Source organism: Microcaecilia unicolor, unplaced genomic scaffold (genome assembly GCF_901765095.1).
Source record: "Microcaecilia unicolor unplaced genomic scaffold, aMicUni1.1, whole genome shotgun sequence".
In the NCBI taxonomy this organism is placed as follows: Eukaryota; Metazoa; Chordata; class Amphibia; order Gymnophiona; family Siphonopidae; genus Microcaecilia; species Microcaecilia unicolor.
This window is the reverse complement of record NW_021963595.1, coordinates 7,485-73,829: the sequence shown is the minus strand read 5'-3', so window position 1 is coordinate 73,829 and position 66,345 is coordinate 7,485. Positions and strand designations below refer to the sequence as shown.

At 44.7% G+C, this 66,345-nt stretch overlaps 1 protein-coding gene across 1 annotated transcript; it reads left to right on the top strand.

Annotated features, from left to right (window-relative positions):
• Positions 1-6,389: 6,389 nt before the first annotated feature.
• LOC115459491 (exosome complex exonuclease RRP42-like) lies at positions 6,390-43,188 on the top strand (the record flags this gene model as incomplete). Its single annotated transcript, XM_030189294.1, is given in 5 exon segments — positions 6,390-6,431; positions 6,434-6,489; positions 11,707-11,801; positions 22,821-22,986; positions 43,107-43,188. Coding segments are annotated over 5 exon segments (434 nt in total), but the record flags the coding sequence as incomplete, so codon positions are not given.
• Positions 43,189-66,345: the final 23,157 nt, after the last annotated feature.

Below are 66,345 nucleotides of genomic sequence, written 5' to 3'. Positions count from 1 at the left end.
CACCCACGCAATCACAATAAAAAGTAATTTGAACAGGGTTGGGTTTTGAACAGCCAGCAAGGAAACTGAGGATATCACTGAATTCAATCACCATCCTGCGGAAACTACATGTCAAACACACACGAGTAGTCACAGTGATAGCAGAATCTGGTTGAAAGTCGTAAAACCATGCCAGAAAAAAAGCTATGGTTATGTGTAACCTAGAATAGATACATTTCATAGGTCCAATATAAATAAATTAGTTTTAAATCTTGTTACACGAGCATCTTAGACTTCATTGGTCCCTTCCTCTGATGTCACAAAGACTCATCTACAATTCTCCCTGGCTAATTTCTGCACTGAGCCAATAAAAAGGTATCACACTCTGATAAACAAAAATATTAGCCAAGATTTTCCTCGGCCAGTAAGGTTGGAACTGTGCACATGCAACTTTCATTATGATAACAGGGCCCAGATTCAGCTTTCCCCCATTCCCCACACCCAAGTTATACGAGACCTGGGGGATCCCTTCCTCTCCACACTCACTCACTCACAGTCCGGGAAGGCGGGGCTTGCCCGTAGGTCTCCCTCACAGAGGAAGAAGACGCAGGTGTTCAGAGACCCGCTCCAGACCCGGTCAAAAGCGGCGTTGTACAGCACCGTTCCATCCCATTCACCGGAGACAAAGGGCTCGGAACCCGCCCACTGTGCCGGCACCTGCAGAAGCCGGGGATTAGAAAAAGCAGCACAGGCCAACCCTGCCTTCACCAATCACTCGTTCAAGCCCGTCCTCCCTCCCAGCCCAGGCAACTTCCTGGAACGGCCGAGGCCACACCCCTCTCGGGGAGCTGCAACCATTTCGGTGTCTCCAAGCAGGGTGCTCTACCCAGTGGCCTCTCTCCCATAAGCAGCGACACCGCCCGCACTCGCCGCAAAGCCGCACAAATATCAATACCAAGTTTTCATCAAAATTTAAAACCGCCACTAAATTACAGTCGTTCGAAATAAAACAAAGTCATTCGGCTTCAGACTCGTCTCCCAGCTCTGCTGTTCAAATCTAAGGTGCTAGCCTCTCCCCAACACGGCGAGTCGCGCTTCCGCCCTGCCTTAGGAACGTTTTGATGACGTCGAGTGCAGTGTCGCAGAAGAATGATGTCGACCGTACTGTAAATGTTTCGGCGCTAACATGGCCTGGGTGAGGCTGAGCGAGGCGGAGAAGGTCTACATAGCGCACGGGGTGCAGGTGAGGGGCATTTTGGAATCTTCAGGGACACAGCCGCGTTAGTTCTTACTGCCAAGGGTACTGTGATACCCTCTGTCGGCTTTGTGGTCTCCGTGACTTTGATTTAGTAATGCATGTTGAGTGGGATTTGCTTTTTATTATTATACTAGTAAAAAAAAAAACCCGTTTCTGATGCAAATGAAACGGGGGGCTAGCAAGGTTTTCTTCAGAGTGTGCATGTGGGAGTGTGTGTCCCTGCCCTCTGCCCCTCTCTCCTCCCCTCCGAGTCCAGTCCTTCAGTGTTGTTTCCTGCTGTTCTGTGTTTTTGTTACAGAGAGAGTGAGGGCATCTCTCTCCCCTCCCCCCTCTGAGTCCTTCACTGTTTCCTGGGATTTCCTGCTGTGCTGTTTTCCTTCACTCATGGGGAAACCGGATATCTCTGGCGCTTCACACTTCCGGCGGAGGCTTCAGTGGTGCCTTATATAAGAAGATAGAAGATAGATAAGAAGATTATACTACATTTTAAGATGTAATCGCCCTACAACTCAGTATGGATTTGAAAGGGTGCAGTCAATTTTCTGTTTTCCATGATCTTCCTTCCCCTCCATACAGGCAGTCTCTTCCTCTCTCCCTACACACACTTCTTCAGAAGTAATAACAAGAAATGTCATGCTGGGTTAGTTGAAAGTTCTATCAAGTAGGGCAGGTGCAATAGTTTTGGACCCCCCCATCCCAAATGGTTAAACAACTACGATATCATCTCAGTATAACCTGCAGAAAGACACAACTTCTCATCATATATTTAAATATTAAACGTTATTTACATATACATGCTTAATGGGGGCGATTTTGTAAAAGCCCCCCCCCTCCCCCCATAGTGAAAGGAATTGCCCCACAGTATGCATGCACTGTATTTTGGGATTCGGGAGGTGGGGGTGGAGACTGAGGTAGTTTGGATGGAGCAGTGCTGAGTTGCAAATTTATGAGGGGTTGACTCGAGGTGCCTGTTTTGCTTTTTTAAAATAGGTGCATAATAAGTGCTCTTTTGGACTTCTTACTTAGATGTCCTGTTACAAATTCAGGCCCAATGAGGGCAATGTCTAGAAGTTATTTATCCAGGTAAATGGTTTGAAAATTATCCACTTTCCCTGGAGGTAAAATTATGATAATGGTTCCTTTGAGTTTCAGTGTCTGTCAGGATATGTTTTTTGCTTTGACTGTGCCTGCACTTCCTTACCTCAAGAAGCTGCTGCTTGGGCAGTCACCTACCCCCTCATTCACATTCTATAACCTTGTGTCTACATGTGATGTTGCAGAATGCTAGTACTTTTGTGTATAAGTGGTCTTCTGTATCTTTAGTGTGCAATTCAGTGCGTAACAGTAAGGGGAGGCACATGGGCAGGGCATAGGCAAGCCCATTTACACGTGTAGTACTGTAAGTTATGCTTAAAGTGCCACGTTTAAGCTTGCACATTTACTACTGTGATTGATATGATGTAAGTGGGCACCTAAATGTGGATGTGTAAATGCCAACTTGATCTAGTATTCTATAACAGAATCTGGCTATCCAGATGCTGCTATAGAATTAGCGCTGAGTGCCCTGCATCTAGATACTAAATTTGTGGCATCGTTATAGAATTGCCCAACATCCTGTCTTCTACAATGGCAATGCTAGTTACTAGACATTCCAAAACGTAGATATATTTTTTTTCCGTTCCTTAGGTCTACTTTGCTATATCTTATGGACTTCACATCTAAAAATTTGTCCAAACTCCAGCTATTTGTTATTTAAAGTAGTTCATCATTTCTCAGAGTTCATAGCGGGTTACAACTAAAGACACGTAATCTTAAATATAAAACAAAGTACAATAAGTAAACATACATAAAGCAAATGCAAATAGAATCAAATCATCAACTAACTCAAACTGTGGGAACCATCAACTAACTCTGTGAGAAATAATACCTGAAATTAAAACAGAATTCTGTAACTTAACAGATGGTCTACTCGTTCAGAACAATAGTGAATTCCTGCAGGAAAATATAGACTTTAAATTGTTTACAGAATGCAAAAAAAAAAATTGCAATCAAACTATAAACCAGTGGGAAAGGATTCCATAAAACCAGACCTGTAACTGAGAAAACCTGGGAACAATTTTTCATCAAACAAATTTGGTGAAAATTGGGTACATCCAATAAGTAATGGCCCTCAGATCTTAATGACAATATAACCACAGTAAGGTTGCAATAAATAGTGACAGACAGAAAATTTTTGCACTTTTCCGCACTTACCGTCATTCTGTTACGCAAGAGATCCACAGATTTTCCAGTAAGTTTTGCTACTTGGACATATGCCCAAACTACTTACTTAAAAGCGCAACTACTTGCTTCGTCACTGATCTAACGCAGCATTTAGACTTCATGCTAGGAAATGGATTCTTCCCTGGGACCCATGGAAACATATTACTCACCCCAATTCCAAAAGATGCCAAAAAAGATAGTACTGATCTAACTATCGCCCAATTGCATCAATCCCACTGGGTCATTCCATGCCAAGTGGTCTAAACCTTCCCACCATCATGTCTCCAATTTTGTTCAAATTTTATTGTTTGCGAGTCAGTGTTAAACGAAGTTTCCCAAAATTTGAGGTCTCTAACTGCAATAGTTGCAGATCTAGACCCCCTTTTCTGAAAGGTTGTCAGTCCATGAGCCGCGACATTTACCAAAAGCCATTTTTGAGGTCTAATAAAATCCAAACACATAAGTGGCTAAAAAAATTCAAATCCTGTACAGTTTTTGATGCTAATTCCGATGAAATACATTTTAACATTATGGATGCAAAATCCAGTCAACAAGTTGACTCAAAGTGTGCATCAAAATTGGTCGCGACTCATCGGAAAACTATTTGGACCAATATTCAGACCACAACAACTTCCATGCAAACAAAGATACGGACTTGAAATTTTGAACAAGCATTATGCTTGTTCTGGACATAATACTGCCAGATTTGCAACTAACCAGCATCTATAACCGCCCTGCAGAATCTCTTCAAAGTTGGCACTGTCAGTGCAAATGGTAAAATGTACCAAAGTTCAAAGCCAATTATTAAAAAAGAGTCTGCCTGAATCAGCTTGTGAACAGTATTATCTGAAAGAGAAAATTGTACTCTACAACACTATGTTTTTGTTTTGCAGTGCCACCATTAAGTAGCCATTTACTCAGGTCAAAGTATGTTTATTTTGTGTGTGCGATGTATTGCGTTGGTCCATGATGGCTGAGCCATTACTGGTTATCACATTGAAACCAGCAACCCCATCGCCATAGGGGCCACGCCCGATAGCCATGCAGTAACAGCCACGGTGGGTATCTTTACTGTAGGATCCCAAGCCTGATTGTGGGTTTCTTTACTGCAGGTTCCCAAGCCTGCCTTCTTCAGTTAATTCACTGCAGGTTCCCAAGCCTGCCTTCTTCAGTTAACTTCTCATTCTGAAAGCATCATTGATGTGCAAGAGACGGTTTCAGGGAAACTATATTGCCGACCAGATGATGTCACTGATGGAGCTGGAATAACAGCAATGATAAGTTGTTCTGGGATCCAGCAAGTATCGCGTCTTACCGGCCAATAAAATGAAGTAGCGGGACCATGAGGATGCATAAAGCTTATGAAAGCATTTTTCTGTTCAACTGACGTTTCACAAGCGTTTCCAATCCACCATAACAGCGCACAAACGATTGGACAATCAGCGAATAAAATACAAATGAATAAATAATTATATCAATACTTTTAAGCGACTTTTAAGACTCAGTTTCCTAGAAATGAAGAAAAATTAGCGCATCAAGCGTCCTAAATATAACATACTTTGACCTGAGTAAATGGCTACTTAATGGTGGCATTGCAAAACAAAAACATATCGTGTTGTAGAGCACAATTTTAATCTAAGAGGAAATAGGCTTAGGAGAAATCTAAGAAAGTATTTGTTAATGGAAAGGGTGATGGAAGCATGGAATGGCCTCCCGGTGGAGGTCATCGAGACAAGGACTGTGTCGGAATTTAAGAAAGCATGGGACAGGCACATGGGATCCCATAGGAAAAGGAAGAGTTAGCGGTTGTGGAGGATGGGCTGAATGGGCCATTTGACTTTTTATCTGCCGTCATGTTTCTATGTATCATTTGAATATAAACAGAGATATTTCCCCCTTTTATGAGGAGAAAACTTAAGTTGAATATAAGCGGGTGGCGTTACATTCAAGTGTACAGTAACCCCCCACCACCACCATCCCCAACGATGCACATTTCTTCCTCCACACACCCCCAACCAAAGGAGGAAGGAGCTGCATGTTAAAGCTGGTAACCACCGGGTGGAAGGGGGGGGCAGGGAAAGAACAATGCCGGTAACAGTGGGGAGACTCTAATATAAACAGAGATCCCCATTTTTGTGCCTTTTTTTTGTGCCCAAAAATCCCAATATATACTGTACATTGATTTACTTCATTGTCACTCTGGCCTTGTTATTAAGGAATTGCACCTTTCGAACTGCCTTCTTTTCTCATCTCTCCTGAAAACAGCACCTAACATGCAGACACACACAAGCATGTAGATGTCCCCTCTCCCCAACACACACACACACACACTTACATGCAAAGGAGTTGGAAAGAACATGCTTGCCCAACTTGTATGTTTTTGTGTCCTGCCGTAAGTTTAAAATTTGCTTTGTCTACCTGTATATTTGTCCTAGGTATCCTTTAAAGTAAATGTTTTAGAGATATATCTCTGGGTACTGTTTTTGTATTCCCTTTATCCTTTTGTTTTTTTTCTTTTCCTGTGAATTTTAGTTTAAATGGATGTTTTTTTATTTATTTATTTATTTTTTTTCATGAGCAAATGTTTTTGTTTTTATAAGTATGTTTTACAGAGTTTCTCTGTCTCTGGTTTAGATGGCCTACCATGTTTTTTTGCCCCTAATGCAGCCATCTATGGCCAACAAATGTTGGGCAGTGAAACTGTTAAAAGTTTGTACTGGACTTGTGTGAATTGTACCACTGCTTAATTTTGAAATAAAGGCATTTTAATTCTTATCCAGTTTTGTGGTTATCTGCTGCTCTTTTTATAGGTCATATTGGCATTTGTAGGTGGTCTTTCTCTTGATTTCTGGGGATGTAGCCTGTGTCATGCTGTGTTTGTAATGTTTAGAAGACCTCCGGCAAGATGGCCGAAGTTGTGAAGATTACAGATGCATGAAGTGGAAACAGATGTGGTGTCGAACACAAGCGGCTCTGCGAGAGTGAAGCTAGTGAGTACGAAATACAGGGCAGTGGCGTACTGTGCTATAATCATATGTGTGAGAGCTTAAAACCTGAGGCAGCTAAGAGTGGCTTGACCAAGGTGAAGAAATGTCAGTGGGGAAAACAGGATTTGAACCCAGCCCATTACTGTAACCACTGGGCTACTGCATCCCACCAGGGCCAGTGCTTGGGTGTCTGGCACCCTCCTGCAAACTATCAGTTGGCATCCCCCCCCACCCCCCCCCTCCGGGTCGAGCTTCTGCTTTCTCTCTTCTCCCCCTCCCCCCTTCTATCCTGCACCCTTTTTCCTTAGAAGGTAAAGAACAAAAGTTTATTTTTTTAATTTATTTGAAAGCTTCCCATATGTAGACATAAAATTGAATATCACTAAAACTGCTTAAAAAATGATTGTAGCTGGTGGAAACAGCACTAATAAAGGCTATATTTTGTGCTCCTTGTTCTACACTGTTCTATAATACAGTAATATATGGCCAAATTTCTGATGGGTTCATCTTAACTGTTGTTGTAATCTGCCTTGGGAAGCCTGGTGTTATAAAGATTGGAAGTAAAATTAACTCTTCTTTTACTGGGGCACATGGAATCACATCTTCATCTCATCTCTTTTGTACAATGGACTATTCTGTTTTGAGCATGTTTTAGGGATAAGTGGTTTTCATAAGTCAAAATAATAAAAAATATTTCCATTACGTTCTATCCCACTATTCCAGGACAAGTGGTAGTTATGTCCATCGACCAGCAGGTGGAGATAGAAAATCAGTTCCGCCCAGTTCCTCAGTATCTTCTATCTCCAGCAGGTAGATGGACATACTTCGTTTCTCTCTGTGTTCCAGTTGACTTCTCCTGGTCGGGTTGGTGACTGGTTCCCAGTTGAGTCACACCTGAGGAAATTTAGACATACCTGGTGGTGCTGGGTCCCTGTCTTGCTCCCGCCTGGAGGCTTTTCTTCCCTTTATTTTCCTCCTGAGCCTCTTGTGGCAGTGTCTGTGCAGCAACCAACAAAAAAAAAAAAAAAGGAGAGAAAGCCACATTTCTTCTGGCCGTATCAGAACGGCTCCAGTCTGGTGGTGTCGGTTCTGGCTGGGGAGGGTGAGGAGGTTGGAGAGTTCAAGGGGGTTGCACACCCTGTTTCAGGATCCAGGTGGTGAGTTGGGGATCTGTTAGCGGGCCGTGGTAACGGTCGCGCGGTTCCCGTGGCGCACCTTTTTTTCTATTAAACACTAGCGTCAAAAGTATAAATAAAAAATAAGAGGGAGCAAGTTAGTGGGCTTGCAGTGCACTCTTGTGAGTCGGGCCTCTGACCGAGTGTTTTTTGGCGCGGCGGCATGTCGGTCCTCGCTGAGGTGGTGAAGTGCTGCTCCTCCTGTGGGGTTAGATGCTCCTCCTTGAGCCGCTGCACGGTGTGCAGACCGGTGTCCCCGAGTGGAGGAGGAGATCCTGGTGGCATTTCTTTGGGGATAACGGGCCTGGATCAGCGCTCTGGGTCCCCAGGGGGATCTCTTGATGACTCCTGTCTGGCGAAGGTGAGAACTTCGGCCCTTTTGCCCTCCGCTGTCAGGGAACGTGCTCTGCCGGTGGCAGAGAAAGGGGCAGTCAAAGCAGGGGGCTTACCTGATCAGGGTATGCCTTTTCCCCTGAATTTGTCTTGTTAATGCAGCAGGCATTTTTATTGAAGCGGGGGGGGGGGGGGGGCGCTGCTTTGCCTACTCCGGGGGTCCCAGGGGGTGCGGAGTCAGACTCAGCCCCTCCTCCTCCCAAGAGACTTCGGCCTATCCTGTTGGACGACCCTTTGGAGGGTTGTTCACCCGTTTCTCCGGGGGCAGACGCGGAATCCGCTTCTTCGGGGGGCCCTTCGGTCCTGGAGTCTTTAGAGGAGGGGGAGCTCCCCTCAAGAGACGGGGATGACCATCGGGTGCTCTGTCTTTTTCAAAAAGATGAATTGGGTGCGTTGATTTCGGAGTCCTTATGGGCTCTCTCCATATCTGAACCTGGGGGAGGGTATTCTTCAGGTTCCCAGCAGTCTGGTCCCATGCGGGTGCTTAGGGGTCCCTCTAAGGCATTTCTGATGCATCCAGATATTCAGGATTTAATCTCTGGAGAGTGGAATACCCCCGAGGTGGGTCTGCGAGTGGGGAGAGCCATGGCCCGTCTCTACCCTTTGGTTCCTGAGGAAAGGGAGAAAGAAGTTGGGCTTTTCTAAGGTGGATTCTTTGGTGACAGCGGTCACCAAGAAGACGACCTTGCCTGTGGAAGGTGGGGTGGCCTTAAAGGACCTTCAGGAGGCGTATGTGTTAGGCGGTGAGAGTCTGCTAGGTACGGATGGGGAGAGGGATCTTGGGGTGATAGTATCTGAGGATCTGAAGGCGATGAAACAGTGTGACAAGGCGGTGGCCGTAGCTAGAACTGGGTGTGCACTGAGAACTGGATTGAGTACCACTTCTCTGTAGTTTACCTAGCTCACGTAAGAACATAACATAAGAGTAGCCATACTGGGTTAGACCAATGGTCCATCTAGCTCAGTATCCTGTTTTCAAACAGTGGCCAAGCCAGGTCACAAATACCTGGCAGAAACCCAATTAGAAGCAACATTCCATACTACTAATCCTGGGGCAAGCAGTTGCTTCCTCATGTCTCTCAATAGCAAACTATGGACTTTTCCTCCAGGAACTTATCCAAACCTTTTTAAAACCCAGATGCACTAACTGCTGTTACCACATCCTCCGGCAAAGAGTGCCAGAGCTTAACTATTTGTTGATTGAAAAAATATTTCTTCCTATTTGTTTTAAAAGTATTTCCGTGTAACTTCCTTGAGTGTACCCTAGTCTTTGTACTTTTGGAACGAGTAAAACATCAGTTTACTTCTACTCATTTTACTTTAACTTGCCCAACTGTCAACGTCCCAACCGCTGATTTCTCCTAAATTATCTAGTGCAACAGAATTACAAAGATGTCAAGGGTGGCCAATCCCAAAGCTGGAGATTCTCCATCGCTATGCTGGAGATTGAAGGCCAATGAGTGAGGGTTTTTCTCAAGGGCCCCAGCCATGTGTAAAACCAGTTCTGGCAGATGTACATTCCAAAAATTAACATATTCTAATCAATAAATAGAAAATAGCATTCCTTTTTCTATCTTTGGTCATTGTTGGTCCCAGTTTCTGATTTTTGCTTTCCTCTATCTTGTCTTGCCAAGGTCCCTTAGTCCATTTGGCATTTCTTCTGTGTACCTATCTGCCCTGTCCAGCATCTCCCCTTCCCCTATCCTCCTTCTACGCTGAGCATCTTTCTCTGTGTCCTTATTCTTGCCTATCCAGGAACCTTCCTTCCCATGTCCACACCCTACCTTTTGGATCAGCATCTCTCCATCGCTCTTCCTTTCTGTTCCCTTCCTTCAGTACAAGGTTTCCAAGCACAATTCTAAGAAAGCAAGAAATCTTGCTATATTACTACTGTCCATTTTCCTACTCCCAAACAAAAACACCACAAAAAATATTACCTATTTCCTACTTTCTTGAGTGCGCATATGTTGTTTTGAGTACCCTTTAGTGGAGAGCTGCTTGTATAACCAATGTGTTATTCTTTATTCACTGCATCTGTTCTAGCCTCTCACCCAGTTCCTTCTCTCTTTGGCAGCTCAACATTTGCTCCTGGGTCTTGCTTGTGTCATGTCTCTTTCCACCCCGAGCCACTGCTACTGCTGTTACTACTTCACTGCAGCTCTTCCTGGATCCTGCTGCCACTTCACTTTACAGCCCAGGTTGCTGCTCCCACTTCTTGGTGGTGGATATTGTGGTTTAAATACTGGGTCAGCCAGGTGCCTGGGATTTTTCCATCCCTGACCCCTTTCAAATTATAAATTATGCTACTGAAAACAGATTATAACGTACTGTTATAAAGCTCATGCTTAATGAGTAGGAATATTTAAAAGTATTGGACAAAAAAGTGGAGAAACTTTAGAAATATGAGCAACAGGTTATGAGGACGAGAGGTAGTATTTTGAAAAACTGGCATCTTTATAGAATACTGAACTGGCTGTATTGTTCATAGGAGCAGATAAAGGAGTTTGAACAGAACCAGGCTCTTCAAAAAACAGACCGGAGACATCCAATATTTGAACATAGTAACATAGTAAATGACGACAGATAAAGACCTGTACAGTCTGCCCAACAAGATAAACTCATTTACATGGTATATGATACTTTAAATGTATACCCGAGTTTGATTTGTCCTTGCCTTTCTCAGGGCACAGACCGTAGAAGTCTACCCAGCACTGTTCTTGTACTAAGTTCTGAAGCGAACGTCGAAGCCCCTTAAAATTTACACTCCAGCCAATCCCTATCTATTCAGTCACGATCAGGTCATAGACCGTAGAAGTCTGCCTAGCTCCCATTTTGTTTCCCTATTACCAGCGTTGCCACCCAATCTCCGCTAAGATTATGCGGAACCATTCCTTCTAAACAGGATTCCTTTGTGTTTATCCCACACACGTTTGAATTCCATTACCGTTTTCATCTCCACCAAAGTACACTTTATTAAAAGAAGAGTCAACAAGGTACCCTGTTTCAGCACTGGGAGTGCCTTTGTCAGGAGTCTGGATACTTTGTCTTGAAAAATTAATGGACAGAGCATACAGGATAGAATCTCTTGTTTTTTTCACAGCGAACTAGCAGCACACAGCAGCCATATCTTCTATAATACAACAAAGGTCTTTCTCAAAACCAGTACGTTACTTACAAGAGATTCTAGCCTGTAAGCTTTGTCCATTAACTTTTCAAGACAAAGTATCTAAACTCCTTTTAATAAAGTGTACTTCAAATATTGGCCGTCTACGTTCTGTTTTCTGAAGAGCCTGGTTCTGTTCCCACTCCTTTATCTGCTCCTGGGATTATCGTGGGACACCGTCGTTCTTTTCCACCTTGGTGTATTGTTCATAGTTCAGAATTGGGTAGCTGGAAACCACAATAATTCTTCCTCCTAGCCAGCACACAGTACAACCTTGTGCAAGTTGCATTAACTTCTTTGCTTATGGTTACAGACTCTTTGGTTTAGGGACATTGTAAACCTGTACTTTTTCTGATGCTGTGCCTTGGTCCTCCAAATATATCAAACAGCATTGTACTATTGCAGTCCATTTTCCTAGATTATGCACAGCTCCCTCCTTTGAGTACGAGTCCTGTGCCCTTACTGTTCAGTTTTCTGCTTTCTGTGCAGGGCCACACAGACATTCTGGTGGGAATCAAAGCTGAGATGGGCACACCGAAATTGGAAAGACCACATGAAGGCTGCGTGGAGTTCTTTGTAGACTGGTTAGTATAGTGACAGAAGAAAATGAGTTGAAAACCGCACGCTTGTGTGACACAATGACACGTTCCCTTCCATTCATGCATGTCTACATGGGGGACCTGATGAGAAAAGTTAGTAAAGTGTTTCTTAATAAGATGGTAGAGGCCGGATGGATGGGAAGGGGTTTTATAGGGTGTGTGTGGCGATTGCTGGTATGTGAGAGGTGATATGGCATGGTGTGTATATTTGTGTCTGTGTGCAGAGTACAGTTGTGTATCAATGGAGATCTCTTGGGAGTTGTGTGTGTCAGACTGTGTATGTTTTTTGTGACCGTAGGTGTACAGGTTTGCTCTCCTGTGCACTCAGTTTATCAACATCCCTAGCTCCTTTTGCTCCCCTCCCCTTGTTAACTTGTTCTGCCACCGTGTTGGCTCCTTTCCTCTTCTGCCTGCAGAGTTTGGATTCCTGTCAGCAGGCTGCACACTTAGCCCTTGCGCCTCTTCTTCTGTAACAGTGTGTCTTTCTACACCCAGCCAGACCATTAAAGTCCTCAATGAGTATCTCCATGGTAAAATACCATTAACAAAAGAAATCCAAAAGATCAGATACATACAAACAAACCTTAAGAGTAGTAACTGCCTTTTGGATCTTCCTCCAGAGGAGCTCTGCTAAACTTATTACTACATGTGTTTCAGAAAATAGGTGAAAGCCAGTAATGTTTGATGCAACAAAATAACAACCTAACAACCCTCTTTCCCTTCCTGGCATTACCTGAATGCTTAAGTTACGCTGCTAAAATTGGGGGGGGGGGGGTCATTGTTTAGTCAGGTTGAGACCTTTCATTGTCTGCGTGTGCAAGTCAGAATTTTTGTTGTACTACTACACCTCCTTATGCATATTTCTAAATTTCAGCCCTGGGAGCTGCCTGGTGCAGTTTATTTTATTAATACTTGCTATAGTGCCTTAGCCAACGAGCAGTTCAAAGTGGTGTACAATACTCATAAAACAATAGTCAAAGTAAAGAAAGGAACTACAATGGTCAATAGGGAAAGAACAAGAGAAACCTCGCACACCTGACAACATTAATTGATATTACAACAACAGAAGGGAGGGAAGAGAGAAAAGGAAGTAACAAGAGGAAGAGGGCTACTTCAAACTGAGGGGCAAAAATATCCATAAATCCAGGACTGGTCTAAAAGAACTAGTGAACTTGGCAGCTCTGAACCCTTTGGAATATTATCACGCCTAGTGTTTAGGTTGTTGTAAGTATGTGAATGTTCATTCCATTTATTTATTTTATATATACCATGTCTTCAGAAATGTTATAGAACAGTTTGCAATAAATTAAAAAATGACAAAGGTAGAGCAGTATTCATTAACCCCAAACAACCCCATAACTTGAATTGAATAAAAGCATTATTAACAAACACAAAAAATGTGCACATACGGCCATATTAATGCCTCCCTTCACCTCCTCTTAAGCTTTGCCTTAACACTATTTACGAAATTTTAAGATATCGGGCAACTCCTTAAGGAATTTATTCCATAAAACCAAATCCACATGTGAAAAAGCATGTCTCTATGTATTGCTTAATATTACATTCCCTGGCGATTGCAACATGTTCTTTTCGATGGCTGTGGGGGCCCTAACCCGCTTATACTATTGAATAGAAACTATTAAGGCTCCAAAGACCAATCCATGAAGACTTTTAAAAACCAACACACAAATTTTAGAATCTGGTTTCTGCTCCATAGGCAACCAGTGAAGGTCTCGCAACACAAGAATAATATATTCTCATAAATGTATACCCTAGCAGCCATATTTTGAATTGATTGCAGTTTATTCAATTGATACTTCCATATCATCAAGCTGATCAATCCATAGACTGGTGGGTTGTGTCCATCTACCAGCAGGTGGAGATAGAGAGCAAACTTTTGCCTCCCTATATGTGGTCATGTGCTGCCGGAAGCTCCTCAGTATGTTCTCTATCTCAGCAGGTGGTGGTCACACACAGCAGCAGCTCTGGCTAGGCCTCCAAGCCTAATCCTTAGGTTTTGTTGAGGCCTGGGGTTGAGGGCTCTTTTGAGCAAGTGCAAACCTGGTGGTGCCAGGTCCCTCCTTTTCTCCCCCCTCCCGCTGGCTCCGTTTAATAAAAAAAAAAAAATTTTAAACGTCTTTAAAGGCGTTTAATTCGACGTTTCTTTAAACGTTCATTGCAGCTACTCACTGGGACACCAGTTCGTTGCAGCTCGGAGCGGCAAGCAGGTAATTTTACCTTTTTATAGCGGGCAGGGGGTTCCCCGATTCTTCTCCTCGTGGCATCTGGCGTCGGAGGGCGAGGGCGCAAAGGGTCGCTCCCCGGATCGCTGGAGCGCTTCTAGAGGGGATGCGGGGGTTTTACAACCTGATTCGCCCTTGATGGGTGACAGTTTAGTGACCGATGAATGTCCCGGTCGTTCCTCCGGCGTGGCGGTTTTTTCCCGCCATAAACGCCCATCCCCCGCTCCTCGCCTCCGCCATCTTGGCCGGCCACGCGGCTCGGACGGCTTCTTCGTGGGCCGCCCTTGAGGTTGGAGACATTAATGCCATGAACGCCCTTAATTTGGGCGACGGCACAAGCGGCTAAAGTTAAGCGCCGTTCTTCCCGCGCGGGCTCCTTCGCGGAGTTTCGCGCCGGACGCCATTTTGGATGCGCAGCATGTCTCTCCCCCGCTATTGCGAGCGCCGGTTGAGAGTGCGTCTAGGGCTGTTGCCCAGGCTGCGGAAGTGCACAGTCTGGGGGGTTTCTCCCCCGAGTTTGTTTTGCTGCTGCATCAGGCTTTCCTCATGCAAAACGCTGCCCCTGCTCCCTCTTCTGATAAAGAGGTTGAGGTTCCCAGAGGTAAACGCCCTCGGGTTGATTTCCAGGCCTTGGAGGACTTTGTCTCCTCCGATGTAGATGAGGGCAGCGTGTCTGAGGTCTCCCAACGGTCCTTTGCGGATTCCTTGGAGGAGATAGATCCCCGCTCGGATGGAGCGGATGACCCCTCTGCAGCGCGGCTTTTTAGCCCAGAGGATTTGCCCAACCTGTTTTTACAGGCCATGGACACTTTGAAGATTTCCTCTCCGGAGGACGTCTCTCCCTCAGCCCCTGTTGGCTCTGCCATTATGCTGGGGACGAAGCGCCCGCCTAGATCCTTCCACGTGCATGATGCCATGCACACCTTAATTGCGGCTCAATGGGATGTCCCGGAAACGAGCCTTAAAGTGGCTAGGGCTATGTCCCGCCTCTATCCTTTGGCTGTGAGTGAACGTGAGGCCTATCTGTGGCCTACCGTGGATTCTTTAATCACTGCGGTGACTAAGAAAACGGCGTTGCCGGTGGAAGGTGGCACGGCCCTAAAGGACGCCCAAGACAGAAGATTGGAGGCGGCCTTAAGGTCGTCCTTTGAGGCAGCTGCTTTAAGTTTGCAGGCCTCAGTTTGCGGCTCCTATGTGGCCAGGGCGTGCCTGACTATGGTGCAGCGGGCTTCCCCCTCGGATCTTTCCTTGAGGGCTGATTGGCCGGCCCTGGAATCGGGCTTAGCCTATTTGGCAGACTTGCTGTATGATGTCTTGAGAGCCTCAGCTAAAGGCATGGCTCAGACAGTCTCTGCGCGGCGGTGGCTTTGGCTGAAACATTGGTCTGCTGACCACGCCTCTAAATCCCGCCTGGCTAGGTTGCCTTTTAAAGGCAAGCTGCTCTTTGGGGTCGAGCTGGACAAAATCGTGACCGATCTCGGCACGTCTAAGGGCAAGAAATTACCAGAGGTCAGGGCTCGGGCTAGTACTCGTCCCGGTACCTCCAGAGGACGGTGGCTGGAAGCCCGTCGGTACCGCCCGGGCAAGTCGGGTTCCTCTGCCCCCTCTTCCTTCAAGAGGATTTTCTCCCCCAAGCAGTATTCCTTTCGCAGAGACCGCCGTCCCGGAGGTGCTCCCTCCGGTCCTCCCCCAGGGTCTCGTACCCAATGACGGGGCCTTGGTCCACGCCCCAGTGCAGATTGGAGGACGGCTGTCCTCGTTTCTGGGCGAGTGGACCACTATAACTTCAGACGCGTGGGTGCTGGAAGTCATCAGAGACGGCTACAAGCTAGAGTTCTGCCAACCCTTAAGAGACGGGTTTGTACTCTCTCCCTGCAAGTCTCCGGTCAAGCTGTGGCAGTGCAGCAGACCTTGGACAACCTGATCCGCCTGGGTGCGGTCGTTCCGGTGCCAAAAAATCAGATTGGCAAGGGACGTTACTCCATTTACTTTGTGGTTCCAAAGAAAGGAGGTTCTGTCCGGCCTATCCTCGACCTCAAAGGGGTCAATCGGGCCTGGAAAGTGAGGCACTTTCGCATGGAGACTCTCCGCTCTGTTATAGCGGCAGTGAAGGCAGGAGAGTTCTTGGCTTCCTTGGACATCAAGGAAGCGTACCTGCATATTCCCATCTGGCCTCCTCTCCAACGCTTTCTGCGTTTTACAGTCCTGAGACGACACTTCCAGTTCAGAGCCCTCCCTTTCGGGTTGGCTACTGCTCCGCGGACCTTTTCCAAAGTAATGGGGGTCATAGCGGCCTTCCTGCTAAAGGAAGGAGTACAAGTCCATCCTTATCTGGACGACTGGTTGATCCGAGCCCCCTCTTATGCAGAGTGCGGCAAAGCTATGGACCGGGTAGTTGCTCTTGTGAGCTCCCTGGGATGGATCATCAACTGGAAGAAGAGCCAACTGCGCCCAACTCAGTCCCTGGAGTATCTGGGAGTTCGATTCGACACCCAAGTGGGCAGAGTGTTCCTGCCAGACAATCGGATTGTCAAGCTTCAGGCTCAGGTGGACTAGTTCCTAGTAGCCTCTCCTATTCGGGCTTGGGACTACGTGCAGCTGTTGGGCTCTATGACGGCCACGATGGAAGTAGTGCCCTGGGCCAGGGCTCATATGAGACCACTACAGCTATCTCTGCTGCTGCGCTGGACTCCGATGTCGGAGGATTATGCTGTGCGCCTTCCCGTGGACCCAGCAGTGCGCAAGGCGCTGAGCTGGTGGACGCAGACAGACAAGTTGTCTGCAGGATTGCCTCTGGTGACCCCGGAGTGGATTGTCGTCACGACAGACGCCTCTTTGATGGGCTGGGGAGCCCACTGCTTGGGAAGGACAGCGCAGGGGCTCTAGTCTCCTGCAGAGGCAAGTGGTCTATCAACCTCCTGGAACTCAGAGCCATTCGGTTGGTGTTATTGGAGTTCATCCCGGTACTGGTGTTGTAGCCTGTACGGGTCCTGTCGGACAATGCCACGGCTGTGGCCTATATCAACCGCCAGGGAGGTACCAAGAGCGCCCCTCTAGCCAAGGAGGCTATGAGTCTTTGCCAGTGGGCGGAAGCGAACCTGGAGCAGCTTTCAGCGGCCCACATTGCCGGAGTCATGAATGTCAAGGCGGACTTTCTCAGTCGCCATACCTTGGAGCCCGGAGAGTGGCAACTATCTGCTCAGGCGTTCTTGGACATCACGAAGCGCTGGGGCCAGCCGAGCCTAGATCTGATGGCGTCATCGGCCAATTGCCAAGTGCCGCGCTTTTTTCAGCAGAGGACGGGACCCTCGATCCCTGGGAGTAGATGCTCTTCTCCAACAGTGGCCGACACAAGAGCTCCTCTATGTGTTCCCGCCCTGGCCCATGTTGGGCAGGGTGCTAGACCGGGTGGCAAAGCATCCCGGCAGGGTAATCCTGGTGGGTCCGGATTGGCCCAGACGTCCCTGGTATGCGGACTTGATCAGGCTCTCAGTCGACGATCCTCTGCGGCTGTCAGTGGAGCAGGGCCGGTTACATCAGGGTCCCGTGGTGATGGAGGATCCCTCTCCCTTTGGTCTTACGGCCTGGCTATTGAGCGGCAGCGTCTGAGGAAGAAGGGCTTCTCAGACAAGGTCATCGCCACTATGCTGTGAGCGAGGAAACGCTCTACTTCTACTGCTTACGCCAGGGTTTGGCGTATCTTTGCAGCATGGTGTGAAGCAGGCTCACTTTCTCCCTTCACTGCTCCAATTTCTTCAGTGTTGGCGTTCCTGCAAGAAGGTCTGGAGAAAGGCCTGTCGCTCAGTTCCCTTAAAGTCCAGGTAGCGGCTCTGGCTTGCTTCAGGGGCCGCCTGAAGGGTGCTTCCCTGGCTTCGCAGCCAGATGTGGTGCGCTTTCTCAAGGGAGTTAATCACCTGCGCCCTCCTCTGCACTCAGTGGTGCCTGCGTGGAATCTCAACCTGGTGCTAAGAGCATTGCAGAAGCCGCCTTTTGAACCCTTGTCGAGGGCATCTCTGAAAGACCTGACGTTGAAAGCAGTCTTTTTGGTGGCTATCACTACAGCCAGAAGAGTTTCCGAGCTCCAGGCGCTCTCATGTCGAGAGCCTTTTCTGCAGTTCACTGAGGCAGGAGTGACTATTCGCACAGTGCCTTCCTTCCTGCCCAAGATTGTTTCTCGCTTCCATGTGAATCAGCAGCTCTGTCTCCCTTCCTTTTGTAGGGAGGACTACCCAGAGGAGTACTCTGCTCTTAAATATCTGGATGTGAGACGAGTCATCTTCAGATACTTGGAAGTGGCCAATAATTTCCGGAAATCGGATCATCTGTTTGTCCTGTTTGCAGGTCCTCGTAAGGGTCTGCAGGCTGCTAAGCCTACAGTGGCAAGATGGGTCAAGGAAGCCATTGCAGCGGCTTATGTGGCCGCGGGGAAGGTGCCGCCTATCCAGCTGAAGGCTCACTCCACGAGAGCTCAGGCGGCCTCGATGGCAGAGGCCGGATCCGTCTCCTTGGAAGAGATATGCAAGGCGGCAACTTGGGCTTCGGCTCATACATTCTCCAAGCATTACCGTTTGACTGTGGCTGCACGGGCGGAGGCCCGGTTTGGAGCTTCAGTGTTGAGGTCAGGGATTTCAATGTCCCGCCCTGGGTGAGTACTGCTTCGGTACATCCCACCAGTCTATGGATTGATCAGCTTGATGATATGGAAGGTAAAATTATGTATAATCATACCTGATAATTTTCTTTCCATTAATCATAGCTGATCAATCCATAGCCCCTCCCAGATATCTGTTCTGTTTTTATTCTGGTTGCATTTCAGGTTCAAGTTTAGTCTTCAGTTATTTCAGAAAGACTTCGTGTTCAAGTTCTTTCACTTGGATTCTTCAAGAGTTGAGACGAGTTTGTGTTACAGTGAGCTGCTGCATTCCTCTCCCCTCCGTTTTACGGGGCTGGATTGAGACATAAATTCTGCCGGCACTCCCTCCCGCTTCGTGCGGCTGTAGGGCAGCTTTGTACCCCTCCCGCTTCGGCGGTGTTAGGGTCAGTCAGCTCCTCCCGCGGTTGCGGTTGCAGGATAAGCCAGATCCCCCCGCATCGGCGGGTGTGGTGTCCCTCCCCCGTTCCGCGGGGATGAGCTGGACGGATTCCCCTCCCCCACTTGTGTGGGGATGAGCTGGGTTAATTCCCCTCCCCCGTTTCGGCGGTGGTGAGCTGGGCAGAGTGTCCCTTCGTGGGTGTAATTCTCTAAGTGCTGAGTCCTGCGGATGGAGCTTTGATATCGACATACTGAGGAGTTTCCGGCAGCACATGACCACATATAGGGAGGCAAAAGTTTGCTCTCTATCTCCACCTGCTGGTAGATGGACACAACCCACCAGTCTATGGATTGATCAGCTATGATTAATGGAAAGAAAATTATCAGGTATGATTATACATAATTTTACCATAGACAGTTCTGCATAGGAATTACAATAATTAAAATGACCAACTCCATTTGATTGAAATAACGCAGATATTCTACAAATGGTACCAACATTTTTTGACTACAGCAGCAACCTGTTTCTCCATCGTTAAAGAAACATCTAAAATAACACCCAGCACCTTCAGCTCTTCAAAGGGGTTAAAACCATAACTGGTAACCACTGGACAGATGGTCAAGAGCCTAGGCTTATGAAGCCATAATAATGTTTTCATTGATTTATATAAACTCAACCAACTCTCCACCTGTGTTTAAATGACAGCTAAGGGAACACTTATTATGCTTGGCACAGTATATTTCTGCCTGAAGAGGACTGCCTTGATTGTTACTGATAAGGTCTCGGAAATTGAAACCATTTGATAGTTCCTTTTTTGGAATCATGGTAATTGCTGCTTTGTCTGTCTAGCTTGTAGAGTCTGTATAATTATTGATGTGGTATGTTTATTTGTGTTTATATACATTTTGTTGTGCTCTGCCCTGAATAAGGACGGATTAGAAATAATTCTAATTCCACCTCTCTTAAACCCTGATTACTCCTACTTTATAACCTCCTCATCCTCAGAAAATGTACAAAAATATGAGTACATATAATACAAAAAAAAAAACCAACATCTCTGTTAACTTTGTTAAAGTTTGAACATACTATTCAATAATACTGGGAATAAACTAGCTCTCTGAGGGGCTGCATATTGCATAAGTACATAAGTAGTGCCATATTGGGAAAGACCGAAGGTCCATCAAGCCCAGCATTCTGTTTCCAACAGTGGCCAATCCGGGTCACAAATAACTGGCAAGATCCCAAAAAAGTACAAAATATTGTATACTTCTTATCCCAGAAATAGTGGATTTTCCCCAAGTCCATTTAATAATGGTCTATGGACTTTTTCTTTAGGAAGCCGTCCAAACCTTTTTTAAACTCTGCTAAGCTAACCGCCTTTACCACATTCTCTGGCAACGAATTCCAGAGTTTAATTACACGTTGAGTGAAGAAAACTTTTCTCCGATTCGTTTTAAATTTACTACATTGTAGCTTCATCACATGCCACCTAGTCCTAGTATTTTTGGAAAGCGTAAACAGACGCTTCACATCTACCCGTTCCACTCCACTCATTATTTTATAGACCTCTATCATATCTCCTCTCAGCCGCCTTTTCTCCAAGCTGAAGAGCCCCAGCCACTTTAGCCTTTCCTCATTGTGTCCTTCCCATCAAGAAAGTCAAAACTATTTTAGGGAGTCTGCACTGCACCTATCGACTCCACTCGCTTCACTAGAATTTTATGAATAACCATATTGAATGCAGCTTGAAGATCTAGCACAATGATCCCTCCTTCTTTTCCTTGATCCAACCTTATACACATCCTGACCACTAATTCTACTGAAGTAGTCTCTGTTCCATAACCTGCATGAAAACTCGCCTGTCTGGCTGCTAATCCGTTCTCCAGTTCCAAGTGATTAACCAGACCCTAAGTCACTACCTGTCCAACTGATTTGCCCACAAACGGAAGCTGACTAATTGATCTAAAATTATCCACCATAGGTAGTACTGGAGCAAAATATTCAGATGATGGGTGGCATTTGCAAGCAATTGGGTTTTTGTTTTTTTGGCCCTTCTCTGGTTTGACGTCTTAAAATTTACTTTGCAACTGAAGACCCATATGGTAGCAGCTTCCAGAATTAAATTATGTCTCATTTTTTGTTTTTCTGTGTATTTTGAAATTGGATTTTCAGAGACTATCCGTGAAAATATTTACATTTTGTTCCCCCCCCCCCCCCCCTGAGGAAATGTCATGAAAAAGAAAACCATTTCCCTCAAGTAAACCTATGCCTAGCAAAATCCAGGTGGAAAATGGGTCAAAAGTGTCTTATCAAACTAACATTGCTTATTAAACACGTGGAGTGTTTTCAGTAGAATTCATGGATTGGTAACAGAAATTCTGTTTATAAAATACAGTCTATAAAAAGTAAACATGAACCTCTATCAATTTAAGAAGCAAGTTCATCAGATAAAATAGAGTACTGATGGAACGTGGAGGATCCTGCAGATGGCATGCGGTGTGCAAGTATGCACAGAGGCCTCTGGTGCTACTGAGGAGGAGGTGATATGCTGGGGCAGTAAAGCACAGAGCTGATTGTCCTGAGAAAGTATGCACTTGTAACTAAGCCAGGATATGCCAGAGTAACAGAAGGTACAGTACCTTGTTTAAAAAAAAAAAATCTTCTTACCCTTGAACTTGTTTCACATTCTACTGTCTAAAATATACAATTGAAAGTGCATTAAAGTAGGAGTTTTTTTAATTGACCTGCACAATAGTTTTAGTGTGAAAGTAGGAGGATCTATGAAAGTCTGCTTTGTCCTTGCCATTAATCTTAGAAAAAGGAGAGAACTTACATATCTGGGTTCAGCAGACGAGAGGTCAGGTCATCTTTATGTTGTCAGAATTTTATACGTTTTTAAATTATCTTGAATCTTAAGTCCACTGATTATTTATTATTCTGCCTAGTGATGCTTGTGTTTTCTTTTATGGTGTTGAATCCTGAATGTGTGATCTCTGTCAATGTTATTCTGACAGGAGGAGCTGATCCACAGGGGCTAATTCTCCCGCTTTTATCCCCAAGCATGCTTTCTCAGGATAGCCACAATAAATATATGACCTGTATTAACACATACTGTCCTTATTACATGCACATATATCTCACACGAATAAGCTTCTTAGTCATCACTATTGGATTTTTTAAATGAAGTAGTAAAAATGGAAAATGTTGAAGCTGATTCCTATTTTTAAAATATTTGCATTGTTTCTGAGGGCAGTGGGACATGCACACAGTAACATTCTCTTGTAATTTTATTGGAGGGGGGCCTCATTTTTTCTGGAGTACATTCATTTCGGTGGGATAAGGAGGCAGTCTAAAGCTCATGGTCAAGAGGGCCTTTTCAAACCAAACTTGGGTTCCAGGATGAATTATGCATCAATGAATCCAAATTAGTTGATTCTGGCCTTTCTGATATCTCTGTCACACCTACCTGGTAGGTACTTTGACTAGGCCAGTTTAGCCCAAATCAAGGTTTAGATCATTTCTGAGATCTTTACAAGGTGAATCCCATTTGGAAAAACACTAGCCCCTGGTACTTGGCAGGGCAAGGAACTCAGGAGATAGAAGATTCTGTGAAACCATTTTCCATGAGTGACTAAAGTTCTGTGGCCTTAACTTGGACCTCTTGCAAGAGCTGTGCTCTTTCTTTCACAAAAGAATTCTATGTGATCTTCCATATTTTCCCTTCATAGTTCAGCGAATGCAGCCCCAGAATTTGAAGGCCGTGGAGGAGAGGAGCTGGGAACGGAGATCGCAAACACACTGTACAGAATGTTTAATAATGAGAGCAGTCTGGACCTTAAAGCGCTCTGCATCAGTCACGCCGAGCACTGCTGGATTCTCTATGTCGATGTTTTGGTAAGTAAATGGCAAATTAATGCATCTGTATATCATTCTCTAGGAAACGGAGGGGAAGTTGGGAGGGGTTTCTTTTGTAAACATTATTTCTCCGAGGACAAGCAGGCTGCTTGTTCTCACGACTGGGTGACGTCCGCGGCAGCCCCCACCAACCGGAAGAAGCTTCGCGGGCGGTCCGCAAGCAGGGCACGCGCATGCGCGGCCGTCTTCCCGCCCGTGTGCGACCGTTTCCGCCAGTCCTTTCTTTTCCGCGCCTGGAGAGAGTCGTGCGATTGCCGCTCTCTCGTTGTCAGCCCCGGAAAACCGTCGCGTTTTTCGCGAATTCGTTTATTTTTTGTTTCTGTACGTCGCGCGCTTCAGTTCCTTTTTTTTTTCCTCTAAAAAAAAAAAGAGAGCACGCGCTTTATTTTCCCTCGTTTCTAGCGGGGGCGTCGCATTGCGGCCTTGTGGCCGCGCGGTCGATTATTTTTCGAGGTGTGATTTACTGCCACCATCGACGACTTTAACTTCGCCGACGTGATTTTTCCGTCGATGTCCTCGAAGGTCCCGAGTGGATTTAAGAAGTGTGGTCGGTGCGGCCGGCCTATCTCGCAGACCGACACCCACGCTTGGTGCCTCCAGTGCCTCGGGCCGGAGCACAATATCAAGTCGTGTTCTTTGTGTCTTGGTCTCCGGAAACGGACTCAAGTTGCGAGGCAAGGTCTTCGGGACCGCCTTTTTGGAACTTGCGCCGGCCCCTCGACGTCGACCTCGACGGCATCGGTATCGACGGCCGGTTCTTCGGTACCGGTATCGAGGCCCGAGAAATCGGCACCGATGGCATCGACCCCAGGAGCACAGGTCCCGTCGGCCCGCCGGTCCTCCGGTGAGGGTAGGGGTGAGAGGCCGCGTGGGCAATCGGCCCCGGTCACTCCCTCGGCCCATGGCCCTCGGGACCGAACCCTGTCTGACCCGGTTCCTCGAGACCGAGGGGGATCGACCTCCTCCTCCTCCATGCCGCCTGGCACCGATGACGGGCACCGAAAGAAGTCTAAGAAGCGCCGTCATCGGTCCCCTTCGAGGCTTCCGGCTCTTGGTACCGGCGAGGAGTCGACGCCGAAGTGTCCGTGTCGAGAGGAGAGATCCCCTTCGGTTGTGGAGGTACCGACGCGTCAGGGTCCCAGCACTTCGGTGCAGTCTCCTGGACCCGAGCAGCTTCCGGCACCGACGCCTCTACCGGCCCCCCCGTCTTTCCCGGCAGCGGGCCTGGACGAGTGCCTCCAAGCCATCCTTCCGGGCATCCTGGAAGGGCTGATGTGCCAGGCTGTGCCGGCGCCGGGGGTGCTTGCGCCCTCGCCGCTTGCGGCGCCGGTCTCGACCGCCACGCAGGTGGAGTCCCCGTCGACATCGATGGAGGGAGCTTCGTCCCCACCGGCGCGGGAGTCCACCGCTCAACGACACCGAGGCCTCGGTGCCTCGACGTCGAGCCGGGCCCGGTTAAGGACTCAGCTACATGAGCTTATGTCCAATACCGAGGAAGAGGCCTCGTGGGGGGAAGAGGAGGACCCCAGATATTTCTCCTCAGAGGAGTCTGCGGGTCTTCCCTCGGACCCCACGCCTTCACCAGAGAGGAAGCTCTCGCCTCCTGAGAGCCTCTCTTTTGCCTCCTTTGTAAGGGATATGTCTATTTGCATTCCCTTTCCCGTGGTCTCTGTGGATGAGCCGAGGGCTGAGATGCTCGAGGTCCTCGACTATCCATCACCACCTAGAGAGTCCTCCACGGTGCCGTTGCACAATGTCCTCAAAGAGACACTGCTTCGGAACTGGATGAGACCACTATCTAATCCCATCATCCCCAAGAAAGCAGAGTCCCAGTACAGAATCCACTCGGACCCAGAGTTAATGCGGCCCCAATTGCCCCATGACTCGGCGGTCGTGGATTCTGCTCTCAAGAGGGCACGGAGTTCGAGGGATACCGCCTCGGCGCCCCCGGGGCGGGAGTCTCGCACTCTGGACTCGTTTGGGAGGAAGGCCTACCAATCCTCCATGCTCGTGACCCGCATCCAGTCATACCAGCTCTATACGAGCATCCACATGCGGAACAATGTGAAGCAGCTGGCGGACCTGGTCGATAAGCTCCCGCCGGAGCAGTCCAGGCCTTATCAGGAGGTGGTCAGGCAGCTGAAGGCGTGCAGAAAGTTCCTGTCCAGGGGTATCTATGACACCTGTGACGTGGCATCTCGTGCTGCGGCCCAAGGTATAGTGATGCGCAGGCTCTCATGGCTGCGTGCCTCTGACCTGGACAACCGCACCCAGCAGAGACTGGCCGACGTCCCTTGCCGGGGGGATAATATTTTTGGTGAGAAGGTCGAGCAGCTGGTGGACCAACTGCATCAGCGGGAAACCGCCCTCGACAAGCTCTCCCACCGGGCGCCTTCAGCATCCACCTCAGCAGGTGGACGTTTTTCCCGGGCCCGGCAGGCTGTGCCCTATTCTTTTGCAAAGCGTAGGTACACCCAGCCGGCCCGAAGGCCTCGCCAGGCACAGGGACAGCCCCAGCGCGCTCGTTCTCGTCAACAGCGTGCGCCTAAGCAGCCCCCTGCGCCTCCACAGCAAAAGCCGGGGACGGGCTTTTGACTGGATCCACGGGAACATAGCCGCCCTCAAAGTGTCCGTACCGGACGATCTGCCGGTCGGAGGGAGGTTAACATTTTTTCACCAAAGGTGGCCTCTCATAACCTCCGACCAGTGGGTTCTCCAAATAGTGCGGTGCGGATACGCCCTCAATTTGGCCTCCCTGCCACCAAATTGTCCTCCGGGAGCTCAATCCTTCAGCTCCCATCACAAGCAGGTACTTGCAGAGGAACTCTCCGCCCTTCTCAGCGCCAATGCGGTCGAGCCCGTACCACCCGGGCAAGAAGGGCAGGGATTTTATTCCAGGTACTTCCTTGTGGAAAAGAAAACAGGGGGGATGCGTCCCATCCTAGACCTGAGAGGCCTGAACAAATTCCTGGTCAAAGAAAAGTTCAGGATGCTTTCCTTGGGCACCCTTCTGCCAATGATTCAGAAAAACGATTGGCTATGTTCCCTGGATTTAAAGGACGCATACACTCACATCCCGATACTGCCAGCTCACAGACAGTATCTCAGATTCCGCCTGGGCGCATGGCACTTTCAGTATTGTGTGCTGCCCTTTGGGCTCGCCTCTGCCCCACGAGTGTTTACAAAGTGTCTCGTGGTGGTAGCGGCCTACCTATGCAAGCTGGGAGTGCACGTGTTCCCATATCTCGACGATTGGCTGGTCAAGAGCACCTAGGAGGCAGGAGCCCTCCGGTCTATGCAGTGCACTATTCAACTTCTGGAGCTGCTGGGGTTTGTGATAAATTACCCAAAGTCCCATCTCCAGCCAACTCAGTCTCTGGAATTCATAGGAGCTCTGCTGAATACCCAGACGGCTCAGGCCTTCCTTCCCGAAGCGAGGGCCAACAACCTCCTGTCCCTGGCTTCGCAGACCAGAGCGTCTCAGCAGGTCACAGCTCGGCAGATGTTGAGACTTCTGGGTCATATGGCCTCCACAGTTCATGTGACTCCCATGGCTCGTCTTCACATGAGATCTGCTCAATGGACCCTAGCTTCCCAGTGGTTTCAGGCCACCGGGAATCTAGAAGATGTCATCCGCCTCTCCACCAGTTGCCGCACTTCACTGCTCTGGTGGACCATCCGGACCAATTTGACCCTGGGACGTCCATTCCAAATTCCGCAGCCCACGAAAGTGCTGACGACGGATGCATCTCGCCTGGGGTGGGGAGCTCATGTCGATGGGCTCCACACCCAGGGTCTGTGGTCCCTCCAGGAAAAGGATCTGCAGATCAACCTCCTGGAGCTCCGAGCGATCTGGAACGCACTGAAGGCTTTCAGAGATCGGCTGTCCTACCAAATTATTCAAATTCGGACAGACAATCAGGTTGCAATGTATTACATCAACAAGCAGGGGGGCACCGGATCTCGCCCCTTGTGTCAGGAAGCCGTCGGCATGTGGCGTTGGGCTTGCAAGTTCGGCATGCTCCTCCAAGCCACATACCTGGCAGGTGTAAACAACAGTCTGGCCAACAGACTGAGCAGAGTCATGCAACCGCACGAGTGGTCGCTTCATTCCAGAGTGGTACGCAAGATCTTCCGAGAGTGGGGCACCCCCTCGGTGGACCTTTTCGCCTCTCAGACCAACCACAAGCTGCCTCTGTTCTGTTCCAGACTACAGGCACACGGCAGGCTAGCGTCGGATGCCTTTCTCCTCCATTGGGGGACCGGCCTCCTGTATGCTTATCCTCCCATACCTTTGGTGGGGAAGACCTTACTGAAGCTCAAGCAAGACCACGGCACCATGATTCTGATAGCGCCCTTTTGGCCCCGTCAGATCTGGTTCCCTCTTCTTCTGGAGTTGTCCTCAGAAGAACCGTGGAGATTGGAGTGTTTTCCGACTCTCATCTCGCAGAACGACGGAGCGTTGCTGCACCCCAACCTTCAGTCCCTGGCTCTCACGGCCTGGATGTTGAGGGCGTAGACTTCACTGCTTTGGGTCTGTCTGAGGGTGTCTCCCGTGTCTTGCTTGCCTCTAGGAAGGATTCCACTAAAAAGAGTTACTTTTTCAAGTGGAGGAGGTTTGTCGTTTGGTGTGAGAGCAAGGCCCTAGAACCTCGTTCTTGCCCTGCACAGAACCTGCTTGAATACCTTCTGCACTTATCAGAGTCTGGCCTCAAGACTAACTCAGTAAGGAATCACCTTAGTGCGATTAGTGCTTACCATTATCGTGTGGAAGGTAAAGCCATCTCTGGAGAGCCTTTAGTCGTTCGATTCATGAGAGGCTTGCTTTTGTCAAAGCCCCATATCAAGCCTCCTACAGTGTCATGGGATCTCAACGTTGTCCTCACCCGGCTGATGAAACCTCCTTTTGAGCCACTGAATACCTGCCATCTGAAGTACTTGACCTGGAAGGTCATTTTCTTGGTGGCAGTTACTTCAGCTCGTAGGGTCAGTGAGCTTCAAGCCCTAGTAGCTCATGCTCCTTATACCAAATTTCATCACAACAGAGTAGTGCTCCGCACCCACCCAAAGTTCCTGCCGAAGGTGGTGTCGGAGTTCCATCTTAACCAGTCAATTGTCTTGCCAACATTCTTCCCCAGGCCGCATACCCGCCCTGCTGAACGTCAGTTGCACACATTGGACTGCAAGAGAGCATTGGCCTTCTACTTGGAGCGGACACAGCCCCACAGACAGTCCGCCCAATTGTTTGTTTCTTTCGACCCTAACAGGCTAGGGGTCGCTGTCGGGAAACGCACCATCTCCAATTGGCTAGCAGATTGCATTTCCTTCACTTACGCCCAGGCTGGGCTGGCTCTTGAGGGTCATGTCACGGCTCATAGTGTTAGAGCCATGGCAGCGTCAGTGGCCCACTTGAAGTCAGCCACTATTGAAGAGATTTGCAAGGCTGCGACGTGGTCATCTGTCCACACATTCACATCACATTACTGCCTCCAGCAGGATACCCGACGCGACAGTCGGTTCGGACAGTCGGTGCTGCAGAATCTGTTTGGGGTGTAAATCCAACTCCACCCTCCAGGACCCGAATTTATTCTGATCAGGCTGCACTCTCAGTTAGTTGTTCTTCGTAGGTCAATTTTCTGTTGTATCCTCGCCGTTGCGAGGTTCAATTGACCTGGGTTCTTGTTTTGAGTGAGCCTGAGAGCTAGGGATACCCCAGTCGTGAGAACAAGCAGCCTGCTTGTCCTCGGAGAAAGTGAATGATACATACCTGTAGCAGGTGTTCTCCGAGGACAGCAGGCTGATTGTTCTCACCTACCCTCCCTCCTCCCCTTTGGAGTTGCGTTTTCATCTTTTGCTTGTCATTCAACTGGCGGGAACGGTCGCGCACGGGCGGGAAGACGGCCGCGCATGCGCGGTGGGCGTGCCCTGCGTGCGGACCGCCCGCGAAGCTTCTTCCGGTTGGTGGGGGCTGCCGCGGACGTCACCCAGTCGTGAGAACAATCAGCCTGCTGTCCTCGGAGAACACCTGCTACAGGTATGTATCATTCACTTTAAATTTCCACTTGTGAAATCTTTTTGTTGTTGTTGAATGGATGCACACTTGTGTGTCCCTACACCAATGTGAAAAAATATACCCATGTCCAGCTCCTCTTGGCCTTCCTGATTTCTTCTGAAAATTTGCTGTGCTTCAGATACAAAGCCAAAAATTTATTAGATGGTACAGCTGCATGTAAATATTCATGAAATAAGCAGATCCAGAAAAGTTACCTGTGCCAGAATTATCATGTACCCTCTGAAATGTCCTGAAAATTATATGTACATATAAAACCAAAAAAGCTGTTATATGGCTTTAAATTTCCCTAAATCTTCTGAAATGTTGCTTGAAGAGATGTTGGAAAAAATATCTATTTAAGGCCAAAATAATTTCAGAAGCATTCCCTATAAACATGTACTGGTGCCTTCCAAAGAGGAAGAGGGTCAAGAACAAGACTGATGATGACACAAGAGGTCTTTCTGTGGATTATTTGAACCTCAGACTTTGGAAAGATTGTTGGCAGATCTCTAACAGTGCACAGGGGTAGGAGCTGAGGCACCAAGTTTATAGTCTGTTCAGATATATAGTCAGATGTTCTTAGTCTTTTTAGGGATGTAATTAGTTGAGTGAGGAAGGCTGTCAAGGTAGTTTTAAAGAAGTAAGATTTAAAACCCCACTGACCTGCCCCCTCATCCCCACCAGTACAGTGCTGGCATTGGAGCAGATCTACACAGAGCCCCTAGGCAACATTGAACATCAGTGTTTTCCACAAAATGTACAGAGTCTAACCAGCCTTCTGCAAACTTTCAGCTCTGTTCAAAGAGTTAATCCTTACTGGCTCAGTAAGCAAATGCCACACACAAATAGCTTTGAAGTGAAGGAAATAGTGAAGCCAAAATAATTGGCATCATACACCCTCCTGTGCAGGGCCAGCTCAAGAAACTTTGTCACCCTGAACCAACCTATGCATCGGTGCCCCTCCTCCATCCAGCATCCCTCCCTACACTCCTCCTCCTCCTCCTTCCCACAATCCAATATCTCTCCCATACCCAATGATAAAGGATACCAAAAACACACTTCCTTCTAGGCTCCCCGTGGTTCAGCATCTCTTCCTTTCTCTCAACCTGTCCCCCCCTCCCAGTGTATTGTTAGTGGTCAGTAGCAGTGGCGGCGGTTCACACATTCTGCCTGCAGCTGGCCCGGGGCCTTCCCTCTACTGCTTGCTGTCTCACTGGAAACAGGAAGTTGTGTTGGAGGGGGCAGGGTGCACATGGGGAAGACTCCTGGCCAGCCACAGGCGGCATGCGTGAATCACTGCTGCTGCCAGCAACCTCTAGGGGTTTGGAGGTACATGGAGAGGAGGGTTTGAGACAGAGAGTGGATCCTGCACCATGGGTGGAGAGGAGGAAGAGACCACGGAGGGGGGGGCTTAGAGAGAGCAGTGATTTTTGTGCCCTTTATCACTACTTCCTCATCTGGTCCATAGGTTGAGCCGGCCCTGCTCCTGTGATTAACATAGCTGTTGCTATTGCTAGCATGTATTGTTAGCATAGTTATTTAATACTTTAATCTTGGGGCATTCAGATTGAGCAGCAGTGGGCTGCATGATCAGAAGTCCATATGTATGTGGGTCATGAATATTTTAGCCAATTATAGTATGATTTATACATATCTGTGAATCTCTTCTGAAATAGTGACTTCAAATAGCTCTTCAGTGCTTCAGAATCATGTATGCTAGTTAATTAGTTGTAAATTTCATTTTGCTAAAACTTAAGTGGGTGGCATCCTAGGTCAGGCGGGTCACATGTTGGATGCTCCTGTTTTAACCTCATGCTGTGTGTTGCTGTGCACTTTTTTAAGAGGTCAAATTTATTAGTAGAGCAAGATATTTCTTGAAGCCCCTAACCTGTCCCACCCAATTTGAGACTGCTTTCTAAGATTCAGTATTTCCTTAAAAAAAAATAATAATCCAGTTTTCATAGACCACCTCCACCAAAAGCTCAAAGCTGTTTAAAATATAAAATACAGTTACAAAATAAACAGAGCAGATAAAATTATGAAAAATAATTAGAAAGCATCCATGTCTTAACATTTTTCTAAAACTCCAATACCCACTTTCCGACCTAAGTTGCAAAGGAAGAGAGTTCCACAATTCAGGAGCAACAGATACCAACATTTGTTTGCAATTAGACAGTTTCTTAAAAACTGAAGCAGGAAGAAACTGAATCTTATTAAAATGAGCAAATAAGAGGAACGAGATCTCGATTGAAGAAGTAGTTAAAGATGCAAAATAATTTGGACTAAGACCATAAAGAATTTTAAATGGAAAACAAAGCAGCTTGAATTGTATTCCTACATTTCTGGATTGCCTTCCCAGTCTTAACACCCAAGTCAGTGCACAAAAAAGAAAAAGTTGAAAAGAACATTAAAAACGACATATCAAATACAGTATCGACAATCAGCAGTATGCACAATAATTTTCTGACATCTCTTAAGCAGAAGGAATGAGAGAGGAGGTTCAGCCCAACAGATCCTCCTGAACTATCTCTACCCCTCAGTGGTGAGGGTTGGGGAAGCTCTGGCCTGAAGAGGGTGGCCTGATATAAAATGGGGGAGAGAGGAGATTGAGAACAGAGATATGCTAGACCACGGGGGGGGGGGGGGGGGTTAGTCAAGAACAGAGAGAAATATTTGACCATGGGGGGGGGGAGGAGATCGAGGACAGAGAGATGTTGGACCATGGGGAGAAGATCAAGAATAGAGAGATGCTAAAGCAGGAAAGCAGGGTGAAGAGAGAATGGTCAGTGGTATGGGATTTGATATACTGCCTCATAAACTAAGTTTTTGTTCCTGGGGCAATGGAGGGTTAAGTGACTTGCCCAGAATCACAAGGAGCTGCGGTGGGAATCAAACCCAGTTCCCCAGGTTCTCAGCCTACTGCACGAATCAGTAGGCGGAGGCAAGGGAAAAGAATGAGAAGGAAGAGAGTGGGAGGCTATGGGGGTATTGGGGGGGGTGAGTGGGTATAGGGAGACAAGGCAGATGCTGGACGAAGGGTCTGATGCTAATATTCTGAGGATGAGAGTGGGAGAAGGGGCTGAGGTGACACAAAAATTAAAATATTCATTTAAAGTTTAAATTATGGTGGCTAGTTACAGTATCAGTATTTGTGAGGGTGGGGTTATGAATATTAGTTAGTAATCAAAATTTTGGGTGGGGACTCCATGGGCCTTAGCCCCGATTCTTTTAAGTACCTAGTAATGCCTTTGCTGAATGGTCAGTTCGCCTTTCTAGTTTCTTCCAAACCTTTGCTACCTCATCCCAGCTTCTAGCAAGAGGACGAGGAGTTGGTGGCATGGGATCCCAGGTACTTCTTAACACCCTTCTTCCTGTCCCAGTGCAGTAGAGATCCGCAGAGCATCAGGCAGATCAAACAGTAGATCTGAGTTGTGAACCACATAGGCAGCAAAGGCATCAGTGGCAGGGAGAGCAGTTTAGAGAATTACTGGGCCTGCTGCATCACCAACTGCGTTTTCATGTCATCTGAAATGGAACCACTGAGGAAGGGGGCAGAGGAGATGTGCGGGGAGGGTACAGATGTACACACCACTGCTGTCCCTTCAAGGAAAAAGTCAACAAAAGTTAGAACTGAATTACAGTGATGTGAAAAACGTTTGCCCCCCCCCCCCCCCCCCCCCCACCCAACTTCCCCTGTTATTGCATATATTTTACATGTAATGGTTTCTAATGTTTAACCAACATGTAATAGTAGACAAAGGGAACCTGAGTAAACACATCACTATTTTAATACTATTTCTGCATTTATTTAAGGAACATCATTACCCATGTAAAAAGTAAGTGCCCCTAAACTTAATAACTGGTTTCTTAGCGTCAGCAGCAGATGAATCCAGAGACTTGTGGGTTGTGACCATCTGCCAGTAGGTGGAGATAGAAATTGCACTGTCTTATAGAATGCTCCTTGATCAGTCAGTATTCTTTATCTCCAGCAGGTGGATGGATGTTCTCTCAAGCTCTTGGTCTTACTGGTCTTAATCTGGGTCTCCCAGTTTAGTTGAGTTATGGGGTGTGCAGCTGAGTGGTGCTGCCTTAAGGGGGGGGTATACCTGGTCACCCCAGGTCCCTCCCCCACCCTGCTGCCCCTCTCCTGCCCTTCTCCATTGTCCTCCAGACTGTGGCTCTGCAGTTTAAAAAAAAAAAAAAAAAGGGGGGGGGAGATACTGGTGCCCCCAGTCAGGGCTGTGAAAAGAGAGGATGGTTGTTTGTCTCTGGATCCACTACTTCACAAGCAGGACTATTGTTAGTGCCCTAGGGTGAGTCTCCAACTTTTTATTTGTCTCTGCTTCCTGCAGTTTTCTCCTTGTAGCAGGCGATTTAAAGAAAACAAAAAAAATCACGGCGGCAGTGACTCTTCCCTTGGCCAGTGGGGCAGGTTTGTGGTGGAGTACCAGGGTGGTGCTGTTGCGGTCTATCTTGCCCAGTGTCCTGCTTCCAGCAGTGGCCAATCCAGGTCTCAAGTACCTGGCAGAATCCCCATTAATAGCAAGATTCCATGCTTACCAGTCCCGGGGCAAGCAGGAATAGGCCAGCTAACTCTGTGCTATGTGCTAGATTGGCTGTGTGGTTTTCCCACAGTAGCTCTCATCTCTGGTTTGGTGCACTGTCTCTGGCCAGAACTATTACACACTGGGTTCAGCCACAACTGTCAACCGCCATTTGCTGTAGGTTGTAGTATCTGAGACTACTTCTATGGCACCTTTTCTTCGTATAGGACAGCTAGCGCTTATTATTTATTATGTGGTTATACTAAACAACCTAGACTGCGATCCTGGATCCAGAGGTTGCTGGTTCATGTCCTGCCACAGCATGCCATCAATAAGGCTCAGGGGTGCTAACAACTATTTTCTACTACGCCATCTAGCTCTGACTCTCAGCCTTACTGGTTAGCTCCAGTGCACAGCCATGCCAACCTGTTCTAGGTCGCAGCCACCCCAACCATTTCTTGGCACGCTCACCAAGAGGATAGATCTGGCTTAGATATTGGGTACATAAGTACATAAGTAGTGCCATACTGGGAAAGACCAAAGGTCCATCTAGCCCAGCATCCTGTCACCGACAGTGGCCAATCCAGGTCAAGGGCACCTGGCACGCTCCCCAAACGTAAAAACATTCCAGACAAGTTATACCTAAAAATGCGGAATTTTTCCAAGTCCATTTAATAGCGGTCTATGGACTTGTCCTTTAGGAATCTATCTAACCCCTTTTTAAACTCCGTCAAGCTAACCGCCCTTACCACGTTCTCCGGCAACGAATTCCAGAGTCTAATTACACGTTGGGTGAAGAAAAATTTTCTCCGATTCGTTTTAAATTTACCACACTGTAGCTTCAACTCATGCCCTCTAGTCCTAGTATTTTTGGATAGCGTTTTGTGTCTTCTAGTCACATTTGGTATGCTACCCTTAGAGGTAAGCTTTAGTTTGGAAGACCTCTAGAGTTGTTGGTTTAAGACCTACAGGACAAGCCTCAGCATTCATCACAGTCTTGTACATTCCAGTGCCAAAGGACTGCAGTCCAGGCAATCTACCTTTCTGGGCTCCCACTTTAACAAGGGCAAGCCGACTTTCATGCTGACAGCCAGTATTGGGCGTCCCATTCAGGTCTATTCATACCTTCCGCATGTACCTGTGAATGAGTCTCTGTTCACTCCTCACGTTTCATAATGTATGGTCACTTCTTCAGGTTCCATGAGGAGTGGATCTAAAACACATTTGACCAATGTGTCCTGGTGAAACAGCAGGGTTACAACTGGAGTTCTCCCATTCCTCTGCAGGTTTTCCTTGGCATCGTCTTATAGGGTCCAGGCCACGTTTCTAAATTTCAAGTGGTTGTAGTCACCTTGCACACACTTTTTCACTTAGGCACAGTAGAGACTGTATTTAGTTGCATGTTTGGAATAGGACTTATTCCATTTACTTGTTTAAGGAAGGTTTGGACTGCACCGAGTCCGCATCTCACAGTGGGAGAATCCTATCCTCTGGTCTTTACAGAACTGCTTTAATTCAGACACGTTATTTGTAGGTTTTTGTGCATGAACTGCTCATTTCAGGTTCCACCACAGCATCACTGTTGGGTTTAGGTCAGAACTTTCACTAGGCCAATCTAAAACGTTAATTTTGTTTCTCCTCAGCCATTCAGATGTAAATTTGCTTTTGTATTTTGCATCATTGTCTTGCTACATTACCAATTACACTTAAGTACATAAGTATTGCCACATGACAGTCTATAATAGTTTCTGTCCAGTTGGGGGTGTGTCTACCTTCCTGGTTCTCAAGGAGACATGTTTTTCTTATCCTCACGTTTCACATTCCCATAGAAATTTCTGTGCTTGGCAACCCTTGCTGAACATTGTCAATTGATGGCCCTGACATTCAGCTTTTCCTCTTTACTGCAGTCATTTTTCAAGGTCAGAGTAGTGGTGTCTGCTTTCCTTCACAAAGGTGGATTGCAGCTTCTGCCGTACCGACCTACTGGCTAATTGGTGACTCTTTGTATCAAAGAATGTGCAGGTTTCTTCCATTCTGCTTTTTTAAATGTTCTGTGGCTTGGTCTTCATGTCAGCAGGAGTCAGTTGTTTACAACACAACTCTTGGAGTATCTGGGCGTGATCTTTCCCATAGGCTTCAGGATGACGTTTATTCCTCATGCTGCTTCACACAGATTTGCATAGGTCAGATTCTACTTTCCCTACCAGGTCCTGGGATCTGGGGATATGTGTGCTTTCTAGGCGACATGGTCTCTCTCTTAGAATCTGACTCATGGAAGAATGTCCATGTCAGACTTCTTTAGTGGTCCCTTCTCCACAGTTGGGCTCCATCCCTCTGGGACTCTCTAAGCCAATCTCATTCTCAGTTGTTTTGTTTTTGTTACATTTGTACCCCGCGCTTTCCCACTCATGGCAGGCTCAATGCGGCTTACATGGGGCAATGGAGGGTTAAGTGACTTGCCCAGAGTCACAAGGAGCTGCCTGTTCCTGAAGTGGGAATCGAACTCAGTTCCCCAGGACCAAAGTCCTCCACTCCTGTGGATGCAGCATTGCCTTCCTCTATCAGTTCAGAAGTTTTTCTCTCTTTGCAGCCATCTGCTGCTAGGGTATTCCTTAACTGGAGGCATTGGTTTCGATTCAGTCAGGAGTCCGACAGTCAGTCCCCTCCTACGTTGCCAGAGGTGGAGCTGGGCTGCCTTGTCTGGCGGATTCTTTGTGGGCCTGGAGTTGGGCATTGACCTGGCAGCTTTCTCGGGCGGACACAGTGGCTGTGGTTGCACTGTTTGATGACAGATTCAGCTTCTAGCGGTGACTGGCTCATCTCCTGTTAAGGGCAAGCTGTTGTGTAGTGAGTCCTGCAGGTCGGGGATAGATCTGGATGCAGCATCTTCCTGAGGTCAAGTCTTCATGTTCTGTTCGGTTGGGGCAGGTTTGCCCTCTTTTTACTGATACCAGGTGTTGTCCAGGGTGGGCTAGTGTTCTGTGAGATCTAGGTTCAGTCCATGCTGGATCTTGGTACTCCAGACTGTGTCTGGTTGAGATCCTCCAAGTTTTTTCTGCCAGGAGGTTCATGGGCTCAGTCCTGCCCTTTCTTCTTGGGGTACTTTCAGATTTTGTATCTTTTTGCTGACTTGACATTCAATGTGTATTTCTACACTTTGTGGGCGTGCCCAGTGAGAGCTGTTGATCTGCTAATTAGTTCGTGCTCTGCTCAGGTCTTTGCATGGGTACTTCTTCCTCCAAAGCCATGCTGCCTTGCTGGTCCTCGGAGGCTGTCACATCCAGGTCAGTACTAGCAGCTATCCCATTTCTGACCAGATTCTGGGAGCCTTCTACCCGGGCTGGCACTTCTTCTTAGGTGAAGCCCATTTGTTTTCCTTGTAAGGCTTCTGTAGGGCAGTGGCTTTGTCTTCCTTGCTGCCTTCTCCAGACACTACCATTTGGATGTCTTCATTCGCTTGGGGGCCTCCTTTCAGTTTCTCAGTGTATTCAACAGGGGTTTCAGGTTCCCACACTACTTAAGGACTGCTTTGCTGGATTCATCTGCTGCTGATGCTGAGGAGCAAAAAATTATGTCTTACCTGATAATTTTCTTTCCTTTATTCACAGCAGATGAATCCAGAGTCCCACCCTGTAATTTTTTGGGGGGGCGTTTTCTATCAGTTAGTTCTCTTGGTTGGTCCGGGTTGCTGCATGTTTACATTTTAGATGGCATGATGTTATCAGTTTATCTTGCAGTTTTTGGTTTATCACTTTTCGCTGTGGGGAAGTAGAAATGTTAACTCTGTTTCCTTCGGCTTCATTACGAAAAATACTGACTGACCAAGGAGCATTCCATCCTATAAAACAGTGCAGTTATTGCACTATCTATCTCCACCTGCTGGTAGATGGTCACATCCCACAAGTCTCTAGATTCATCTGCTGCGACTAAAGGAAAGAAAATTTTCAGGTAAGATAATTTCTTGTTGCACCACCTTTAACAGCAATAACTGCAACCAGACACTTCGTATAATTTTATATCAATCTTTCATATCACTGTTGAAGAATCTTACCTTCTCTTCTTTGCAGAACTGCTTTAATTCAGACACATTATTTGTAGGTTTTTGTGCATGAACTGCTCATTTCAGGTTCCACCACAGCATCTCTATTGGGTTTAGGTCAGAACTTTCACTAGGTCAATCTAAAACATTAATTTTGTTTCTCCTCAGCCATTCAGATGTAAATTTGCTTTGCATCATTGTCCTGCTACATTACCCAATTACACTTCAGCTTCAGCTCACAGACCGATGGCCGAACTTTCTTCTTAATAATTTTCTTGGGCAGTGCAAAATTCATGGTTCCTTCAGTAATGGCAAGTTTCCAGGACCCAAGGCAGCAAACCATCTCTACCCCATCACACTACCATCACCATATTTGACTGGTGTTACGATGTTCTTACTGCAGAATGTCGTATTTGCTTTATCCCAAATATAATGGAACTCGTGTTTTCTAAAGAGTTCCAATTTTGACTTGTCTATCCATAGAACATTATCCCAGAAAGCTTGGGTATCATCCAGGTGTGTTTTTGCATATAGCAGCAATTTCTCCCATGAATCCCATTTTTGCCTAGTCTCTTTCTTATCGTGGTATCATGAACGTTGATCTTAGTTCAGACTAGAGAGGCCTGAAGTTCTTTGAATGGTCTGGGATATTTGGTAACTTATTAGATGATTTGTTGCTGCGCCCTTGGAGTAATTTTGGCAGGCCAGCTGGTCATTCCTGGGAAGATTAACCACTCTTCCAAGTCTTCTCCATATGGAGATATTGGCCCTCACTGTGGTTCAGTGGAGTCCCAGAACTTCAGAAATGGTTTTGTAGCCTTTTTCAGGTTGATATATTTCATCAACTTTTTTTTCTCATCTCTTCTGGAATTTAATTTGAACGTGGCATAGTGTTCTTCTAGAAACTTGTGTAGTGGCTACTTCATTCTCATGGTAAGGTTCAATAATATATTGAGGTTTAGATTCAACAGGGCTGGCTGTGTTCAATCAGCTAAATCTAATTATTAATTCAATTTTGTTTAATTGGTTGGTTGCGTAACTAAGGGGGCAGTTACTTTTCCACATGGGTGATATGGATGTTGGATAGCTTTGTTTGTTAAATAAATGAAAAAAATAATTTAAAAACAGTGTTATTTGTTTACTCAGGTTCAAATCACTTAACCCTCCATTGCCCAGGTACAAATAAGTACCTGTATATACTATGTAAACTGCTTTGAATGTAGTTCCAAAAAAAACCCCACAGAAAGGTGGTATATCAAGTTCCATTTCCCTTTGTCTAATACATTTTGTTTAAAAATTAGGAACCATTCAGCGTGAGATGTATGTAATAATCGCGGAAACCAGGAGGGGGGGGGGGGACTTTTCACATTACTTTAGCTGTTTTCTGATGTCCACTGGCAACTTGTTCCACTTCTGAGAACTCTTATTCCTCTGATCAATATTTCCTAACCCCTAGATGAGGGCAATAACAAAAAGCCATTGTTATCAGGCCTGGCATCAAGTACATCCTAATACTGGTCAAGATTTTATTTGAAATTTGTAGGCCCGTTACTCTGACGGAGTTGGAAGAAGAGGGAGTGCAGGTCAAAAACCAGGATATAGAACAGGCAGCCTCAAAAGAGAGAAATGCTGGATCATGGTATTGTGCATCTGTGCTTTACCATTTCAGCTTAAGAGAGGATTTGGCTGATTGACTTCAATTACATTTTTGTTTAAAAGAAGCGAGAAACTGCAATGCATTAGACAGACACTTTGCTTTTCCTTACTTGGGCATGTTGAAAAATGCACCTAAAAACCTCCCTAAATACTGATAATTATTCTTTGCTGCCCCCCCCCCCCCTTTTTTTTTCTCTCTCTCTCTTATGTTTTGACTCTTGGGCATGAGGGTTGCATGATGTGTGTTCTGCAACTTGTTTGGCCTCTTGGTGCTCCCCCTTCTGTCACTAGAAGAAAAACACGACACATGGGAGAGGACCATGAAACGTGGCATCTGGGAACAAGTTCCCTAACTACAAGTTCATTTGTATTTTATAATGAAACCCTGGAGCAGCTGAAAGGAAGGGGAGGGGAGGAAGGAGCAGCAGATGGCGCCTATCTTCTGCTGACACTGGCATAGATTCTGGAGATTTCACATGTGCAGATGTGTAGAAAGATCAAATGCTCCAAACTTGCAAATCCCTGTACACACTGGTGTTCAGTTGACTGGAATTCAGCCACCCTCTAGTAATTAGCTAAACCACAAAATAGCCTCTTCCGTTGAAGACCCTCTTTTCTTTTTATAAGTACTTAGATGTTTTTGTCAAAGCATCCCATATTCCTGCAAAATGCACACATCCATAAACAAGGGATAAAGTGAGAACTAGACACACCCATGCATTTCTTGCTTCTTTTTCAACATTACTTTTCTCAGGATGTGATCATTTTCAATTGCATAATCTGTGTAGCCATGGTAGACTTTGTTATTTTTTTCCCATTATTTGCAATAAATACTAAAAAGGAAAATGCAAATAGTACACTTTTAGTTATTCTCTTCCCCCACTCTGCCAGTTTCAAACCAGTCTGATCAGTGCAGTTAAATGGAAGCTACCAAGCCTCCAGATGGAGACACAACATCACCACTCTAGTGTTTTTATTCCCATCTTGGAAAAACACTAATAAAAAACAAAGAATAAAAATCTGTATTTCTGCCTTTGTGCTTCTCCATGCCCTCCCCCCCCCCCAACATATGTCAACTTAATGTAGTTGGAACTGAGGAATTTTTAAAAAACATAGTACAGTGTTAATATTACATGGTGACAGAGAATGTATTATATAGAAATGCATCAAATTTCAGTCCCTAATTGTATGTAGTGGGTTAGAGTAATGGCACCTGTTGTGCAGTACACTATGAGGCTCATTTTCAAAGCACTTAGCCTCCCAAAGTGCTTTGAAAATATGCCTCATTGAGGGCCATTTTTCTAAGGGGCTGCCTAGTTTTAAGAGGGCAAGCAGGGCCTACTTAGCCACTGGTTTATAAAGACATACAGCCTGAGATCTGTATAAAATACTAACCTAAGTGGCAGAAATCACATCTTCGTTGCAGGTATCAACATTTATACCTGCTCTCAAGCAGGTGTAAATATCCACTTCTAGATCATTTGTGAGTACACGTAAATTAGCATATTTTATAATCTACACACGGCCTTGCAAAAGCTGTCCACACATCAGAGTGTGCGACTCCACTTCAATATGCACACACGTGTAAAAATGAATTAATAAAATTCCCCCTCCCCCCTCCCCATTCTATCTGAATCTTTTGCTAAGACAGGTATAGCTGTTATACCAGGGGCATAGCCAGACACCTGATTTTTGGGTGTGCCTGAGTCCAAAGTGGGCGGGCATGAAAACACCACCCCTGCCGTGTATCTCTTCCCCCCCCCCCCCATCCCCCAACATTCTTTCAGGCGCCTTTCAATTCTCTTCCCCCTCCCTCTGCACCTTTTAAACCTTTACGTTTTTTACCAGCAGCGACTCTTACCCACTCCTTGTGCTGGCCCTGAACCTTCCCTCTGACTTGGTTCCACCTATGCAGAAATGAGAAATTGTATCAGAGGGAAGGCTCACTGCTGGAGAAGAATTGAAAGGTTCAAAAGGTACAGGGGTTTGTAAGGAGGTGGAGTTAGAGGCACCTGAACGCCTGTGGGGGAGGGGAGAGAGAGATACCAGGAGTCTTCAGCTGGTGGGGCACTGCTAGGTGGGCCTGAGCCCACCCAGGTCTATCTGTAGCTACACCACTGTTTTGTACCCAGTTATAAAACCATTTCATGGTGGCAGCTTATTTTCCTGTTATCTAAGACAGAGGTTCAGACTTGCTGTAAGAAATGATCTTGGTTGCTGCTGCTCTACTGCTGCTCTTCATTTAACAATACTGAATATCACATTGAGAGATGGGGCAAGTTGTTAAGGATGGTGCAAATTTTTGTATTTAGTGTAACACAATTTATTGTCTCAAATGCTGTGGTGTGCAATAAATCAAGAAATAGCTTCTAAAATATTAAAAACAGACACAATAAATATAGATAGTTTGGAACTTAAGGTGTGTGTGTATGTATATATATATATATATATATATATAATCTTTCTTAATTTTAACAATAGAAAAACTACATCCAACAGATTGTATAATCCATACAATTAAGATGTTGTATACCCTAAATACAGAGCGAGAGATTTCCCTGATATATTCAACCTTACATTCTTACCTCTGCATATTTCCTCATAGGAGACCAGACTTTAATTGCACTCCACCCCTTTTTTTCTCAGCCATTATAGATTAATATAGATAGGTCAGCAACTCAGAATGTTTGTATGGCAGTTGACAACATCAACAGGTTTTTATTTCTGTCTTTTAAGTCTTGTATCCGGGAACAGATTTGAGTATTGCAATCTCATACATCGTGGAGTCTTGGATGCAGACTATATTCTGGGTCTTGCTTCATACTATTTGTTGCCAGAAATTGTTTTAATTTTTATTTATTCTGTTTGCATATTATTGCCTATGTTTACTAAGGGGTGCTATGGGCGCGTTAGCATTTTTAACGCACGTTAATGGTTTACGCAGATTAAACGCTAATGTGCCCACAGAAGTGTATAGGCACATTAGCGTTTAATGCACCTTAACTTTACAGACACGTTAAAAACGCTAACACACCTTAGTAAACTTACCCCTATATTTGTTGCCAGAAATTTAACACATTTCCACAGTAAGAGATTGAGGTAAAAGCTGTTGACATTGTCATCAAATAGCTTTTGATCATAATTTGCACCATTGAACTTCAAAAAGAATATTTGAACAATAAGTAGTGCATAAAATGCAGACGCTGTGGGCCCCTTATTATATAGCTGATTGCATGAGTTCATTAGGCTACAACTTTCAGACAGATAAATAATTTCCTCTGTGCTTTAAGGAAATATCTTTTTTTGTGTCTATGTGAAGCATTGTGAGAAGAATTTGAAAGGACGTCAAGCAGCCATTTTTTACATCTTCTGATTGCATTCCTTTTTGTATCCATAATGTCCTATACACAGTGGTGTGCTGGTAAATGTAAGGTGTCTCGCGTTAACCGTGCGGTTATCATCTACGCACGTCAAGTCAGTTACCACCTGATTTCTGCCGTATGCCAGAAAATAAAATATATTTTCTGGCGCGCATAGCAAACGCATGTAAAAAATGAAATTACCACACGGGCCACACGGAGCTGGGCAGTAACTCCGAATTGGCACATGTAGGCACCTACACAGCTTAGTGAAAGGGCCCCTTGGTGATCACAGGCCCTGTACCATATCTAGTGCTACTGAGGAAATGCTTTTCCACAGTCCTTCCTTGTTACCACACATGCACAAAAAGAAACCTGTTTGTAAATTTTGTATACCTGATTCTTATTATATAGTCACTTTTTGTTTTGTTTTTTTTATTTTTATTCAGCTGTTGGAGTGTGGGGGGAACCTCTTTGATGCTATCTCTATAGGTGTGAAGGCAGCTCTGTTTAATACCAGGTAAGACCTAAGAGATCTTTCTGCTGTGTATCTGCAGGAATATTTAAAGCAGATGCTTCTACTCAGTATGTAAATCACAATGCTTTTGAAAGGGAAGGGTGTATACCTGGAATATTGTATCACCTGCACAAATGACAGTATGAAAGCAGACAGTGGCAGAAAACAAAGGACACACCCATATATGCATCTTGAAAGTCCAATCTGCAGTATTTATTGTTTAACTTTACTGATGTTCTGTAACTCCTATACCCCAGAATATTTATGCTGAAACAGAGTAAAATATACTGCTACTGAGAAAAGTGAAGGTCAGACTATAACAATAAAGTAAATACTGGCAGATAAAGACTAAGCAGCACGTATTGAGCTTCTTTCACTCTGGTTTTCTGCCATTTTGGATTCAGGAGCATATAAAGTCCCACTGTTTAAAACAAAACACCAGTTTCCCTTCCCCCACTTTTCCCAATATCATCACCCTAACCTGTCTACCCTACTTCTGCCACACCTCCATAATGGTCTACCAGAATATACTCCTTTTCCATTTCTTCTGTTATGCACCACCAGCTCTTTACAGCTGTGCTCTGTCGGTTAAATTCTGTCTGGATTTGGTTGTCACTGTCATGTTTCATAGGCCACCCTGTTTCAGTAAAGAGGTGTTTTCTCTTGTTTCCTTATTTAAGTTTCCTCCCTGCAGCTTCACTTCATGATCCCTTATCCTTGAATTTCCTCTGTCATGAAAAATTTCACTGTTCCATCACTTTATTGAAGCCTGTCAAATATATGAAAGTTTCTGGCATGACTCCCCCAGCAAGTCCCTCTTTCTTCCAGCAAGTACCTTTGAGCATCTCAAACTTTCCTTTATAGGGTTTGCCTCACCATCTTGTACACTTTTAATTAGCTATTTTTTTGAACCTTATGTCAGATAAGATAATTAGCCCTCCTTATAAAAAAAAAAAAAAAAAGACCACCTTGGTCTTGCCAGTCAACCTAGTAAGTTGACTAGAATTATATACCTTCTGTTTCATGCAGGTTACTCACCTTTATTCCTTTTTGGAAACATGAAAGTCATTTACATTTTGCTTTGATTCCATCCTTGTGCTATATAGGGATCCTCTGTTCATGCAGGTGTCTGCTGTTACAATGTATTTTGATTGAACCGTGGTAGTGCCAGCATATTTCAGTTCTGATCACCACCCAGGTGTTCAAGAAAGAGAGAATTTAGGGAGGACAGTGAGAAAGCACACCATACTTTAATTCAAGCTCTACTCTAGAGGGGCGATCTCCAGAAAAGAGGCAGTGACTCAGAAAGTGGCATCTTCAACAGACTTATTATCCAGCATTATGTATCTCCTTGTCTGAAGGACATGTACATACACATACAATCACACTCGGGCTCCTGCAATAACTAAGGTTCAAATCTGTAAGTTCATGTGAATGCAATGCACTAGTAAACTGTTCCTACTCAGTTGGTCCTGCAAAAAAAAAAAAAGAACATTAAATAACTCTAAAACCTGAAACGTAACTCATCTTAACCTCAGATTTGGAAAGCAAGTAATAAAATCTAAACTGCATTTGCAATTTAGATTTTAACACTACTGTGTAACATAATTCACATGGTTGCAGCATTTCTGCGCCAAACAGCCTGATCCAAGGGATGTTGACCAACTTTCTCAAGTACTCAAAAGGAGCCACAGATGAGAAAACACTAGTGCCACAGACAAGCTGACTAACACGCGCTCCCCCCCCCCCCCCCTTGACAAAGCCGCGCAGTAATGCCAACACAGCCCGTTCAAAGTGAATGGGTTGTTTTGGCATTACCACGCAACTTTGTAAAAGGTTAAGTGTATTCCACGGCAGGAATTTTTTTTCTCTCCAAAAATTCATCTTCATCTACCGGGTCTTGACATCACCAGCTTTCAAAGACCAGAAAAAGTGTGTTTTTGTATGTGCAATGACCTTCATAATGCTTTTTCTTAGCTCAGTTTTTGAAAACTTGGTTATTTCAACAATGTTTTTTAATTAATTCGGTTAGGAATTTTTATGAAACTGTATATTTACTGAATTTGTATTAATAACTGTTTATGTTGTAAACCACTTTAACATTAAGGTATAAATGCAGTATATAAAATCAATAAATCCAGTCCAGGTCTCTCAGATTTGTACTGTTACCGTTCTATTCTTTGTTTTTGTAAGTCCAGCTTTTTATAAATTGGAATGGGGATGCCCCAGGTTATCATTAACTTGTCACGCGCCATATCTCTCTTAAGGTCATGTTCCAAATGCTTTTCCAGTACAGTGACATGATGGGAAGTAAGACCAATACTGGGCAGACTTCTGTGGTCTGGCGTCCATAAATGTCAAAACTGCTTATTTGTAGGATATGCAACATAAAGTCTGTTTTACTGTTCTGGGATCTTGCCAAGTACTTGTGGCCGGGATTGGTCACTATTGGAAACAGGATACTGGGCTTGACGGTCTGTCCTAGTTTGGTAACGCTTACGTTCTTTTGTTCTTAGAATGCATAAACCTATCCCATTTGGAGACATTGGACCCCTCATGACCCAGAGAACCAGTAGCCAAGACTATTTGTATAGTTAAAGAAATTACATCTTTAACTATAGAAGTACAAAAACTAATATGTTAGGTTACAAAATGGACCTAGTCAGTGTGTGTCTTTTACAAATGCAGAGGGTTAGAGTAGGAAGAGGGCGATTGCACCAAACATCAATTACTCTCAAGACTTCAGTATTTCTGCTCTCATGTAGACCGTATTTACACACCTGAAGAGCGTTGATCCTCAGTATTGCTATCCACTGTTGCAAGTCCTTGGTATTAATTATTATTATTATTATTTGTTACCTTTGTATCCCACATTTTCCCACCTTTTGCAGGCTCAATGTGGCTTACATACAACCGTTAACGGCATTAGCCGGTTACGGTTTGAACAAATACATAGTATGAATGAATACAAAGTGACATTGTGTTATAATGAGGTATATGTATGGTAGGAAACATTTGGGGGAAACTTAGAGAGGGAAAGGGGGAAGAAGAGTCAGGTAATGTCCGTTACGGTCTTTGGTTATATTGTGTCGCAGGTGACCGGTATTTTTATGTTAGGTCAATGGGGTATGCTCTTCTGAACAAGTCTGTCTTTAGTGCTTTCCAAAAATTTAGGTGGTCGAGCGTGGGTTGTTTTTTTTTTTTGGCAATGAGTTCCATAGTTGTGCGCTTAGGTAGGAAAAGCTAGTTAGTTGCACAGGTGATTTGTGTTTGAGTCCTTTGCTGCTTGGGTAGTGGAGGTTTAGATCGTGCAGATTTTGTGGTGTTTCTGGTTGGCAGGTCAATGAGGTCTGTCATGTATCCCGCTGCATCGCCGTAAATAATTTTGTGAACACTCGTGCAGTTAATGAGACCTGGCAGTGTTTTAGTTTGTGAAGTATAGTGAAAGATCATGATGACTGGGGGGGGGGGGGGGGGGGGGAGTTGTTTCCTTGTGGTTTATGGATAATGATGGGGTTGGGTTCAGTCTCCAAGTATGTCATCTTAGGACAAGCATATATTAAACAAGGAATGTGCCTGAATCTGCCTGCAGATGGTCAGGTTGTTTTGAATTATTTTCCATTTGACCTTTTAGTCTTGTAATACATAGGAAAATAATATCCAGATGATCCATTTTGCAAAACACTCCCACACCCTTTCCCAGTGCTCTAAGAACAAGCAGTCACTCAATTACTGACAAGGGAAGGTTCATTAGCTTTGGTTTGAACTTCATTAGAAGCTTGTAATAACTCAGGAACCTAGGAGCCAGCATAAAACTGTGGTTTGGCATAGATCTTTTGGGCACTTATGTAACTTCTAATGAGTTTTAGTGCGTAAGAACTCTGTACCTAGAACGAATTAAAGCACCATACAACCATGGAAATGGCATTTTATTGAGCTATGTAGGAAATTACTTCCAGTGCAGCAGTGTGCTTAATTTTAACACAGATTTTACTTCCAGGTTAGTGCTGAATCTTTGTCATTCCTGGAAGTGAAGTAAGTAGTACAGAGGGTACGGAGTCAGAGCTGAACAGTGGAGGAGAAAGCCTAGTGGTTAGAGCACCAGACTGCCAACCAGGGAAGCCTAATTCAAATCACTCTGGTGCTCCTCATGATCTAAGACAAATTACTTAACCCTCCATTGCCTCAGATACAAACTTGGAACCCAATGATCAGTTTCCCCGTGTTGTTCTGAACAGCTCTGTAAAATTAGCACCGGAACAGCATGGGGGAAACAACGCCCCAATGATCAGAACTAATAGCATGCATCGGGCTGCTTCCGCAGGAGGATTGTGCCTGGGCTTGCGCCAAGGCACAATCCTCCTGCATAAATTGTTTGACAGGTCCGGGCTGTCAAAAAAAAATCCCAGACCTGTCAAACATACAGATATGGGCTAGAGGTCCGGTTGACCTGGTGGTCCAACGCCCCCCCCCCCCCCCCCCCCCATCTTGGATGACAGAGGAGGGAGTATCGCTCCCTCCTTCCAGCGCTGCCAACAAAATGGTAGCGGCCTGCCCAGTGCATCCTGGATCTGCTGGGCAGGGCTTCCCTTATATGGTATGGAAGCCCCGCCCAGCACATCCCAGGATGCACAGGGTAGGTTGCCGCCATTTTGGAGGTGGCACTGGAAGGAGGAGGGAGTGCTACTCCTTCCTCTGTCACCCAAGGTTCCGGGGGGTTGGGCCGCTAGATCACCAGGTGGGGGCTGAAGGTCCACTGGACCTCCAGCCATCTCTGCTGTCAGGGGGTGGGGAGTTGGGTCAGCGTTTTTGGGGGCGCTAGGCCACCAGGGCAGGCCTTTGTCTTTGGAGGGGGTCCAGGGGTCCACTGTACCCCCCCAGAACTGACACTTGGCATGAATGGGAGAGGAAGAGAGGCCTTAACCCTAATGCCAGCTCTGAACTGGCGTACAGTTAAGGTGTTATTCTGCCCGTATGATCAGAGCGCAGTGCTCTGATCATACAGATGGAATACCACAGAGCTCATTTAAATATAATTTAAATGAGATCTGCATTCTTATTATCTCATGTAGATAAATGCGGGCGCTTACCTTTGACCTTTGGGTCATTAGATTGTAAGTCCTTCCAGGGACAGAGAAAATAGCTAGTGTACCTGAATGTAACTCACTTTGAGCTATTACCAAAAAGGTGTGAGCTAACTAAGTAAAAAAGAGAAGCCTTGGGCACCTCTGATGAAAGGAAAAACACAAAATATGGCCTGGCACATGAGGTTCCCTTAGAGAAAGTGGCCCAGTTGATGCACCCCCTAACAGATGTTGCTTCTAGGTTTTTCCTTCTGAGCAGCCCTGGCATATGTAATGGATGCCCTCCAAAGCAGGACACACATATCATCTGGCCAGGACATACATGTTTTTGTTCTGGCTGGAAAGAACACCAAACATTATGAGATCTCATGGAAAGTACACCCAACCAGATAAGTAACAAAAAGAAAACGGATAATTTAAGTAAAACAAAATTTGGCCTGAATTGTTAAATTAAAAAAAAAAAACACATAGAGATGTAATAAGCATGTTGAGCAATAGTGATGTACAAACGGAGAAGCATTTCAAAGTCGAGTCACTGTACAAATAGAATCATTTTAGTTCATGTAGCAATATACCATGATCTGCAGCACCTGTAAGAGTAGATTCCAGAAAAAAAATGTCCAGGCTCTTAAGAGTGTAGCAGCATCTCAACCAACGACCAACGAATGGCACAGATGCTGTCAAAAGACAAATCAGTGCAGAGAAGTCAGATCACAACAGTCCATTGTTTAAAATTAAATCTTATAGTATATAGTGAATGACAGCATGGCCCATCTCAGTTACCCAGTAAGGTGGTTAGAGTTTTCTGCCTTTGTTTAGAGTTGTAACCTTAGATTATAATGACATAATCAAAAGACCCTTAACTGTACTCCAAATTGTAGAAGCCAGGATGAATGTAAAAAGTGCAACAGTTTAGCATTGAGAAAAGTAAAACTTGCTCCGTAGCAGGTGCAGCACAAAGTAACAGCAAGACCAGCATATGAAAAAAAAAACCCCACCAGCAGCAGGATGGATGATATCTGAGATCCAGAATTCTTGCAAATGAACCAGTTCAAAGGAGCGTAACATCTACAAATGACGGCAAGACAACCACAGAGAAGTGCTTACCATCAATTATTGAAGAGACAACATGGGGCAACACTAGATGCTGTTCTCCCTTAAAACACTTTTTTTTTTGTTTTAAGCATGCACTTGGTCCTCTTTAAAGTCCCACTGTTTGAAAGAAACTTGAATCGGCACTACCCTCCATAGGCAACAGCACTTCTGACCAGTTTTCATTGAGTCAAGTTGCTGAGGTTCATCCATTGCTTGCAGTTCTTCAGTGATGCAGATGGCAACCATGGGAACATCCTGAATGTCCTCATTTTCCCTGCTTTTATAGCATCATGTTCTAGAGATGTAACCAAAAGAAGGAAATTTAAGGCAAGATAATCATACAGGACCCACCACAGACTGGAGCTTTCAGACAGGATCTTCACTTAGGGCTTATCCCAGACAACTTAATTTAAAAACCTCAACCAGGAAGAATTTGGTGACCCAGCCTCTACCAAGTCACTCCTTTCCAACTCTTATTCTGACATGTTCTCCTTCTCCTTCTGTTGTTGTATCTCAGTTGGTGAAAGTTGGTAAGGATGTAGGGAGCATGAAAGGAGGTGGCTGTGACTTGATTTCGACAACTTCTTCCAGGGGTGCTTGTGACACCTGCAGGTGTTTCCTCAGATAGCCTAGAGGTTATCTTTGCTGCTGCTTCTCGGAAACCATCAGCCCTGCAGCATGCTCTGATTTTGCCCTTGGTGCCATTGGATAACCTCTGGAATTATTTCTTCCAGTTGTGTGGTGGAGTGTACTGGGCTCTGGGGATGTGATTGTGTCACTCACTAGAACTGGTAGCTCTGATCCAAGTGAAGATGGTTGTCCCTCCTTGTGTTCCACCAAATGTCATAAAGGATAACAGGAAACTAGTGGCATCACACTCTTGAGATGATACCTGAGTAGAAAGACCAGTGTGGGTTGCCTCTGTAGTGTCAGCTGTACTTGGTGGCGTGACGTGCAGTTTTGCTAGTTGCACCACCTCACCTGTATTGGGGGGGGGGTGGGTAGTAATGGGAGTATTAGATAAATATAGATAGTGTCATGCTATATATGTGTGCTGTACTGGTAGAGGAAGGGAGGAGCTGTGGTGTGTAAAGATTTTCTTTTCCACAGGAATCGGAGCTGATACCTGTGCTGGGTTGACATAGCCCTGACACAGCTTCAGGCAGAAGCGTTCCTGCACCATGTCCTCTAGCAGTGGACAGTGGGTCTCATGTAGTCTTTTTGCTGAGCTTTGATAGTCTTGGATCACTTTTGCTTTCACCACCTGATGAGTGTCCTGCTTCTTAATACACAAATGCTGCTGTCATTACTTTGAATTATCTCTCACATCATAGCTGCCTGCACTGAGGGTTTCTTTCCATCTGAATCAAGGCATTTTCTCCATGTTTTTTTCACTGCATGGTCTTGACAACTTATTTGCCCTAGTCAGCTGTTGTGAGTCTGTCCATACCTGACCACTCCCCTTCCACCCTGTCATTGCCCCACCTGATTTCTGTTCCTTCCACCCCCCCCCCCCCCCCCCCACCCAGCTTCCTCCTGTAGCCAGCAATTGACCTGCACTTCTCCCTTCTGCCATTATTGCTTTCTTGCCTTCTCATCACCCATGCTGACTCGAGCTCCCCTTTTTTTGAAATATGAAGACACAATTGAATTGGGAACACCAAGAAGTCAAAATTGACATGCACTGCAACACCGAAGAAACAAAAACAGAAATGCTTATTTCCTCTTAGACTGAACACAAGACATTTCCCAAAGCTAGCGTATTCCAGTTAATGAATTCTAAATAGAACACTTTTTTCTATTTTTAGTTGTGTGGATATAAAAGCACAAATGTGCCTGCTGCCAGAATAGTGTGTATTCGTTATTCTCTAGCGGTGGTAGCATGCACATTTGTGCTTTTGATCCCTGACGAAGGCTTGAATGCCGTAACTTGGCCGAGTGGAGTCATTTTTCAATAAATCTATTTGTGGCTGGACTTAAGATTTCTCCTTCTGTGGAATATATCTGCTTTGTTTTGGCTGATTGAATAATATGGAACAAGAACAGGATATTTAATACTATCTTCTAATGTGGTTTGCAGAAGCATAAAGAAATGGTACAATTAAGTTGAGATTGTGATACAGATAAAAAATGGTCTTCAGGCAATCAGACTATGCTCGTTGTTGTATAGATATAACGGACAAGGGAAAGAAAGGCAAAACCAGGTGCAAAAGCAGCTTTAAAAGAGAGCTATGTGCAGTATTTCAAAAAATATTCATAAGAGTTAATATTTACCCTGTGGCAGGTAAAACTTCACCATCATTTCAGTGTATTTTAATTCTTTTAGTCTGTCTCCACTGTGTTCCAGAGATTAATTTGCAAGAAAGTTCTAATTTACCTGACACATAAGAGCTGATTGGAACAGCAAAGTTTTGGGTCCCAAATAAAACAAACATATGAATGTAATTTTTCTTCTAAAATTCATGCTAACTGGGATGTAGGAAGATCTGTTTTAGAAATGCTCCATTCTAATTGTCAGGTTGTACATCTGCACTTTCAAATATTACACAGTATATAGGGTGAGGGTTTATTTTAAGCTAGGATTTAAAGAAGGGATGTGGAGCATTGAACAGTCGTAAATGGTAAGTTTTGTGGAATGGTGGGAGGACAAAAGATTAAGAATGGTTCTGTCAAAGAAAACTAGCAAAGGTGAGTGCAGATACTAGTTAGGCACAGACTTAAAGGATTACAGCAGAGTGTTGTAGGGTATACAGTCAACCCAAATGTCTCATATTCTCTCTCTTTCTGGGAATGCTGTCTTCTTTCTCCATAGGATTACCTAAAGTCCGATTTTGGAAGATGAAGAAGGATCAAAAGAGATTGAACTCTCTGATGACCCATATGGACTGCATTCGGCTCAATGTGGAAAAATGTACCATGCATTATCACTTTAAGCAAAGTAAGTAACTTCCGTTTGAGATGGGTTGCTTCTGAAGGGGGGTTCACTTTCTCTTATTTGTGGGTTTTCCTGTGAACTGTTATATTTCTGGACATCTATTTGATAGAAATGGCCCACCCTTGGAGTGGAGGAGTGGCCTAGTGGTTACAGCACCCACCTTGACATCCAGAGGTGGCTGGTTCAAAACCCCACTACTGCTCCTTGTGATTTTGGGAAAGTCACTTAACCCTCCATTGCCTCGGGTACAAACATAGATTGTGAGCCCTCCAGGGACAGAGAAATAACCAGTGTACCAGAATGTAACTCACCTTGAGCTACTACTGAAAAAGGTGTAAGCCAAAATCCAATAAATAAAATAAACTTCAATAAAATATTGCCATGTACATACAAAAGTAAAATGAAGATATGGTTTTTTGCATGAAATCCAAGCGCCTGAAATCCAAGATCTGTTCAGCAAGAAATTCAAGTACCTCTGTGCCTGTATGTAGATAACTTTTGTATCATCTGACCTCCAGTTTTCGTTGACGTGATAGTGGTGTAGCTCACATTAATGGAGAATGTAGTCCACTCTAGTTGATGTCTTATTAATAGTAAGATAGCTTTATATCCTTGGTCAGCCAGTCCATGTTTTACCACCCTCCTAATCCATCTATAAACCTTTGTAGTGTGGCATGTTCTAAGAAAATAGAAGTGCAAGCTCATGCATGCAATGAAGGAAAAACCAGGTCTGGCTTAGCTCCATATAATTCAGGAACCAGCTATTTGGTAACTGACCTTGTGGACTACATGAGTCCTCATGTTCAGTTCCTGTGCCCTATGTTAATTGCAGATTCCTGTGTCTTAGAAAAGATGGAGAAAAGTACCTAGATACCAGCAGGCATATTGCAGCGATGCTTGCTTGTTCATGCCAGACAAGGAGGAGAGTGGGAATGAAACCAGGATATCCAGAGGACAGGACCACAAGTTCTTGAGTGAAGCAGTATTTATTGAAAATCAAAATGACTCAACACAACGCTGTGTTTCAGCCAGAGGGCCTGCATCAGGAGTCTGTGTATTTGTTTCGAAAAATGAGATTTCATGTTTCATGGCGATTAGCTGTGATGGTCTTTAAAAGACCATTGATGTAAGATTCTGACTGGATGATGAGAAAAGCAATAGCAATCTTGCTAATCACCATGATTCCTGAACTCTCATTTTTCGAAACAAATATACAGACTCCTGATGCAGGCCTGGCCGAAACACAGCATTGTGTTGAGTCGTTTTGATTTTCAATAAATACTGTTTCACTCAAGATCTTTTGTGGTCCTGTCTCTGGATATCCTGGTTTTCATTCCCACGCTCCTCCTTGACTTGAGTTTCTCCGTGGGATCTCTTGAGTTCTCCACGCTTGTTGGATTCTCTTTTGTTCATGCCAGACAGCATCATTACAGAGAGCTATATGACTGAAGGAAGGTCTGCCTTTCAGGTTAGGCAGGGTAGTAATTGAAGAGTATAGGTACCAGATTTTTGTTCTGTACTTAAGATGCTTGAGTGGTAGTGTTTACTCTATGTCTTGGTAGGAAAATCTTACAGTGAAGGAAGCTTCATTGTCGGTGACATGCCCGTACTTTTAACATATGTACTGTCTTGATAGAACATGCATTTAAAGTCAGAATTATGTGTGGCTGCATGTTATTTCTGTGCACTGAAGCTGACTAAAGAGCAACAAACAAAATCTAATACCTCTTTATTGGACTAAATACATTTTGATTAAACACTCTCTTTTTCAAGTTCAGTCAAAATGTTTGGTCCTGAGGGAGGGAGTTAATCTTATACTTTGTGTACTTCACTTTTATTGCCATGAAAACAATGTAAAATTCAAAACTAATGGTTCTCATATCTATGGCTCATTCATATCCCCTTCTAATGTCAAGGGCACATGTGAAGTCATTGAACCTTCAGAGCAGAAGATTTGGAGTTAAGTTCAGTAAATGATTCTATTGTAGTTAAGAATCTGCTGTGATTGTTTTTCCAGATCGGTCACAGGCATGTGGTTGATGCCACGCTTCAAGAAGAGGCTTGCACTCTGGCTAGTCTTCTTGTCTCTGTTACCAGTAAAGGCCTGCTCACGGCATGAAGAAGTGGGCAAAGGAAGCCTGGATCCTGAGAGTATTTTTGAAATGATAGAGGTAAGGCGTGTGTCTGGTTTGGCTGTTTCTGCTTTTTGTTGCCTCCATAGCTAGTTTGACAGATTTTTAAAAATCTGGCAGTTGGGAAAGAGAAACTGAACCAAGATGGCCACATTACCAAAGCCAGAGGCTCTGCTGTGGATGTAGTCCTCGTCGTGGATGCTTCTCAGTCCTTGCCACAACTTCTCAGTTTGTACACCTGGAGCTAACCTGTAGGCATCTTTCACAATAAACTGGTTTCTTATAGATCTGGATATCTGTCTAAAGTCGGAGGCAAAAATAGCAATAATGTTGACCGCTTTTGGGATACAGTGTTTTCCTAGCCATCTTGTAAGAGCTTAAGGGGTACTTTACTAAAGATTAGCTTGAGTTATCTGCAGCAGGGCCCATAGGAATAAAATGGGACCTGCTGCAGATAACTCGAGCTAACCTTTAGTAAAAAAACCCCTTAAGTCTCTGTTGACATATTTTTTATGTAAACCACTTTGACCTTGTTTTAAGTAAAGGCAGTGTATCAAGTTCTGGAATAAATCTAAACATCTGAAAGAATCTAATTATCTTCCCAGATGATGTAAAACACGGCAACCAAATTTTTGAAAAGGTTCTACCAAAACCGCTTGAAATGAAGGCTATAGTCCATCAACATTGACAATCAGGATCCTCCACATTCCACGCTCCAGGAAACGTCACATCTGTGGAAAAGTCCCCCCCCCCCCCCCCCCCAAAAAGAAAAATGACTTTAACAAGCTCCTTGAAGACTGTTGTTAATGAATTGAAGAGTTATTTATGTTCGTGTGATATAGATGACGTTTTCCTCTTTTGGAAAAACAAGCAAAACTGCTGGCCAAAAGTGGCCTACAAGGCTCGCCACTTTCTCCAGTTTTTTTTTTTTTTTTTAAATGTATATCTGTGCAAACTACAACTTTCTTTTTGACATAACGTACTTTTCCTACGCAAATGATATATCTTTAATGCTTCCCATAGAGAGGTGTTCGATCCTATTTGACATAGGTGCTTGTAAATGGTCTGAAAATTGATCTGGAATAAACAAATAAGTTATGGGTAGCAGGTAAAAATGTGAAGTTGTCACAAGAGAAAAAAAAAATTAGCCTTGACTGAAATCTCAATTCAAAGGATACCAACATTTTAGGAGTTATTTTGGATTGTACTCTAACCGTGGAAAAACAAGTGAATACAATTGTTAGGAAATCTTTTTTTTTTACTAAAATTAGTTTGGCAAATTAAACCATTTTTAGAGTTGTCTCAAATTAGGACAATTATGCAGTCTATGGTACTGAGTGAGATTGATTATTGCAGTATCGTTCTTTTGGGATTACCTGAAAAAGAAATAAGCCAAATTCAAATTATACAGAATGTGGCAGCAAAATTGATCTTGGGTGGAAATTTTAATGATACACTTCCACCTTGTTCATTAAGTTGCACTCGTTACCAGTAAAGGCTAGGATTCATTTCAAACTGTATTGCTGTTTTGTTTTTAAGATTTGATATGGGTTAGCTCTGGAATATCTTCAGGAAACAATTCTTGTTTGTTCCCCTTCCATGGTGTTGCGCTCCACTCAAGAAATTAACTATATATTCCAGCAATATCAACTTGTCAGACATCAGCTACTTAGCAGATGTCTTAGCAGAAGCTTAGCTACAATTGGGTGGCAGAGCAGGTGGGGGAAGAGGGGTTGGTGGTTGGGAGGCGAGGATAGGGGAGGGCAGACTATACGGTCTGTGCCAGAGCCGGTGATGGAAGGCGGGACAGGTGGTTGGGAGGCAGGAAAAACTGCTGGGCAGACTTATACGGTCTGTGCCCTGAGAAAGACAGGTACAAATCAAGGCAAGGTATACACATGAGTTTATCTTGGGCAGACTGGATGGACCGTGCAGGTCTTTTTCTGCCGTCATCTACTATGTTACTATGATTGGCAGGGGCCCTGTTTTGTGGAATGAATTCACTTGTAATATTCATAATCTCTCTTGTTATCACCCCTTTAGGAGAATTGTAAAGGTATCTTTTCACTCAATATCTGACAGGTATTTAGATCTAAAAGAATGTTAAAATTATTAGGGACATTTACTGATATAAGAGGGATTATTTTTCTTGATTGTGATCTGCTTTGAGCCATTTTGGTAAAGTGGAATAAAATGCCAGATTAAGGTTGTGCAAGGGATCCTTTGCATTCCTGCTACCAGCACATCTTTCTATTGTAGGAAGGACTGCAGAAGACAGGAGAGCTAGACTGAATCCTGAATTAGTATTCATCCACAGATTTAAAAAAATCATTCATAGGGCATATTTCTCCACCCACTAGGGCACACAGAGTGGGTTGTTTGGACATTTTAACAGTGAACTTGGGTTCCTTGGAGTAACAGAAGTCAAATATTTTTGGGATTGGAAGGGTAGAGGATGGTATGGTGGTGGGGCGGGAGGGGAGGTTATTTTCAGTTAAGAACATAAGTGTTGCCATACTGGGACAGACCGAAGGTCCATCAAGCCCAGTATCCTGTTTCCAACAGTGGTCAATCCAGGTCACAAGTACCTGGCAAGATCCCACCTGTTCCACTCCACTCAGTATTTTATAAACCTCTATCATATCTCCCATTGGCCATCTCTTCTCCAAGCTGAAGAGCCCTAGCCACTTTAGCCTTTCCTCATAGGGAAGTTGTCTAATCCCCTTTTAGTATTTCTATCTCCCTTCTCTGTACCTTTTCTAATTCTGCTATCTTTTTAGAGATGCAGTGACTAGAATTGCACATAGTATTCGAGGAGCAATACAGTGGTCCGTTGTTGTTGTTTTCTGTTTGTGATTGATAAACAGTTGTTCAGAATATTGTTCTTTTTTTTACACTTTAATAAAGATTTAAATATAAAATCATAAGTGTTCGAGGCTTGTGCAGATAGGAGCAGAGCCCGCAGGGACAAGCTGGGCATAGGGGACAGAGCCCATGTAGATGGGGACAAAGCTTTGTCCCCGTGACATTCTCTATCCAACACCCTAATTGGTTTGGTCTGTATCTGTGCTTGTCCATCTTTTTGTGACCCATGGCGCCATAATAGTGGCCAAATAAAATTGTGTGGAAACACTGCCACCACCACCCAGTGGTGCAGAATGATGCATCTATGGAGAGCCACCTAAGTCATGACCCCATTGGCTCCCAACCCAGTTTGGGAAGCTCTGGTCTATATCATATGATTGGAAGAGAGGGATGTAACACTAATACTTTTTGTCTGCCGGTTTCACCTTTCATATTTATTTTCCACTTCATTTTCCCCTATTTTATTAGATCTTTCATTGTTCTAATCGGTCATTGCATCAACTGTCCTGAAGCCAGGAGTGATTCACCATTGCTGCTTCCAAACGCCTGTAGGCTGTAACTCTGACCATCAGCTATCACCTCTTAGTAATGATGTAACTCCCTCCCTGCAGTCGCTATAAATACTGCCTCTGCAGCATCCCCTGCAAACCTGGGATGCGAAAGGGATTGTCCAGGAATTGAACTTGGGACTAGAGAGTTGCTCGGGGACAGAAATCTTACCCATCCCCCGCAATAATTTAACCTGTCTCCACTCATCCCTGCAATAAGTTAATGGTTGCCAGTAGGTCAGGTGACATCTAATGCTTGTGCTTGTGTCAGAGCTGAGGTCTGTGCATCAGCCCGGGAGCAGAGAGGATTAATAGTGACATCAGATAAAAATCTGAATGGTCCAGTATGCACAGTAGTCACGCTGATTATCAATTCATAATTAAATCAGCAATGACCATGATATTATATACTTGATTATAGTCTTTCTTTGGTGTTTCTGGGACATAGACCATTGAAGTCCACCCGACCCTATCCTTATGTTCCAACTGCTGGAGTTGTCGTCGAAGCCCACTCTAGCTTATTGTCTTCTCATTTGCGGGAAATAGACCGTAAAAGTCTGTCCAGCTGTATCCTCATGTTCCAACCACTAAAGTTCCTGTCTAAGCCCTTTCCAACCCTTCCTAAACCAAATTGCCATATATGAGACACAGACCATACAAGTTTACCCCAGTATCGGCCCTAGTTATAACAGCTGGAGGTCACCATCTAAGCATCACTCGACACATCCACACACATGCAGCCATTTAAGTATAGTCTTTTTATACTTCCATTTCTAATTAGAGATTCCTCTGTGTTCATCCGATGCCTTTCTGCATCTGTGCTGTTAAAGCAAGGAGAAGGAGGGAGACAGCACTCAAAGAACTTGGTACTTGGTAAGTGAGAGGCTGGCACAAATGCAACGTACACTTCCACGGGAAACCACAGAACCGCTTCCGGTCCCTGCGGAACTTTAAAACGTTACAGTATGAAGTGATGATGAATGCATGTATCAGAATATGAAGAGCTGCCAGATGCAATAACAATTTGACTGAACAAAGTAAACGTAGCAAAATAGACATCTTTGAACCACAGTTAAGATAAACGACAAAAAAGTTAAACCTGAATCAAAAATTACTCCAAGCACCTTTGCTGATTGAACAATGTATAGTGAAACCCCTCCTATAGATAGTGGTAAGATGGAATCCTAAGACCTTGATAGTGAAAAAGAAGGGAATAGTTTGGATTTTCTGGCTGAAAGATTGAAAAGCAAGAGGGTCAGAGAAATAATCTGTTTATCATTGGCGTAAGCATATGAAATAGATCAAAGAGAATGTATTAAAGTAAGTAATGGAGACAGGAATATGTTAAATAGGTTGGGTGCCAAAATGACCCCTTGAGGAACCCCACAGGTGAAAGAAAAGATTGTGACTGAGTTCCCTGAAAGTGTATTATGGTTTAGACAAAATCCGTTTGATATGGGTGCAAAGCAAATCACATTGTTTTAAGAATCTTCTTTGGGACACCTTTGGTGGTGATGCTGTGCTGCTATGCTGAGGACTTGGCTGTTCTGTCTGGGCCAGCTATGACAAATGATGCACCTGGAGATAGCATTCATAGCCCCTGGAGCAGAGGAGGAAGTCCCAGCCATCTTGCAACTGCAGTACCTAGCAATCGGCTCAAAAACTACAGTTGCACACAGGAGAGTGTGACTCCTGGGTTGACCTAAAACAGGACAAAAAGGGATAAGAATAAGATAATTCAAATATACCCAAAGGTATTTTACCCTTAAGGTTGATGGCACCAGACCCAGTCAGGTTCCATTTTAGCTGGAAATATAGAGGAACAGAAGGAACGATTACTCTTCCTTCAAAAAATTCTGTTTATCTCTACAGATCTGCTATCTTTTGAAACTCTCATAGTTCAAACTTTGGGTGACAAGGTTTTGCAGTTGCAAAAATGTCTGTGTACATGTGCTTGAAGCAGAACCATTTTAAAAAGCTTCGGATCCCAAAGTAGATGAGATATCCTTTATGGTGTGCTTTTGCGTTGTTAGCTGATAATAGAGAGGCTAGACTCTGGATTAAATTAGTATTGTGTCATAATATCTGTTGTGCCTCATCTTCCCCCCCCCCCCCCCCTCTTTTTCTTCATTCTTTGGCAGACTGGGAACGAGTTGGCAAGGCAGTGCATGTGTCACTGCAGGAGATCTTAAACAAAGAAGAGAGCTTGGGAAAGCAACGACAGAAAGTTGGATTCCTCGGATGAGTTGCATTCCTACCAGTAGGATGATTGACGAAGAAGAAAACCTTTTTTTTTTTTTTTCCTTGTGTGACTGACTGAAGAACTGAATTAGAGGCTGTTTTCATGTGCAAATAAAGTATATTTTCATATTTTCAACACATGTTATGGAATTGTTTTCATACCATGGTGAGGAGTGTAGCTCTTCTAAAGTAAGAACCTATTTAATTATGGTCAAATGTCATAAGGGTTCTGACTTGTAAAGTTATTCTGCATGTCAACTTGTGAGGGGTTTGTGTTGGGTTTTAATTTTTCACTTTCAACATCTAAAGCAGAATTGATCAAACTATAGGAAAATGTATCCACATTCAAAAAGGACTTCAGTTATAACCATCATACAGGGATCTAGTTGTGTGGAGGGGGGAGGTGTAGAAAAGCTTACTTGAATCACCTTTTCTAAAATTATGTTTAGCAACACTTCCCGGCCCCTCCCCCCCCCCCCCCCCAAAAAAAAGAGAAAAACTTTAGCGTTCTAATTTTAACAGCTTACATTTTTCCCAAGCAGAAAAATGTTAAAGGGCAGGTGCTGCTTTCCATCAGTGGATTACATTGTTTTGTATTTGAAAATTATGTATGCCTGCTTCAATTGCTTATATTGCTGGGTGGCGACGCCGGTAATTGGAAACAAACGGGAGCTGGGCAGACTTCTACGGTCTATGCCCTGATCATGACTGAATAGATAGGGATCAGCTGGAGTGTAAATTTTAACGGGCTTCGATGTTAGCTTCAGACCTTAGTACAAGAACAGTACTGGGCAGACTTCTACGGTCTGTGCCCTGAGAAAGGCAAGGACAAATCAAACTCGGGTATACATATAAAGTATCACATACCATGTAAAATGAGTTTATCTTGGGCAGACTGGATGGACCGTATAGTCTTTATCTGCCGTCATTTACCATGTTACTATGTATGTTACCTCCAGCAACTTCCTCGTACAGTTTTAAGTCTGCTCCTGTTTCTTGCATATTTAGGTCTCGGATATAGTTGGTAATCCACACACATGTATATTGTTTACTTCAACATGGATTCTCTGGTGGACTGTGAGGCTGTCTTCAATGATGCTTTTACCACACTTTCTATATGCAACTGTTTTAACTTCTGAATGGATTGTATGCAGTGGCGTGCTGGTAAATTTTTAAACAGGCTCTCCCCACCCCCCCCCCCCCCACCTCTGCGCCCCCCCCTCCCCACTTAAAATATAAGAAAACCAATATGGGCTGCATTAGGGGCTTATATAGCCCATTTATGTATAAACAAAAGAAATCTGCATGAAACAAAATATTTATTTGACTAATAAAACCACTTCCCCCTGAAACATGTTCAAAACAGAATAATCCATTTGTGTAAAAAAGGTAAACTTTTACAAACAGATGAAGATCTGATTCCATGTGTGCCCCAATGAAAGGAGAGTTTAATAATAATTCTACTTCCATTTAATTTCAATATTTCATCAACTTTATAACACCAGGCTTCCCATGGTAGATTAGAACAACAACAGTTAAGACGAACCAGGCATCAGGATGGATTGAAATTTAGCCATTCATGCCAATGCCATTGCCCTTTCTCTCCCAATCCCTCCAGAGCTACTACTGTTCTATCTTGCCTCCCCCCCCCCCCCCTCACTTCCTTCCTTTTCACATTTATGATCCCCCTGGCTGAAACTAGCAGCAGCAGAAAATGCCCTGAAAAATGTTTTTTTTTTTGTCAATTAATAAATATTAGATTGCGCCGCTGGATGGAAGAGGACGACGATAGACTAGTGGTCGGCAGGGCAGGGTGTTGTGGACTAGCAGTGCAGGAAGCAGAAGAGAAGGCGCTACTTACTAGCGCGTGGCTGGCTGCAAGGATGAAGAGTGTGGTGGTGGTCAGCCGTGAGAGGAGTCACGACAAACACGTGCTGGTCTGCAGGAGGCGAAGCAGAAAGGGCGCACTCACTGACGCGCATGGTACTGCAGGGGGAGGAAGCAGGCGTCGTAACGTTGATGGGCAGGACTCGACTAGAGAGGGGGAGAGAGCGAGAGGAGCCTACCACATAGGAAGGGGCGGGCGCACTGGTGAGGCCGAGAGAGAGCAAGAGGACGGAGCCTGCTGGGAGGAGACAGCCACTGGGAGGAGACAGCAAGTGAGCCAGAGAGGTAAGGCGCGCGCCGGTGCAGCACGGACAGAGGCCGGAGCAGAAGGACACACACACACATTGGTTTGCTCCCGCCCCCCCCCCCCCCCCCACCCCCACCACCACGTCACTGGAACCAGCCTGCAGCACGAGGAGGCAGGGCAGCTGTTGTGTGCGGTCATGTGCGTGCCTCCAGCCAGGGGGGGAAAACTTTGTCCCGACTCCCGTCCCTGCTAACAACCGACTCGCAAAATTCTTTAAAAATTAACAACCGGCTCTGCAGAGCCGTTGCGAGCCGGCTCCAGTACACCACTGATTCTATGGCTCATTGCTAGACCAGTCCACCAGAGAATCCATGTTGCAATGAGTGTGGTAAAGGCTTTAGGCAGAAGGCAGACCTCACACTACACAAGAAAATCCACAAATGAGTGAAACCATTTACATGTTCTGAGTGTGGTAAAAGCTTTGATTGGAAAGAAAGCCTCACATGGCATCAGAGAATCCACACAAGGATGAAACCATTTACATGCACTGAGGAGGTAAAAACTTCAGTTGCATTGGGACAGGTAATTAGGGAATATACACTCTTGCTATGAAGTATGGAAAAATAGCACTCTGGTATTTAGATATATGTAATGAGACCTCCTTTTTATCTATAGATCTGAATTCAAAGCCCAAATTTACTGATAAACAATAGTCACAAGGCTCATTTGTTATTAAAAAAAATAGAAAGCTTGGCATCAGGTAGAATAATGGAAAAGTGACATCCCAGGAAATCATGGGGCACTGCAGTGGACGTCGTAAAATGCTCCCAGGTACAAATCTCACCATTGCTCCCTTACCTTCTCTGTTAAGCCCCCCAACCCCCCCCCCAAAAAAAACCCCACTACCCCCAACTGTACACCACTACCATAGCCCTTACGGGTGAAGGGGGCACCTATATGTGGGTACAGTGGGTTTCTGGTGAGTTTTGAAGGGTTCACAGTTTCCTCCACAAGTGTAGCGACTAATTCTACAGCAGTTTGAACTTTGTTATCCTCTATGAATGCTTTCCTGTGACTGAAACTTTTCTTATGGCTTGATTTTATGCATTTTGCATTTGGACGTTTTTTGTTTGAAAATGGACTGAAAAACAAAATGTCCAAATCACAAAACTTTTCTTTAAAACAGTATTTTCAAAAGCAAAAAAGATACTTTTTTTGTTGTTGAAAATGACCTTCTTTCCTGTTCAGAATTTGGATGTTTTGTGTAAAACATCCAAATTCAGATTTAGATGTCATATCAAAAATGCCCCTGCACGTATATTTAACACCATTAAAAGTAGCTGCATTCTCCACTACAGAAGATCTAAATGCTGGCCCTGTGGTTCACACACTGGTTTCTTATCTCACGTGCTTTACCATGGGGATAGAAGCTACCAGTCTGTGATTAGTGGCATCACTCCTGGAAACAATGGGGTTTTTTTTTAATCGAAGTCAACATAATAGAGCCCTTCTTAGTAGGAAAAGGGCCATGTGACAACATAAAAGATGTGTGTGAAGTAAGGAGATCAATAAAGAGGTCAGAAGCAACTTGCAGAAGGTGTTTTGGACAAGCTTCCAAGACACATTGTGAGGAAGAATACTTTAGTAAAATGTACTTAACAGTATCAGACAAAGGCATCTGCAAGGATGACCAAATGCTATCAGCTTTAATACCTCCATTCTGTGGGACCAGCACCCTGTGAAATTCCTCCAGGTCATCCCAAAGGGACAATACACCACTCCTGATCTTCAATATTTTTTGTTCGAAATAGGCAGCTAGCTCATTTGCAGAAGGAGAAACCTCATTAATGACAGAGATCCTTTGTATTGAGAAGGGTACCACCCACGAGTTTACTGTAATAATATATTTTTGCATCCCTTATAGCATTTTTATAGACAGAGCTCTCCTCCACAGCAATTCTTCGTAAGATACACTTCTTCATAAGAAGTGTATCTTGAGTGAAAAACGGGACAGTGTCATCTAAGACAGACCCACAGAAATCATCCCAATTAGAGCCAGTCAGGGGCAGTTGTTGGCTATTAAAGACTGCAATCTAGAACTTTGCACCATCAATCTTACCCCTCATACAATAAGATGAAAGGGCATCTTGATGCCTTGAGTTTCTAGCTTTTTCCCTCCAATAAAGGGTAAACTCAAGCCTACAATGACCAGTCTAAGGGACAGGGGCCCAGAGAGTATTACCAATAGAAAAATTAGCCGGGCTATAGGCAAAAAGATCCAGTAGATGGCCTTCAGAGTGAGATAAAATTGTATTAGGTCAATGGCACTGCAGGTTGCCTTTCCACAGGGCGAAACTGAAAAGAAAACAGCTTTAAAACAGAAAACAAACACCATCTGCTGGCCAAACAAGTGAAATACACTGCATAAAAAAATGAATACAGTTTGCAGGCTTGAAAAATCCCTGCTTCACCACAGAAGGCATTTCAGTACCGATATTCAGCACTTAACCCGCCAAGGTAACCATGTAAATAGGACCACATAAAAATCAGTCCTATCTTTACACTATCCCATAGGCAATTAAGTGCTGAATATCACACTTAATCGGCTATCTTGTAGCAGGCTGCGTAAACCTAGAAATTCAATGACAAAGCCTGGGCATAGGAATTGAATTTCCAGGAGTAGCACAGGCTGTGGTCAGCAAAAAGCTGAGTGCCACCGGCTGAATATTGACCCCTATGTTTTTAACTGCTTCGGAAAACCCCATAATCAAACTCTTAGTGCCCCTAAAAGTTTATCCTAAAGAACAGGAACTATATCTGTAAAACATTGAGCCTATATCTAAATTCGTTAATAGAGGGAAGGTCTAAATGATGTATATATTGGGAATGTATCACTCTAGAAGTACAGATGTTCAAATGGTTCTTCAAATAAAGGGGTACAATTCCTCATAACACCTTAAATACCAAACTCAACACCTTAAAAAAAATCTTAGATTCTAGAGTTAACCAGTGTAGGTCAAAGAGCAAGGGGATCACCCTTCCAACATTTCTTATAAGTAATCATAAGGGCTGTTATATTCTGAAAGCATTGTAATTTTTTAGCTATACATATTATCTTCACCCACTTGTCATACTATGCATAACACATCCTCTTATATTTTTCTGTCCTGTCAAGGGCTGAAGCTATGATTTTTTTTTGTCTTTGGAGAGGGATCATTAAGCATAACAAGCACCTCCCAGACTCTAATACAAAATCAGAGGTTCTTTCCCAAACACTGCTTATTATTGCCAGTTTCCATTTTGTCTGCAATTTCTCTCTCTCCCTATCAATCTTCACTCTTCCTGTCATGCATCCTCCTCCTTTCACTTTTCTTCCTTACCCTTTTCTCCCCTCATTACATTTATTCTTCCACTCCTTAGTCATGGTGTTAAAAGGAGAAGGGTTGTATATTGTATTATAAATTGTATGTGATACTATATATGTATACCCGAGTTTGATTTGTCCTTGCCTTTCTCAGGGCATAGACCGTATGTATGTGATCTTGCTTTAGGATGGTAGAGAACCAATAAAGAAGCAAACAAAACTGACTGAGTGATATCTTTCAAGCTGTTAACATCTGTGGCTAGCAGATGGATTAACAGATTAACTGGCCTATTTTTGCTGTTTATTTATTACTGTGGTACTGGGCCTGATGTAATAAAGGGTTCTTCCCACTTTGTGTTTGTGGGGGAAATGCTTATCACATAATGGGATCTTGTTACTTTCTAGCTTACTGGTAAGTAAACAAGATAATTTCATTTTTTTTTCAGGACTGGACAGATGCTTAGAGACAAGAATCAACCCACACAGGCATCACATCAAAAACCACAGTGCAAATAAACCTCAGTGTGTGAGCATTTTTCAGAACCATGACATTATGGTCAGAATACTAACAGGTAACTTTACAACAATCCAGGAACATAAGATCTTTGAAGTTAAAATAATGAATGTTTTGATACACACAGTCAGGACTTACACAAGGATCTGGGTTTTCTATCACATTACGAACCATAAAATTATACTGCGTTGTCACCTGATTACCCATCCACCTCTCCCTGTTTCTCCCTGTCACCTCCCCCACCTTTCCCTCGTGACAT